The sequence below is a fragment of the Staurois parvus genome, unplaced genomic scaffold (assembly GCF_062004578.1).
Source record: "Staurois parvus isolate SC_StPar_1 unplaced genomic scaffold, SC_StPar_1.0 ptg000208l, whole genome shotgun sequence".
Lineage (NCBI taxonomy): Eukaryota > Metazoa > Chordata > Amphibia > Anura > Ranidae > Staurois > Staurois parvus.
The window spans coordinates 2,714,051-2,786,139 of record NW_028318004.1 but is presented as its reverse complement, the minus strand read 5'-3'; the positions used below and the strand labels follow the sequence as shown (position 1 = coordinate 2,786,139).

Here is a 72,089-nt window from a genome sequence, read left to right as displayed (position 1 = left end):
GGGGGTTGGACTCTCCGAAGTGGTAGGGTGCAGTGAAGCGGAGGAAGGGAAGGCAGTCTTCTATTACAGGTCTGTCTCTCGGTATACAATGTACAGGTGTGCTGTGAAATCTATGTAAGAGGCCCATACACCTCCCTATTCCCCGCCATGTCTCCGGTACACGTGTTCGGCGCTGTACTTCCTCCCCAGCATGGCTCCCGTCACCCAGAATTACCTGTCCGGGAATTGGCGGGAGGAAGAAGACAGCCCCGGGAATCGGCGTCCCGGTTCACTCACACACATCACCTGACCTGTGAACCGGAATTACGTCATCACGCCAACAGCGTCAGGTCTCCACAGATGGGCGGAACCGAAATGTGACCGAGCCGTTGTTGTGGGTGGCGTCGTCATCGCTCTACGCGCACCTTCCTGTCTCAGGTCCTGTTCTTAGTGGAGATTGGGCCGTGTTATCATCCCGGCCAGCCCAACAGCCGCCGGACTCCTCCCCGTCTCAGGTCGTGTTATTAGTGATGAGAGTGGGCGGTGTTATCATCCCGGCCAGCCCTCCAGCCGCCTGACTCCTCCTCGTCTCAGGGCGTGTGCTTAGCGATGAGTGGGCGGTGCTACCATCACGGCCAGACGCCTGACTCCTCCTCGTCTCAGGGGGTGTGCTTAGCGATGAGTGGGCGGTGTTATCACGGCCAGACGCCTGACTCCTCCTCGTCTCAGGGCGTGTGCTTAGCGAGTGGGCGGTGTTATCATCACGGCCAGCCCACCAGCCGCCTGACTCCTCTGCTCTCAGGTCGCAGGGTCTATAGATAACAAGGATCCCTGTTACACCCTCACCATTTAAAGAGCCAATGACAGCCGCCGTGGGAAATGCTGCACAGCTCACGTAGGGCTCATTCACATTTGCATGAGCCATTGTTATCCCTCTGAAAAGTGATTCACTATGGATCGCTTTTCAGAAGCAGCTGGAAGGTGGCATTTTGCCACTTCAATGTTGCGTTCAGGGGCGGACTGACAACTCATGGGGCCCCCGGGCAATAGGGGATCATGGGGCCCCTGTGTCCTCACCCACACTCAAAAAAGCCTATGAAAAAGGTACCAGGGGCATCTCATGGGGCCCCCTTCTGACCCCGGGCCCTCGGGCAGTGCCCCAGTTTCCAAATGGTCAGTCCGCCCCTGGTTGCGTTAACCCTGCAAAGCCCACACTGCATATTACGGCTGCCACCTCATCCCTTTAAAAGGGAACACGTTATTTCTGTGGCTGATTACGATGGTAATGCCGCTCATTGGTGCCTTGTCTGCAGGCCCAGCCCCCTGCGTACAGAATATGTGTTTCGGATTAAAGGGATGACATGGCAGCCCCATCGCAGCTACATGCATTGCATGCAGTCGCAGTACGGCCCTATTCCCTAGCATGGGTAGCGTTTGGCGGCGGTTCTGCCTGCTGAATATGACTGGAAGTAGAATTGTAATGTCATGAAACAAAGTGTGGTGGCGGCATGTTCTGCTTTGGGTGGGCGGTAAAAACATCCCCCCCCCAGATGCCTGTGTGTATGAGGCCATAACCCGAACCAATCCAGAAAGTCTAAAGGGTAACTCTACTTTTGGGGGGAAAAAAATTAGCAAATAAAAAATAATAATATAGCATATAGAATGGTGACACAAGTCGTACTGTAATGGAGGTTATTAATCATTCCCTTCCTTTCCAATCTGCAGAGCTGTCATTCTCTGTAAAATGCAATACAACTGCCTGGAGGTGTTCTGTATACAGATGGTGTATAAACCCCCCCTCCCCCACCAAGAAATGTCATTTCCTGCTTGTGTGATTGGCTCACTGATTTTCCCAGAAGTCTGCACCAAGATAGAAAGATTTCAGGCATCCCCTGCAACAAGAATGTCATTTCTGGTGAGATACTCCCAAAGGGAAGTCACATCTAAAGGGATGCAGACCCTGCCACTTTCCTCATCAGAGCCCTGCAGGTACTGCAGCTGAGTGATGATTGTGAAACCACTCCTATACAGATTCCCTCTATACATGGACACGGACTAACAGCTATTCCTCCAGAACAACAAAAGGCAGGAATCTGTAGGGAAGTTTGTTAAAATCCCTGCAATGTAAATACAGCGCCCTGAAAAAGTATTCATACCCCTTGACACTTCTCACATGTTGTCACATTATAACCAGAAACGTCAATGTATTTTATTGGGATTTGATGTGATAGACCAACACAAAGTGGCACATAATTGTGAAGTGGAAGGAAAATGAGAAATGGTTTTCAACATTTGTTACAAATAAATATCTGAAAAGTGTGGAGGCATTTGTATTCAGCCCCCTTTACTCTGATACCCCTGACTAAAATCTAGTGGAACCAATTGCCTTCAGAAGTCCCCTAATTAGTAAATAGAGTCCACCTGTGTGTAATGTAATCTCAGTATAAATACAGCTGTTCTGTGAAGCCCTCAGAGGTTTGTTAGAGAACATTAGTGAACAAACAGCATCATGAAGGCCAAGGAGCACATCAGACAGGTCAGGGATAAAGTTGTGGAGAAAATTAAAGCAGGCTTAGGTTATAAAGAAATATCTCAAGCTTTGAACATCTCACGGAGCACTGTTCAATCCATCATCCGAAAATGGAAAGAGTATGGCACAACTACAAACCTACCAAGACAGGGTCGTCCACCTAAACTGACAGGCCAGGTAAGGAGAACATTAATCAGAGAAGCAGCCAAGAGGCCCATGGGAACTCTGGAGGAGCTGCAGAGATCCACAACTCAGGTGGGAGAATCTGTCCACAGGACAACTATTAGTCGTGCACTCCACAAATCTGACCATTAAGGAAGAGTGGCAAGAAGAAAGTCATTGTTGAAAGAAAGCCATAAGAAGTCCCGTTTGCAGTTTGCGAGAAGCCATGTGGGGGACACAGCAAGCATGTGGAAGAAGGGGCTCTGGTCAGATGAGACCAAAATTGAACTTTTTGGCCTAAAAGCAAAACGCTATGTGTGGTGGAAAACTAACACTCCACATCACCCTGAACACACCATCCCCACTGTGAAACATGGTGGTGGCAGCATCATGTGGTGGGGATGCTTTTCTTCAGCAGGGACAGGGAAGCTGGTCAGAGTTGATGGGAAGATGGATGGAGCCAAATACAGGGACATCTTAGAAGAAAACCTGTTAGAGTCTGCAAAAGATTTGAGACTGGGGCGGAGGTTCACCTTCCAGCAGGACAACGACCAGAAACATCCAGCCAGAGCTACAATGGAATGGTTTAGATCAAAGCATATTCATGTGTTAGAATGGCCCAGTCACAGTCCAGACCTAAATCCAATGGAGAATCTGTGGCAAGACTTGAAAATTGCTGTTCACAGACGCTCTCCATCCAATCTGACAGCTTGAGCGATTCTGCAAAGAAGAATGGGCAGAAATGTCCCTCTCTAGATGTGCAAAGCTGGTAGAGACATCCCCAAAAAGACTTGCAGCTGGAATTTCAGGGAAAGGGGGTCCTACAAAGTATTGACTCCGGGGGCTGAATACAAATGTAGCCACACTTTTCACAGATTTATTTGTAACAAATGTTGAAAACCATTTCTCATTTTCCTTCCACTTCACAATTATGTGCCACTTTGTGTCGGTCTATCACATAAAATCCCAATAAAATACATTGACGTTTCTGGTTGTAACATGACAGCATGGGGACATTACAAGGGGTAGGGGAGGGTTATTATTCCAGAAAAGTGGAGTTACTCTTTAAATGCAGCTCAGTTCCCAAGGGTCACCTTCTGACTCACCTCGCATCATCCGGTCCAGCAGGATCCCGATGCAGTCAGGTTTCACAGTGTATCACTTTTCAGAGTGCAGCTAAGAAGCCACGGTTAGGCATTGATGAGGTGCTCCTGGACCCCAAATGATCTGGATGTCGTATGATCTTACAAGCCAATTTGAACGATCGTGAACCTGTAATAATGTCGTCATCAGTCTGTGCTCACACCAATTCCACTGGATCTCATGCTCACATGCATGCTTGAAGGGGAGAAGAAACTCTAATGTTCACTTTGAACTTCAGAATTCCACTACATTACATAAAAATCTGCGATATCTTGATAATCAGATGGCGGTAGTTATATTTTGGGGTAAATACCTGGAGCTGCGCAATTTACACGAAAAAGTTGCGTTTGGAACATTTACCGGAAAACATTAATTTTCCAAGTTTTACTATGCCTTACAAAAAATTGGAAATAAAAATCGGTGAATCCAGCGTTGTACTGAAAAATGTGTTATGCCGGCCATAGACGGGTCAAAAATCAGCCGATTTTTCAGCTAAAAAAAAAATTGGCCGATTTTCACATGTTAGTGGGTTAATTGGCTGGCCGTTTTTCGGGTTTTTGCACTTTTTTTTATCAGTCATGTTGGAAAATTCCTGGCCGATTTTGACGATCGGCCGATTTTCCCGGCAATGATGGGAAATCGGCCGATCGTTTTACCGATAGAAAAATCTGCGCATGAGCCGTGACCTGCAAGAAGAAGAAAAAGAAGAAAAAGAAAAAAAAAAGAATAAGAAAAAGAAGAAGAAAAAGAAAAAAAAGAAGAAGAAGTAAAGGAATAAGAAGAACAAGAAAAAGAAGAAAAGAAAAAAAAAGAAGAAGAAATTTTATTCTGCTAAAGTGAATCGATCATAGGAATGGGAGACACCTGAATCCTTCCTACGAACTGGAAGTCCAGTCCGCTATTATATTTTATATGAAAAAGTCTTGCGGTTGCAACAAATGTATCCATTTGTATCCAAATAAAAACATTGTAATCCAAATAATGTATTTGTATTGCTGTCACATTGTATGGTGTGCTCCCCTGTCTCTGTCTAATGCCGGCCATAGACGGGTCAAAAATTGGCCGATTTTTTTTTAATGTTGGTGGCAACGTCGGCCGATCGAACGACTGATTTTTCGGGTTTTTTTTTTTTTTAAATCGGCTGATGTTTGATCCGTCTATGGCCTGCATTAGGGTAGACTACAAACACTAAAATGAACAAAGGCTAGATGAGGGTTATAGGGAGAAACAGGTGCAGGTTCTCTCTGCTGCCAGCAGGTGTCAGTATACAACTCTAAACTTCACCATTGCTCTTTCTTTCCCATAGGTTCACAGTGTGAGTTTTCAGCAGTGTTTAGCAGTCCATTTAACATGATTTCCTATGGGACATGTTCGCATTTCCACGTTTTCACCCAGTGTGTTTTTTGGAAAGGGTCAGGGATTTTTTTGAGTGCTAACCCCCGGTTCACATCTGTGCGGGTCGTGCCACTGTGGATCTGCACGAAAATCCATGCAGCCGCACCACCCGCACAGAGAATTGCGGACCCGCGGGCAGGTGCCACTAATGGCCTCAATGGGAAACGCAACCGTACTGGGAACTGAGGTTTCCGTGTGGGCTGCGTTTTCCAAAGTAGTACAGGGACTTCTTCCCTGGGTGTCATGGGCACAGGAGTCCATTCAAATGAATGGGCTCTCGTGTCCATGCAAAACGTGGCCCTCACGGCCACATAGGTGTGAACCGGGGGTTAACATTGCGTTTTTGGTTCTATAGACATCAATGGAATGGCTGCAGAAAAGCATGTAGTGCATTTTTGCCACGTTCTGCCTAGCAACAAGAAACAAAAAACGCAAAACACGGCAAAAACACAGGTGCAAAAACGCAACACAATGCAGAAACGGGTCAAACGCAAACTGCATAGGTGTGAACCTAGCCTTATACACAGTTCAGTGGCACACCGTCTGGCCTTATCCCTGGTTCACATATCTGCATTCCTGCAGTCCGCGTTTAGCGTGGGCACGAGAGCCCATTCATTTGAATGGACTCCCGTGTCTGCACTTCTTCTGACAATGCAGCCCGCACGGGAACTGAGGTTCCCAGTATGGTTGCGATTTCCAGTGTGGGCGGCGTGCCATTAGAATTAATGGCACCCGCCCATGGGTCCACATTCCTTTATGATGGGTGTGCTGCTGCACGGATTCTTGTGCGGATCCGCAGCGGCCCCACCCGCACAGATGTGAACCTAGCCTTATGAGTTGTCTTGAAGCTGCTCTTAGCCCCGGTCACATCAAGCCCAACTTTCAAATCGTGCGACTTACAGTGAAGTCACACGCAGGGGTGGACTGACCATTTGGAAACTCGGGCACTGCCCGAGGGCCCTGGGTCAGTAGGGGGCCCCATGAGATGCCCCTGGTACCTTTTTCATAGGCTTTTTTGAGTTTGGGCAAGGACACAGGGGCCCCATGATCCTCTATTGCCCGGGGGCCCCATGAGTTGTCATTCCGCCCCTGGTCGCACGATTTCAAAGTCGGGTGAACCACTGATTTCAGGTGCGATTTGCAAGACATCTGATACAGATGTCTATGCAAATCTCACCAAAAGTAGTGCATGTACTACTTTGGAAATCGGTGCGGCTCCGACCAAGTCGGAACCACACCGATATGACCGCTCCAATTGTGGACAATAGGGTGCAACTTGGCATGCGGTTTGCAAGTCACAGGGCATGCAAATCACATGCCAAATCACACCCGATGTGACCGGGGTGTGTGGGCCAGTTCACACTACATGTGTTTCAGTTGTTATTTTTGCATCTAAAACACACAAAAAAAAAGGTTATGTGGCTGTCAATGTCATAGTTCACATCAGTGCTTGCAGATGCAGTGCATTCCGGATGCAAAAAAAAAAGTAGAACAGGTTGCATTTTTTCTGCACAGAACTGTACTGGAACGCAGTAAAACGCATCAAAAATGCACCGGAACGCACTGGAATGTACATGTTCCTATTTAAAATTAAGAAAAAGAGAGGGGAAAAAAACGAACTGGAATGCATAAAAATGAGTAAAAAATGCACACATGGAAATGCATCCGGAATGCATCTGGACTGTGTTTCTTTAGTGTCAACCGACCCTAAGGCTAGATTCATACATATGTAGTTTGTGTTTGATCCATTTCTGCAGTGCTTTTTGCGGTGCGTTTTGCGTTTTTTATGCGTTTTGCATTTTTTTCCCACAGGCCAGATTAAAACGCAAAACGCATCAAAAATGCGCTACATGCTTTTCTGCAGCATCTCCATTGAAGTCTATAGAACCAAAACCGTAATGTTTTGCGTTTAAAAAAGTCCCTGACCCTTTCCAAAAAATGTACCAGGTGAAAACGCACAGATGTGAACCTGTCCCATAGGAAATAATTTTAAATGGAGTGCTGTGCGTTTCTGCAAAACACAAAAGAAAATGCATTGGTGTGAACCTAGACTAAGGGCTAGTTTACACTAGATGCAGTCCAGTGCATTTTTTTCTGCATGCACTGTGTATTCTGTGTATCCCAATGGCCCTAGTTCACACCAGTGTAGTCAGTTTCCAGTGCAGAAAAAAAAATAGAACATGCTGCATTTTTTTCTGCGCAGAACTGTACTGGAACATTGCAAACTGCATCAAAACTGCTCCGGAGCTGCGTGTGGTGTGAACTGTAAGCAAAAATGTATCCTGACCATTTGGAAACTCGGGCACTGCCCAAGGGCCCAGGGTCAGTAGGGGGCCCCATGAGATGCCCCTGGTACCTTTTTCATAGGCTTTTTTGAGTTTGGGCAAGGACACAGGGGCCCCATGATCCCCTATTGCCCCGGGGCCCCATGAGTTGTCAATCCGCCCCTGATCCGGAGTGCGTTTTTTTAGTGTGAACTGGCCTTAAAATATGATCAAATCGCAGCTGAAGAATGAGAATTTGTGATTGGTTACTGTTGGACCCTTCATTTATTTCAGGCTTATTGCCATATGGAAGCCAACTGACCTTTACTGCATTATTGGTGCATTTGGTTCAAGCAGGGGCGGACTGACCATTTGGAAACTCGGGTGCTGCCCGAGGGCCTGGGGTCAGTAGGGGGCCCCATGAGATGCCCCTGGTACCTTTTTCATAGGCTTTTTTGAGTTTGGGCAAGGACACAGGGGCCCCATGATCCCCTATTGCCCGGGGGGCCCCATTAGTTTTCAGTCCGCCCCTGGTACACACTATAGAGGGATAGGATTTGTTCATATTTGTTTACAACCACTTTAAATCTGATTGAAGCTTTAATATGTTAACATTGTTTCAAAAGTAATTTCCAAATCACCTGCGTCTGTAATTGTATATACCCAAAAATTGCATTTTAAAAATTTTGGACAGATCATGTCATGGCTTTGAAAATTCTCTCAATCTATCCAAACAAATGCACTAGATACACTTTAAAATTAATACCTGTTAATCTTGTCATGAAAGTGTTTGTTCAAGCACTTCCTGTTATAGGGTGACAACACTCTGGTAATGCCTCCCAACTGTGCTCCTGAGTTGTCATCCTATCACAGGGGCTCCCAAAGGAGACTATAAATGACTGTCTTACCACACATTGACCAGGCACGGTCCGTTATTGTCACAATAAGGAAACTGCCCCAAAAAATGCCATGCAGCCATCGCTGGAGTGCATGTAGACAGGAAGTGGTTGCAAAGAAGCTGCAGGAGCTCACCAGCACTGCAATGCAATAAAGGCTTTAACAGACTCGGTGAAACTCTGTTGGGGTTTATATCTACTTTAATGGGTCAGAAACTGATATTTCAGAATGTGGCGCACAGTTAATGAAATCAATGGTTTCCTAGATCTTTCTACAGGTGAGATCTCTGCTCTCAGGTTCCCAGGTCTGTAGACCTCAATCAGGTCCTTTAAGATTCTTTCCTTCAAAATTTCCAAAGAACTTGAATCACTGCCAATCGTGAGATCAGAAAGTAAATATATGATGGCGACATTTGAGGGAACAATATAATTACTTCACGTTCCTGACAAAGAATAGAACAACTGTCTCTATCCACTGCACACAATATCGAATAGTATCACTGCCACCCATAGTTAGATATGAATGAAAATAGGATCTTCAGATAAATAATTCCTAAGTTTGGAATATGTGATAAAAAGTGATTTCTAAACAAATGGCGTCCAAAGGGGCTAACGTGTGTTGTTTTGTCACACTTAAAATGTTACTAAACCCCGGACCCTGCATTCACTACATCCGCTCTCCCTGGACCAGGGGCGGACTGACCATTTGGAAACTCTGGCACTGCCCGAGGGCCCGGGGTCAGTAGGGGGCCCCATGAGATGCCCCTGGTACCTTTTTCATAGGCTTTTTTGAGTTTGGGCAAGGACACAGGGGCCCCATGATCCCCTATTGCCCGGGGCCCCATGAGTTGTCAGTCCGCCCCTGGGTTCAAGCAGTTATTAAAATGGAGCTTACCCTTTTTTTTTTCTTTGCATTTTTGTCAGTTAGGCTGGCCATACATTATACAATTTTCTTGAGATTTTTGGTTTAGATTTACTAAAAACTATATAATATGAGGTCAAACCTAAACAACACTTTCAATTGCATCCAATTAGGCGGGCTCTTGTACTACATAGTTGACGGTAAAGGAAATTGGACAGAAATTGGACAGAAAATTGTATAGTGTATGGCCAGCCTTAGAATAGCTGGGGAGAAATGTATTGGAATGCGATCTGTATTGCAATACATTCAGTGTAGCCCAGAGGAGACACGAGGGGTGTTTTAGGGCTCATGTACACGAGACGTTTGGAAAACTCTTCTGACCGCTGGAAACCGACTGCTAGAAAACGTAGGTTAAAAAACATCTGTTTAGCTGCGTTTGCATATCGCATTTATGCGTGTTTGAGATTAGAAGCGTTTTTTAAAGAGAACATCAGGAGACCTTCCCAAATGCCCAGAATGCACTGAAATATAGTAAATAATTAACTATTTCAGACATTTTGAGAGGAATAGAGAGAGTAGAAGCAGAGAGAGCAGTATGTGTTGAGATGACCTGTCTTTTATGGTTGTATTCACTATGGATCCCATCATGAGCATAATGCGGCACGTTCTACCATTTTTTCCTTCACACAAAACCTGGAACTGACTGCGCTGGTGTACCGGGTCCATTTGAATACATGAAAAACGCTTTGAATGCATTTCTGATGATGAAAAAAGGCTCTGGACAGCATCTGGATACGGACCTGTCAAAAAACGCTTTTAAACGCGGTTAACCGTGTTTACAAGCGTTTGAAACGCAGGTAAATCTACTCCTGTACGCAATTTTGGTGCGTTCAGAAAAACGACTGTAAACTCAACTGCCTGTAAACGACTGTAAAAGGCTCTGTGTACACGGCGAAAGGGTTAAACACGCACCGCAATGTATGGGAACTAACAATCCCTGTTTTTATGCAATTTGCTATAAAAGATGTACGCAGTGTGCAGAGGGTTCATCCAGTATATTGTAGTGGAATAATCACAGGGTATGTAGATATGACAGGTGAACGTTGTGACCATGGGTGGACTGACAACTCATGGGGCCCCTGGGCAATAGGGGATCATGGGGCCCGTGTCCTTGCCCAAACTCAAAAAACCCTATGAAAAAGGTACCAGGGGCATCTCATGGGGCCCCCTACTGACCTCGGGCCTTCGGGCAGTGCCCCAGTTTCCAAATGGTCAGTCCGCCCCTAGTTGTGACGTACTGTAGATCACACACACCACCCCTCGGGGCATCTCTTCCAGGAAGGAAAGCAACAGAAGCTGTTTACTGGATGATTTCTATGTTGCAGGATCTGTACCTGGCTCATAGAGGAGTCATTAAACACGCAAGGCTGTAGCTTTGGAACCACACCTTTATTCTGGAAATACACGGCTCAACTAATGAAAGGAACACTTTTTAATCAGAGTCTAGCACAGCAATGGGCAAACTACAGCCCGCGGGCCGTATACGGCCCGGCGGACCTTTTAATCCGGCCCGTGGAGCTAGGCTCCCGCTAGGCTCCTCTCACAGTCCGCCCTGAAGACCGGTGTAGCATGAAAATCTGTCTCCTATGAGGATCTGTCCCCCTCGACGTATCTGCGCATGTGCCGGAGATCGCCAATCGGCTGCTAATGCCTGAAACTGGCACATGCGCAGATACGTCGAGGGGGACAGATCCTCATAGGAGACAGATTTTCATGCTACACCGGAACGGCGCGGGAACACAGCGAGAGGAACGCGCGGAGCAAAGGTAAGTGAATTGACACAGGGGGGACTTGGGGACTTAATATGGGGGATGAATTAATATGGGGAATGAATTACTATAGGGGGGATGAATTACTATGGGGGATGAATTACTATATGGGGGATGAATTACTATGGGGGATGAATTACTATATGGGGGATGAATTACTATAGGGGGGATGAATTACTATATGGGGGATGAATTACTATATGGGGGATGAATTACTATGGGGGATTAATTACTATATGGGGGATGAATTACTATATGGGGGATGAATTACTATATGGGGGATTAATTACTATGCTTACTATGGGGGAATATTACTATACTTACTATGGATGACACATACACATCATTCATCTACTCTTGGTCCGGCCCCCGGGTCCAATATATGAACCCATTGCGGCCCTCAAGTCAAAAAGTTTGCCCACCCCTGGTCTAGCATCAAGTCAATGAAATTCCTGAGATATTGACCTGGTCAGTTAGGAAGCAGAGGGGGTTGTTAATCAGTTTCAGCTGCTTTGGTGGTAATGAAATTAATAACAGGTGCATTAGATGGGCAACAATGAGACGACCCCCAAAACTTGAATGGTTTTACAGGTGGAGGCCACTGACATTGTTTTCCCTACTCATCTTTTCTGACTGTCTTTCACTAGTTTTGCATTTGGCTAGGGTCAGTGTCACTAATGGTAGCATGAGGCCATAGCTGGGCCCTACAGAGGTTGCACGGGCAGTCCAACTCCTCCAGGATGGCACATCAATACGTGCCATTGCCAGAAGGTTTGCTGTGTCTCCCAGCACAGTCTCAAGAGCATGGAGGAGATTCCAGGAGACAGGCAGTTATTCTAGGAGAGCTGGACAGGGCCGTAGAAGGTCCTTACCCCACCAGCAGGACCAGTATCTGCTCGGCACAGGATGAGCACTGCCAGAGCCCTACAAAATGACCTCCAGCAGGCCACTGGTGTGAATGTCTCTGACCAAACAATCAGAAACAGACTTCATGAGGGTGGCCTGAGGGCCAGATGTCCTCTAGTGGGCCCTGTGCTCACTGCCTGGCACCATAGAGCTCAACTGGCATTTTCCATTGAACACCAGAATTGGCAGGTCTGCCACTGGTGCCCTGTCAGTGTCACTACTGGTAGCATGAGGCCATACCTGGACCCTACAGAGGTTGCACAGGCAGTCCAACTTCTCCAGGATCAACACGTATTGGGATTTTTTTTATAGCAAAGACATGTAGCAGAATACATTTTGGCCTAAATTTATGACGTAATTTGATTTTTTTTAAATTTTTTACTGGATATGTTTTATAGCAAAAAGTAAAAAATATTGTTTTTTTCTCAAAATTGTTTTGTTTGTTTATAGCGCAAAAAATAAAAACCGCACAGGTGACTAAATACCACCGAAAGAAAGCTCTATTTGTGGGGAAAAAAGGATGTAAATTTCATTTGGGTGCGGAGTTGCATGATGGCGCACTTGCCAATTAAAATAACGTAGTGCTGTATCGCAAAAAAATGACCTGGTCAGGAAGGGGGGTAAATCCTCTGGAAGGCGAGCGGTTAATCTACACTCGGTACCAGGGGCGGACTGACAACTCATGGGGCCCCCGGGCAATAGGGGGTCATGGGGCCCCTGTGTCCTTGCCATAACTCTAAAAAGCCTATGAAAAAGGTACCAGGGGCATCTCATGGGGCCCCCTACTGACCCCGGGCCCTCGGGCAGTGCCCGAGTTTCCAAATGGTCAGTCCGCCCCTGCTCGGTACCCCATAATGACAAAGTGAAAACAGAATTTTAGACATGTCTGTGATTTTAATAAAGAAGATCCTGAAATATCACATGTACCTAAAGGGTAACTCCACTTTTGTGGGAAAAAAAATAGCAAATAAAAAAAATTGATATAACGTTTACAAACTTGGCACAAGTCATATTGTAATGGAATGTTATTAAGAATGACTTTTCCTTTTCAATCTGCAGTCGCTGTCATTTTCTGTAAAATGCAATATGGCGACCTGGAGGCAATCTATACACAGTTGGTGTAAAGGACCCCCCTGAATATGTCATTTCCTGCTGAGTGATTGGCTCACTAAGATACGTCAGATTTTGGGCATCTTCTGGAACAAAAATGTAATCACATCTGTGTGGTCATGCGGGCCACGATTTGCACAGACACGAGAGCCCATTCATTTGAACAGACTCCCGTGCCCTGGGACACACAGGGAAGTCCCTGCACTACTTTTAAAATCGCAGCCCGCACGGGAACCGAGGTTCCCAGTACAGTTGTGATTTCCAGTGCAGGCGGAGTGCTATTAGAATGAATAGCTCCCGACCACGGGTCCCGCATTCTTCTGTGTGGGTGGAGCGGCTGCAGGCATTTGTGCGGTTCCTGCAGCGGTACCACCCGCATAGATGTGAACCGAGTGTAAAGGGATGCAGACACTGCCAATCTCCTCATTAGAGCCCTGCAAGTGCAGCAGCTGACTTTGTATGGCTCAAATCGCATTGCATCCGCATTAAAAAGGTTCAAAACCCTTTTTACAATTTGCACCTAAATTGCATTGCATTTCTGTCAATCGCATAATGTTTTGCGATCTGTTTCGGGGTGTCTTTAACCAGTTGCCGACCGCAGATAGCTGAATGCGGCCGGTCAGTTCTGGGAAGGCGTCATATGATGTCCTCCAAGAACGCGCTCTCCTGCGCGCCCCCAGGGATCTCTGTGACCGTTGTGTCCTACAGACACAGCTGATCACGTGATGTGGTAAAAGGCCAATCACAGAGGCCTTTTACCATGTGATCAGCCGTGTCCAATGACACGCTGATCACCGGGAAATGCAATTGCCGGTTCTCGGATGCACTTTCCTCACGCTGTCAGATCGTGAGGAAAGTACTGCCCGAGAACCGGCAGTTGTTAGAGCGGGGATCGGCACTGATGATCAGTGCCCTGATGATCGGTGCCCAGCAGTGCCGCCCACTTGTGCCCATCAGTGCACCCATCTGTGCCCAGCAGTGCCATCCAGAAGTGCCACCTACCTGTGCCCAGCAGTGCCACCCACCTGTGCCCACCAGTGCCACCCACCTGTGCCCTTCAGTGCAGCCCAGCAGTGCTGCCAGTCAGTGCCACCAGTCAGTGCCCAGCGGTTGTGCCAGTCAGTGACCAGCAGTTGCGCCAGTCAATGCCTAACAGTGCCACCAGTCAGTGCCCAGCAGTGATGCCAGTCAGTGCCACCTATCAGTGCTGTCTATCAGTACCCATCATCAGTGCCGCTTATCAGTGCCACCTATCAGTGCCGCCTATCCGTGCCACCTCATTAGTGCTGCCTATCAGTACCGCCTATCAGTGCCCTTCATTGCTGCCTATCAGTGCACATCAGTGCTTGATGGTGATTGATGGGCAGAAAGGTAATAAAATCCCAAATTTTGGGTTGTCCTCCAGAAAAGTAATAGAGGGGAAATCTTCCAATGGGGGACACTAGTTCTGGTGACCTGGGGGTTTCCCAAGGAATTCCCTTCATTTGCAGGGATTTTCTCACTTCCTGTTTGGCTATGGGACAGGAAGTAAAGGGAAATCTCCCCAATGGGACACAGATGGAAAAATATGGTTAAAACCCTCCATTGCTCTATCCAAAATGAAACCAAAAAGTTTTGCTTATAGTTCTACTTTAACCCCCAGTTCACATATATGTGGCCGTGCGGGCCGCGTTTTGGGTGGGCATGAGAGCCCATTCATTTGAATGGACTCCCGTGCCCGTGACACACAGGGAAGAAGTCCCTGCACTTCTTCTGAAAACGCAGCCCGCATGGGAGCCTCGGTTCCCAGTACGGTTGCGTTTTCCAGTGCGGGCGGCGTGCCTTTTGAACTAATGGCACCCGAGTATACATTCCTCTGTGCAGGTGGTGCGGGTGCATGGATTTTCGTGGGGATCCGCAGCGGCACCACCCGCATAAATGTGAACGTAGCCTACGGCTTTAGAACCGCTTTAAAACTTCTAATGTTCCCTATAACAAAACATATCCTCCTTCAGAGTTGAGTTCCACTTTAAGGCAACAGTGTAGCACGGCTACCCCTATACATTGCTTTAAAGAATTTCAGGAACAAATATTCCTGGCAAAATGTTCTGCATACCTGAACTCTACTGCACACAGATTTTGAGGCCTCTTCTCTATATAGCCAACATATGGCAGACAGATGCTTGTACATGCAAACCTAACATGTTTCTTAGAGCGCACCTTTCAGTAATTTTACAGTTCTGCATAAATACATTTCTGGCTTTTTTTTAGAACAGCTTTACCTTATACATTTAAAGAGCAGTCCTTTAGCTCCACTTAAAATGTTTCTAAACCCACGACAGTAAAATCAGTCTGTATATGCAGTAAAGCGTGCTTATTATACTCCCTGTGGAACCTAAGGGGTTAACCCTCTGCACTGTGTAAAAACGCTGTTTGATCCTGTCTTCACTAATCCTCCCCTTCTTCCAGTGTCCCCCTCTTATCTCCTGATAAGACATGTTGGGTGGAGTCACTCTGCACATGCTCAGTTTGCCTGTATTGCTAGAGAGGTTTTTTTTTTCTTTTCTTGGGTGCATGTGATCAGCACAGGGCCTATCAGCACTGTCCAGACAGAGGTCAAGGGTTCTGCATCCTCCTAGAGCAGAATGAAAACTGCTCCTACAAGCTTTGACCAGTGCTCGGCTGGACATTGATAGAAGTCACAAGACTGCTCTAAGTGCTGATGAGAAAAGGTATTTAGCAGTTTATATTTACTGAAATAATTGTATTTCCATGTTGTGTGTACTGTGGGAGACCAGATATAGCGAATGCAGGGTCCAGGGAGACAAGATATAGTGAATGCAGGGTCCAGGGAGACAAGATATAGTGAATGCAGGGTCCAGGGAGACCAGATATAGTGAATGCAGGGTGCGGGGAGACCACATATAGTGAATGCAGGGTCCGGGGAGAGCAGATATAGTGGATGCAGGGTCCTGGGAGACCAGATATAGTGAATGCAGGGTCTGGGGAGACCAGATATAGTGAATGCAGGGTGCGGGGAGACCAGATATAGTGAATGCAGGGTCTGGGGAGACCAGATATAGTGAATGCAGGGTCCTGGGAGACCAGATATAGTGAATGCAGGGTCAGGGAGACCGGATATAGTGAATGCAGGGTCCTGGGAGACCGGATATAGTGAATGCAGGGTCAGGGAGACCGGATATAGTGAATGCAGGGTCCGGGGAGACCGGATATAGTGAATGCAGGGTCCGGGGAGACCAGATATAGTGAATGCAGGGTCCGGGGAGACCGAATATAGTGAATGCAGGGTCCAGGGAGACCGGATATAGTGAATGCAGGGTCCGGGGAGACCGGATATAGTGAATGCAGGGTCAGGGAGACCGGATATAGTGAATGCAGGGTCCGGGGAGACCGGATATAGTGAATGCAGGGTCCGGGGAGACCGGATATAGTGAATGCAGGGTCCGAGGAGACCAGATATAGGGAATGCAGGGTCCGGGGAGACCAGATATAGTGAATGCAGGGTCCGGGGAGACCAGATATAGTGAATGCAAGGTCCGTGGAGACCAGATATAGTGAATGCAGGGTCCAGGGAGACCGGATATAGTGAATGCAGGGTCCGGGGAGACCAGATATAGTGAATGCAGGGTCCGGGGAGACCAGATATAGTGAATGCAGGGTCTGAGGAGACCAGATATAGTGAATGCAAGGTCCGTGGAGACCAGATATAGTGAATGCAGGGTCCGGGGAGACCGGATATAATGAATGCAGGGTCCGGGGAGACCGGATATAGTGGGTTATAGAAACACTTTAAGTAACTTTGTCTAGGTTGAGATGATGTCATCAGTCATGGGGTGCACAATGAGCCTATGGAAAGAGTAGGGACATTAAGTGGGGAGTTCCTTCAGCATAAGATGAACAGTTCAATATCCAATGGACAGAGTCCAAGAGAAGGTTTTGGAACTAGAAGTAAAATTTATAAGTAATAAAACATGTTGTGGGCTCCTGTGTACTTGCTAAGCTTCTGGAGGTTTGAATTTTATGCTAGTCCACAGTCTGCATGCACAGAACAAAGAGTAAGGCTCCATTCACACTTGTGTGACTCCAAAGTCGCATGATTTCATCCTGTGACTTTGATGCTAATTTTGCACTCTCTGGACCCAAGTTGCATCAACGTAGTGCAGGCATCTTTTCAAAATTGCTTCGACTTTAAGTCACACTGATCTGACCGGGTGCCATTCAGAAGAATGGGCTGCCACTTGTCAAGTCCAAAGTCTCACGACAAGTTGCACGAGTGTGAATGGAACCTCATGCAGAGGGCAGACAATCTCTTCTCTTGACAGCTCACTCTGCAGATTATGGGATAACTCAAAGGGATGTTGACCAGGCTAGCATGCACCAGGCTATCCCACTGCTGAAATGTCCTTATTGCCAATAATTTGCTGTTCTGGGGATGTCATCTCCGATCCCTAAACCACAGAGGGTGTACAATGCGGCTGGAGCCCTGAAATCCTGTGCAAAATTTATAAGCAGATGTTGGCAGCTTGGTAATTGTGGGCATGTGATGGGTACCTCACCACCGATCTCATGATGCTGCCAGCTCCCCTACCACACCTCTCAGATCAGAGCAGCATTGCAGAGAAAAAGAGAGCCAACCTGTTCTGCTGGGCTGGTCCCCGGGATCCTCCTCACGTCCATCCCAGGCACTTGTATGACATGACATACAACCATCTGGGATAGATGAGAGAAGCGGATCGGCAGGGACAGTAACTATGTCTTTGCTGCTTTCCTGCACTGGGGGTGGGAGAAAAGCACGTCTACCAGGGGACACTGGGGGAACATGGCAGAGCTGGGGTTTGAGAGAGGCACTGCAGGGGTATAATGGCGGCACTGGCAGTTCTTACTAATACTGTGACCAAAACCAAAATGGGAGCAGTATAATGAAGGTGCTATAATGGGGACTCATTGACCATCAATGTAAGAGGGAATGTTACTGGGGCTCCCAATGGACCACCAATGTAAAGAAAGCATTGCTTTGGGGTGGTGGTGGTGGGGGGTCAATAATAATTGATGCTACTCATGCACCCACTACTGCATTGTGGGAGGATGGGCACACATCACATGCTCCCTCCAAAAGTACTAGGTATTGCACATCTTTTTGGAGAGCAAATGGAGCTGCCAGAGTAGGAAAGAAAGGTAAGTATGACCAGTTGGGGGTGGGGGATTAGGTAAAGCTGATGCAGTACTTTAAACAGGTTCACTTGAAGGACCCACTATCACTTTGCCCAGTCGGTCTCTGTAAAAAGGCCCCCCTACCCAAACCCCCAGATACCTCTCCAGGGATCCCCTGCAACTCCTTCCACTATCTCAGCGGAGGAACTACAAACACAGAGGATTTGTAGATAATTAGTACTGTGGGTGGCCCCGTCACCCGCCTCCCAACTGACATCCCTCGACTGAAAAATTGGAGGAATCGGGCACAAAACTGTTGGCCAAACAGTGCCCTCATCCAATCAGATGCAGCCACTGCTCGAGTATTTGACAGCCAGCACTAAATCCCTAGTAAATACAGTGCAGAGCTTACAAATATAACCAACCTACCAATCTCAAAACATTATATACTGAGAGTTACCCAAACACATATAGAATCAATACCTCATGTATAAAAAAAAAAAAAAAAAAAAGAAAAACTGTGATCCAATCAATGCCAAGTGTAAATCCGTGTACATCCCATACACAAAGAATAAAACACCAAAGAGAGCGTCCATAAAGTGTCCAAGTAAATATACAAATATTGATTGTTGTTGTGTTCAACTTCTTAGATGTCACTGGTGTCAAAAAAACCACCAAGCAAGTCCTCCCACAAATGTGTACACACCATCCCCTGATGATGTCTGTGACGAAACACGTTGGGAGGGACCAAAGAACATGATGTCATCACGCACACTTTCCAAGATTTGGATGGGACAAATGCTGTTTGCCAACTGGGAGTTGATGTAGCGGTATTGCCATGCAATGTTTTTCATGTGTTTGGTGAATGTGCACTTTACTTTTTAATAAATGTATGCTTTTAAAACATTATTACCCTAAGGATGCCACTTTATCTCTTCCTCTATGCCATTAATGTAATGATGTTTGAGATCAATCCCATTGTGCGAGTCTGGTGGTGAGGTGCCGACCATGAGAATTTAACCCCTTGAGCGCAGTTTGACCATTTAATCATAGTGGTCATATACATCCGGTAAGCGGCCTGTGTACACATTTGTTGCAGCACAAAATTCCTGTTGCTTCTGCGTACAGGGGAACATGTGGTCGTGCTTGGGCCCAGCGGCCTATTTCTTGTCTGGAGCGCTGTGGATGAAGCACTGGGGGGGGGGTTATGTGGACCTCGCAACACTGGAAGAAGGCACATCAGAGGACAAGAATGTACTGGAACATGACATGAAAAGCTCTGAAGACCCGCAATGGATTAGGTTTCATAGTTACGTAGTTAGTCTGGCTGAAAAAAGACAAAAGTCAATCCAGTTCAACCAAAAAAAAAAAAGTTATAATTCTATACCCACAGTTGATCCAGAGGAAGGCAAAAAAAACCCACATGGTCCAATTTTCTCCTGCAGGGAAAAAAATTCCTTCCTGATCCCCCGAGAGGCAATCGGATATTCCCTGGATCAACTTTACCTATAAATGTTATATCCAGTTATATTCTGTGTATCCGAGAAAGAATCCAGGACTTTTTTAAAGCAATCCACTGAGCTGGCCAGAACCAACTCTTGAGGGAGTCTATTCCACATTTTCACAGCTCTTACTGTGAAGAAACCTTTCCGTGTTTGGAGATTAAATTTCTTTTCCTCCAGACGTAAAGAGTGCCCCCCTGTCCTTTGTGATGACCTCAGGGGGAATAGCTATACACCGAGTTCATTATATGAACCACTGATGTATTATACATGGAGATCATATCCCCCCTTATGTATTATACATGGAGATCATATCCCCCCTTATGTATTATACATGGTGATCATATCCCTCCTTATGTATTATACATGGAGATCATATCCCCCCCCCTTATGTATTATACATGGAGATCATATCCCCCCTTATGTATTATACATGGAGATCATATCCCCCCTTAATCTCCTCTTCTCAAGAGAGAATAAATTCAGTTCCTCTAATCTTTCCTCATAGCTGATCTCCTCCATGCCTCTTATCAGTTTGGTTGCCCTTCTCTGTACTTCCTCCAGTTCCCCAATGTTCTTTTTGTGAATTGGTGCTCATAACTGAACTGCATATTCCACGTTCTAATTACATGCAGGAACTTTTGGTGAGCACAGGAGCCATGAAAGTGTACATATTGCACAGCTCAGCATCCCAACACCTTCCAGCATTTGGTTACACATTCTTAGTAATATCATGCAGACACAAAAAGGAAAACAAAACCCAACAGGATGAACGTAAAAGCTTTACTCTAGAAGTAATTAAATAAGGCAATTCAGAGATCACACCTCTGGGTACGAGAGATCACATGGAGCCAATCTGAGGCCACGTGGGCTGAGCTCTTCTAAAGCTTTATACATATACTTTGTTCACATCATACGCCATTAGCCGAGTTGTAAAATTGCAAGCTGCCTTAAAGTGAACATGTGCTCTTTTAGAGGAAGGCAACAGGTTTGCTTTAATCACCCCCTTCACTGCAGCATACATCTTTCCTTCCCTCCCCCGCAGCTCCATTAACGCCCGGAGCCTAAAGAAATACCTGGCACCTGCAAGTACAGAGGAGCATGTGACAGCGCCGGGGCATTCACTGCAGTCACACAGTCCATGGCCATGTGTAAACTGTGGCTCTGGAGACTCGTACCTTACACAGGCCTTTCCTTTCACTCCTGGCAGCTATACAAAAGGAAGATTAAGCTGGACAAACATGGGGGAACCAGACAAAACCGTGCACCGTGGGTGGCTCCATTACCTCCCTCATACCCCTTGATTGAAAAATTGAAGGTCGTGCAAAAAACTGCTGGCCAAACAGTTCCTGCATCCAATCAAATGCAGACACCATTCGCTTATTTGACAGCCAGCGGCGCCATCTGTCAGAATCAGGGGCAGACTGACAACTCATGGGGCCCCTGGGCAATAGGGGATTATGGGGCCCCTGTGTCCTTGCCCAAACTCAAAAAAGCCTATGAAAAAGGTACCAGGGGCATCTCATGGGGCCCCCTACTGACCTGGGGCCCTCGGGCAGTGCCTGAGTTTCCAAATGGTCAGTCCGCCCCTGGTCAGAATACAACCACAGCAGCAGGTTTGTCCATCCGTGCTGTGTAGCCTACAGGCATATGGTCAGCACAAGTCAGGGGTGCTCAACATTTCAAAGAGTCAGGGCTGCTTAAGTGATTTGTAGCCGGTCGCGGGCCACTATTTAATGAAATGGGTCAGAATTTCACATTTTTTTTATTTTGAATAGCATAATGAACATTTTCCTCCTGCAGCGGCTGAATGCCGGCGAGAGGGAGAGGAGGAGAAGCTGGTTTTCAGCAGTTGCAGGAAGAAAACGTAGATTAGTTCCTCTATAGGCTGCTCCTTCTGTCAAAGTCCAAAACAGAATTTGACAGAGAGGCCACAAGGGCCCCTTGGAGCTAGGGGCGGGGTCGCCATTGGGACCCCTGATGCTACACCAGTGGTTGGGGGTGTGTGGTAAAAATATGTCTCAACTATAGGGTTTTACTGCCCCCAAACCACAAATGTAAACAGGCCCTTACCGTCTAGAGCCCCCTATAAGGCTACTTTCACACTGATGCGCTGTGGTTTACCTACACCATGTCTGCAGTGCATTTGCCGCTTTCCTGCAGTTTATCTGCACTTTGCCATAGACTTCTATTATATCTTGCAGGTGTGGCGCACTTTCTGAAAGCGCACAAAAACTCCTGCATTCAGTTTGAAGTGGAGGGCCACATCAGAGAGCTCTGAGGGCCATGGGTTGAGCACCCCTGGCTTAAGTATCGGAGTCTGCAGAGGTGAACCTGTGGTTTGTTCTTTCTAAGCAAAATAACAGCTTCAAGCACCGTATTTTTCGCTCCAGAAGACGCACTTTTTTCCCCCCAAAAAAATGGGGGGAAATGTCTGTGCGTCTTATGGAGCGGCTGGTTCTGTATTCCCCCCGTCACCGTGTTAGAATACCGGGCCAGCTGCTCAGCTCTTCTGTGCAGCAGAACCTGCTCCTCGGTCCTACCTTTTGCTCGGTCCAGCGGTGTCCTGGTTTCACCAGCCGTCTTCTCTCCCTGGTGCCGGCATCCTTAGTGTGGGCACCTGGCTGTGACAGCTTGAGGCTTCACAGCTGAGTGTCCACTGCACATGTGCAAGAAGCGCTGCGCTTTGTGAATGGCCATGTAGTCTTCTGGGACCTGTCACATCTCCCAGAAGACTACGGGGAGGGAGAGAGGGAGGGAGGACAACTCCGCAGAAGTGAGTACCTGTCAAATTCGGGTACCCGCTCCCCCCCCCCCCCCCCAAGGTCTGAAGTCTCTGGTCCTCTCCTGTACCGTGTCCGCAGTCTCTAGTCCTCTCCTGTACTATGTCCGCGGTCTGTGGTCCTCTCCTGTACTGTCCGCGGTCTCTGGTCATCTCCTGTAGTATGTCTGCGGTCTCCAGTCCTCTCCTGTACTATGTCTGCAGTCTCCGGTCATCTCCTGTACTATGTCTGCAGTCTCCGGTCATCTCCTGTACTGTGTCCGCAGTCTCCAGTCCTCTCCTGTACTATGTCTGCAGTCTCCGGTCATCTCCTGTACTGTGTCCGCAGTCTCCGGTCATCTCCTGTGCTATGTCCGCAGTCTCCGGTCATCTCCTGTGCTATGTCCGCAGTCTCCGGTCATCTCCTGTACTATGTCCGCAGTCTCCGGTCATCTCCTGTACTATGTCCGCAGTCTCTGGTCATCTCCTGTGCTATGTCCGCAGTCTCTGGTCATCTCCTGTGCTATGTCCGCAGTCTCTGGTCATCTCCTGTGCTATGTCCGCAGTCTCTGGTCATCTCCTGTGCTATGTCCACAGTCCATTGGTTCAGAATATTTTTTTTCTTGTTTTCCTCCTCTAAAACCTAGGTACGTCTTATGGTCAGGTGCAGCTTATGGAGCGAAAAATATGGTAAGTGCTTCCCCATCTTGACAGGACATACTCTTTGCTTTCTTGCTTCATCTACCGAGGGAGAAGAAAAGCTTCCAATGCTTGCTTCCAAGTATGGGGAGCATATGACTTACCCAACAATTCTGAAGCTTGGTGACTGGCTGCTCAGGCACCCAACACTGGGACACGGGGCCAAGTCCCAAACCCTGTATAAGCTCCAGGTCACAATTATATAGGGTTTCTTCTCTTCACTCTAGGCACGCACGACTGTCAAAAAAAAATTGCTTTACTCTGCATGGCCAAACTACAGATTGTCTTTAAATGCAACCTGTACAGAAGTAGTATGGAGGCTGCCTTTGCTGATATCTCTTGAATAAAATAGCTCCCCAAATGTCATTCAGTGGCTTCACACATTCTAGTTCACTGCTCTGGAGCATGCATGTAGCTCAGGAGTTCAGAGTTTCCTGATCTGCATTGCTTGTCCTGGGTCAGAATGTGGAAGCCACAGGCAGCCAGTCATATTATTAGGAGCAGTTCAGCATCCATCTTCATTGTTCTCCTTTCAAGAGGTATTCATATCAGTGGGATCCATTCTCACTTGCAGGCACAGTAAATACATAACAGCAGCTGATTGTTGGAGCTCCTCAGTGCAGGAAACTGTTTCCTAGTGCCGTATATATGGCACATTACAGACTGTTTTAAAATTACCCAGACAAAAAAAAAAAACAGCCCCCCCCTACCTTGTCCTAGGCAGCCTCTGGTGTCTGTTTTACCTTTACTGCCTCTCTCCTGCCTCCAAGATCACTGCTGCCTCCCCTTCAAACCTTCAGTAACACCCAGCGTTGCCACTGAATGCCGCGCCTCCCCCTTCCATGTGTCAGTGCTGGGACCTTGCGATTGGCTGCTGAGGTCCTAAGCATTGCATTTTGGGAAGCCAGGTGACATGTCACATGCTTTCCCATACCCAGAAGCATCGGGATTGCTGAGTGGAAGCAAAAGGTAAGTACAGGTAACAGAGGGTGCCTTGGACAAGGATGGGGTTAAAGCGGAACTATAGGCAAAATAAGGAATGACAAATATAACGCAGTCTATCAATAGCATGAAGACAGCAAAATACGAGACATCAGTGAAGCAATATAAAAATTCGATACTGTTTCTTTTAATAAATGCGGCCAAAGATCTTATCCCTAAATTTTGGCAAGCAACAGAACCCCCTAAAATAAAAGCTTGGATATCTAGAGTATATATTATATATATATATAAAAAATATATAAAAATATATATATAAAATATATGGAAATATATATATATATATATATATATATATCTAAAAAAAAAATATATATATATATATATATATATAAAAATAATGGAGGAATTATTCCATATAGATGAGGATAAAGTCAAAAATGTTAAAAATCTTGTGGAAGTTGGGAAGACTTCAGTAAAATCCAAAAGATATTTAGAAGCTGTTGGAGTGTAAAGAAAGGAAGAAAAGTAGGGAGAAGGATAGAAGAGAAGGAAATGGATAAAGGAGTAGAAAGGAGGAGTAGATAAGCGGACAAGGAAGACCAAGAAATAATGGAAAATAGTGGGAAGATAGGGGGGTGGTCGGTGGGGGGAGGGGGAGTGAATGGATGTGGGATGAATTTGTGTTTTATATTTGTTATAAAGTGGATTCTGTATTTAATAATAAAAAATCAAGAAAGATATAATAAAAAAAAGAAAAAAAAAAAAAAGAATTACTGCTCTCACTCTAGCGTGTGCCAGGATGCATATGCAGTGCAATAGCTGTTTTCATACGTAGGCGCACATTACGTGGGCTTTAGAAAAGATATATTTTTAATGATTTTACCTGTAATTTTTTTTTCTTATTTGAAGAATGCCTTTTTTGCACTTTCACATTTCTGGCCCAGGCCAGAATGACACATTCCCTGCCAGAAGCCTCTTGGGATACCTATGTCACAGATTCCAGAAGGCTTCAGGGCTGCGGAGAACCCACTGAGCATGCACAGCGAGCGTCATCCGGAGGCATGAAACCCACAGAGCAGTGGCTATTGGCAGGTCATAGTGGGTCTTCGCTGTATTGGCCAGGCAGGGGCGTGTGCTAATCCATCTCAACCCACCACATCAGTTAAGAAGGGGTTAGAATTACAATTACCCTTGGGGGGGGGGGTTGCTAAATTCCTCCCTAACTTCAAAAAAATACAATTTTCCTTGTAAAAAACTGTCCCCAGAACAGGAAGTGAGAGGAAATGCCTCTAAATTTCACAGGGGTTCCAAGCACTTTAACCATATAATCCACTCCCCTGGCAGATGACACTCCCCCATGCTCTGGGGACAGTCCCTTGATGTCATCACTCTCCAATGCAGAGCTATGGACCTTGCACTGGTCTTGGCCAGAAACAGACTGCTGGAGCATGGGGAGAAGATGCTGCAGGGACCAGTCTAGAAGCACGGATGATTGAGTACATAAATCTGCTTTAAAGTGGTTCTAATGTCTGAAGGTTTTGGCACTGGCTCCCGCTGCTGTCAATCACAGACAGTGATAAGGAGTGGAGCCAAGCTGCACACTGTGTGTCTTATGGAGACACAGAGGTGGCTCAGGTGTGAGCACACGACTGCCCCCAGAGCAAGCAGCTTGCTCTGGGGGCACTCAGCAGAGGGGAGGAGCCATCAGTGCTGGCGGGGCACCTGAGAAGAGGAGAATTGGGGCTGCTTTGTGCAAAACTATTACACAGACCAGGTATGACATGTTTGTTATTTAAAAAAAGGAAAAAAAAAGAACCTTTAGTATCACTTTAATAAGTCCCCTAGACCTAAATGGACAACTCACCCTTGCAGTGCACTGCAAGGGATAAGTTTTATGTTTCTTGGAGCTGGGCTGTAATGTTAGTAACAGACTGCTTCATATACGGTATGTCATTTTTTTATTTCACCCATAGTTCTGCTTTTATTTAGTAATCTGTATTACAACTTCACCAAAAATACAGACACAACAGGCAATTTCATATATTACCTGTTTATGTCAGATACCTCTCTGAAGCACAATATGTCTTCATTACAGTTCATTCGAAAACAAATTAATGTTTGAATATTTTGTACAAGATATGTACAAGTAAATGATTGTCAACCTAAAAAGTTTCTTGTGTTTAACCACTTCACACGATCGCCAAAATGGATCTTAGAAAAGTCACCAATGAGATAAAAAGGATCCGGATCATTGCACAAACTGGAAGGAACGTTTCATATGCAGTCAGTCCAATTAGAAAACGACCTGTGGTAGCCGAGTACACGGGACAGAAAGTCACTGGCCTGCTTTTGTGTGGATCCGGGACCGGGGCAGGTGCTGGTCTTCCAGGTTAAACCTCAGTGCACATTATCTTCTCTGGAAAGAAGTCCACTCCTTCATTATGTCTTCACGTCCTTCGCTGCCTCTTTTACAACCGGCACAGGGGGACTCTGAGCCTCAGGATCATATCTGTGTTTGTAGCCGTAAGGACGGAGATGATGCACCAGATACTCCAGCTGGTACATTGTTGTAGCATCCACGTAGTGAAAGGAGACTGCCAAGTCGGAGCAACAGCCGGGACCCTGGAATGGGAAAAAAATGATAGAAACAAATTATTATTGACTTTGACTTGCTGAACAAAAATAAACCACTAATGCAACATCTGTTCAGCAAAGGTTCAGGCTGTGTCATCTGTAGAGAGTCCCAAACGGCTACTATGCAAATATAACGAAAGGTGGTAAGAACAATTCTCGCACTTACAATTACTGTCAGTAAAATGTAGAAACTTCCCCTCTATACATACACATATACATATACACTGCTCCAAAAAAATGAAAAGGAACACTTTTTCATCAGAGTCTAGCATCAAGTCAATGAAACTCCTGAGGTATTGATCTGGTCAGTTAAGTAGCAGAGGGGGTTGTTAATCAGTTTCAGCTGCTTTGGTGGTAATACAATTAACAACATGTGCAATAGATGGGCAACAATGAGACGACCCCCAAAACAGGAATGGTTTTACAGGTGGAGGCCACTGACATTTTTTTCTCTACTCATCTTCTCTGACTGTTTTTCACTTGTTTTGCATTTGGCTAGGGTCAGTGTCACTACTGGTAGCATGAGGCCATACCTGGACCCTACAGAGGCTACACAGGCAGTCCAACTCCTCCAGGATGGTACATCAATACCTGCCATTGCCAGAAGGTTTGCTGTGTCTCCCAGCACAGTCTCAAGAGCATGGAGGAGATTCCAGGAGACAGGCAGTTACTCTAGGAGAGCTGGACAGAGATGTAGAAGGTCCTTAACCCATCAGCAGGACCTGTATCTGCTCCTTTGTGCAAGGAGGAAAGGGTGAGCACTGCCAGAGCCCTACAAAATGACCTCCAGCAGGCCACTGGTGTGAATGTCTCTGACCAAACAATCAGAAACAGACTTCATGAGGATGTCCTGAGGGCCCGACGTCCTCTAGTGGGCCCTGTGCTCACTGCCCGGCACCATAGAGCTCGATTGGGGTTTGCCATTGGTGCCCTGTGCTTTTCACAGATGAGAGCAGGTTCACCCTGAGCACATGTGACAGACGTGAAAGGGTCTGGAGAAGCCGTTGAGAACGTTCTGCTGCCTGTAACATGGTTCAGCATGACCGTTTTGGTGGTGGGTCAGTGATGATCTGGGGAGGCATATCCATGGAGTGACACACAGACCTCTACAGGCTAGACAATGGCACCCTGACTGGCGATAGGTATCGGTATGAAATCCTTGGACCCATTGTCAGACCCTACGCTGGTGCAGTGGGTCCTGGGTTCCTCCTGGTGCATGACAATGCCCGGCCTCATGTGGGGAGAGTATGCAGGCAGTTCCTGGAGGATGAAGGAATTGATACCATTGAATGGCCCCCACGCTCGCCTGACCTAAATCCAATAGAAACCTCTGATATCATGTTTAGGTCCATCCAACACCGCCAGGTTGCACCTCAGACTGTCCAGGAGCTCAGTGATGTCCTGGTCCAGATTTGGGAGGAAATACCCCAGGACACCATCCATCGTCTCTGAGTACCATTGTGAGTTGCTGCAATGAAATTTCAGCAAAATGGACTCGCCTGCTGCATCATTTTTTTCACTTTGGTTTTTGGGGTGTCTTTGAATTCAGTCCTCTGTAGGTTGATAATTTTCATTTCCATCAAACGATGGGTCATCCTTACCTTCCTAACACATTACCCCGTCCATATCAGTATAGATATCCAGCAGGAGATTTTTCCCCATTGAGATCTGATGTGTTTTCAAAGGGTTCCTTTAGTTTTTTTTGGGTACACCTGTTCAATTGTTTGGTAACACAAATTGCTAATTAGCTGGCAGCAAATGCATTTAAGCATGTAGACATGGCGAAGATGATTTGTTGAAGTTTAAACTGAGCATCAGAATGAGGAAGAAAGGGGATTTAAGTGACGTTGAACATGACATGGTTACTGGTGCCAGATGGAGTGGTCTGAGTATTTCAAAAACTGCTGATCTACGTCTAAATGTTACATGGACGGTGCTGACCAATCAGATGCAGTCTAGCCTGAACTGTCAACATTGCAAAGAGAAGAAAAAGTAGTGGCAACTTGAAATTCTTGCCGCTTTCTCTCCTCTCTTATCACAGAGACTCAGCATGGGAGGTTTCCCACACCACTCCTGTGTGATCTCGGGCTATGACAATCCTGGGTTCACACAGGAGCAGAGGGGAAAAACGCATGCGATTTGGACAGGAATCACATTTCTGTTCAAACTGCATTAGTCTTTGCGATGCAATTTGCGCCCATTAAAACAAATCACACCGCAAAGTATCAGTTAGGGTATCGGGAGTATTTTCACGAGTACTCATAAAAATACTCGGATTGCTGCATCCCTACCAAAATGATATTTTAATTGCAGGGGATACCACAAATCTGACCGGTATCTTAGTGCGGACCTCCGGGAAAATGAGTAAGCCAATCACACAAGCAGGCGATGACATTTTCATCTTTACCACCTGAGTACAGAACGGCTCCCGGCAGCCATACTTCATTACATTTTACAGAAAATTACACACTGCAGACTGAGAAGGAAAGCTAATTCTTAACATTCAATTACAATATAATTTGATTCACAATTGTATAAATTATTCTTTTTTTTTTTTTGCTAATTTTTGTAAATGAAGTAAATATTGATTTTCAGAAAGATCAATATATGCACTGAATGTACAGAGAGCTGGACGGTAGTCGGCCACAATCCAGGCGCTATGTGGCAGCAGACGGAGGCAACATCCACCCTGGGGGGTCACTCTGCCAAGTGCAGCACAACAGGCAAGCTTTATTTATTAGGCCTCATTGTTTCTATTTTGACAGCCGTAGGTCAGCAGGAGGAGTACGCAACGAGCGGAGATTTATTATTTATTTCAGGTACTTGTATAGGGCCATCAATTTACACAGTGCTTTACACACATATACATATATATATATACACACACATATACATATATATACACACACACATATACATATATATATACACACACACACATATACATATATATATACACACACACACACACATATACATATATATATATACACACACACACACATATACATATATATATATACACACACACACATATACATATATATATATATATATATATATATATATATATATATATAGTACATTCACATCAGTCCCTAACCCTCAAGGGGTGTACAATCTAAGGTCCCTAACTTACATACACATACTAGGGACAATTTAGACAGGAGCCAATTAACCTACCAGCATGTCTTTGGAGTGTGGGAGGAAACCGGAGTACCCGGAGGAAACCCACGCAGGCACAGGGGGAACATGCAAACTCCAGGCAGGTGGTGCCGTAGCTGGGTTTCAACGACCCTAGTACTGCCAGGCGGAAGTGCTAACCACTTAGCCACTGGAGATGGTCAGATCTCCAACATTCATACATCTTCTCCACAGCGAAGTATTTCCAGCTCACTGACTATAATAGTTCTACTCTGGCAGACTAATTGCAATGTGATGATGGCTTCCAGAACGAGGTGTGTCAGGGATATTGCCGGGTGTATCTCTGCTCCTTCCTAGAAATAGCACGAAATATGTGCAAAATAGCAAGAGGAAAAAAACTGGACAGACAGGTTTGCTTCATGTGCCACCTGGGATGAACACCCAGCTGAAGTTTAATCTGATTACAGTTTGCCTTCCTTGGTTTTTCCTCTCCCCCTCATCAATATACTAATACAAAAAGTAAAAAAAAAACTAAAAAAAGCTGTTTTCATTACATACCTTATATCAGACCCACTGACAGCATCAATGAGCCTCTGTGCTTCTCTATGCAATGCAGGCAGATCATGGCTGGTGGAGGGGGCCAGAAGAGTGCTGTACATAGCTCCCTCCCTCAGTCCTGATGCAAGCCGTGGGTTGGCTCTCAGAAGGAGTTATGCAAATATAATGCCCTGGTTAAGGATGCACCGATATATTAGCGACCAAAATGTACCAGCTGTAAAAAGTGTTATCAGCATTTTACTGATAATGGCCGCTAAAAACGCACAATTTTGCTGATTTTGCTGCGATTTTACCACATTAAGAGTGCATTTTTCATAGGTCATGTGACAAAAAAACAATACAACACGTGCGTTTTTGATGGGTTTTCAACGAATTTCAGGCCTGGTTCACACCAGTGCAGTTTGCATTTCATCCATTTTGCAGTGCGATTCTGACGCTTTTTTTTTTTTGGCCAACTTGTTGCTGGGCAGATTAGAAATGCAACACATGGATTTTTTATGCATTTTCAATGCATTGCAGGCCTGGTTCACACTAACACAGTTTGCTTTTTTTTGTATGTTTTGCATTTTTTCAAGCACGTTTTGATGCGTTTTGTGTTTTTTGAATTTTTTTTGGCCAACTTGTTGGCTGGGCAGATAAAAAATTCAAAACGCATAAAGAAACGCAATACGTGTATGGTTTTTATGCATCCTTGATGCATTTAAGGCCTGGTTCACACCAATGCAGTTTGTGTTTTGTAGTGCATTTTGCTTTTTTGATGCGTTTTGCATTTTTTAAATTTTTTTTTTGGCCAACTTGTTGCTGGACAGATTAAAATATTTATTTATTCATTCATTTCAGGTACTTATATTGCACCGTACATTTACGCAGCGCTTTACATATATATATTGTACATTCACATCAAGGGGCGTACAATCTAAGGTCCCTAACTCACATTCATACATACTCATACTAGGGACAATTTAGACAGGAGACAATTCACCTACCAGCATGTCTTTGGAGTGTGGGAGGAAACCGGAGTACCTGGAGGAAACCCACACAGGCACAGGGAGAACATGCAAACTCCAGGCAGGAGGTGCCATGGTTGGGATTCGAACCAACCACCCTAGTACTGCCAGGCGGAAGTGCTAACCATTTATGCAAAATACATTAAAAAATGCACTGCATTCGTTTTCTGCAGCGTCTCCATTGAAGTCTATTGAACCAAAAACAGAGTTTTGCATTTAAAAAAGTCCCTGACCCTTTCCAAAGACGCAGCTCAAAACAGCATAGATGTGAACATGTCCCGTAGGAAACAATGTTAAATGGATTGTAGAGCGCTTCTGCACAAAGCCCTAAAAAAACCCATTGGTGTGAACAAAGCCTCAATGGGGAGGTGTTTTGTTTTTTTTTTAACGTGACAAATATGCACCAAAAATGCAACAAGCAGGATTTTTAACACTGCAAGGGAAGTGCAAGGGACCAGTGTGAAGACATACCTTGAATTTAAAGGGATACGTTTTGCTTGTGCTTTTTTTAATGCAAAAGTGCTGAAAAAACTGCTCAGTGTGAAAGCAGCCTATTGGCCGAAAGGTGCTGAAAATAAATTCATATTCATTTAAATTCATGATAATAATTAAAAAGTTGAATATAATGCAATTATATATAAAAAAAAATATTATTTAAAAACTGTCCATTTCGGTTTTCGGTCAAATGCATCCTGAATTTTCGGTTTTGGCCGAAGAACTTTCATCTTGGTGAACCACGAGCCCTAATAGGTGGATGTTGGTCCGGAGTTGTGAGCGTTACAGCACAGGCAGCACAGGGGCTAAATGGTTAGCACTTCCGCCTGGCAGTACTCGGGTCGTCAGTTCCAATTCCAACCACGGCACCTCCTGCCTGGAGTTTGCATGTTCTCCCTGTGCGGATTTCCTCCAGGTACTCCGGTTTCCTTTCACACTCCAAAGACATGCTGGTAGGTTAATTGGATCCTGTCTAAATTGGCCCTAGCATGTGTATAAAGTTAGGGACTTTAGAGTGTGTGAGATGTGTGTGTGTGAGATGTGTGTGATGTGTGTGTGAGATGTGTGTGTGAGATGTGTGTGTGAGAGAGATGTGTGTGTGAGATGTGTGTGTGAGAGAGATGTGTGTGTGTGATGTGTGTGTGATGTGTGTGAGAGAGATGTGTGTGTGTGATGTGTGTGTGTGATGTGTGTGTGAGAGAGATGTGTGTGTGTGATGTGTGTGTGAGATGTGTGTGTGAGATGTGTGTGTGAGATGTGTGTGTGAGATGTGTGTGTGAGATGTGTGTGTGAGATGTGTGTGTGAGATGTGTGTGTGAGATGTGTGTGTGTGATGTGTGTGTGTGATGTGTGTGTGTGATGTGTGTGTGTGATGTGTGTGTGTGATGTGTGTGTGTGATGTGTGTGAGAGAGGTGTGTGTGATGTGTGTGTGAGATGTGTGTGTGAGATGTGTGTGTGAGAGAGATGTGTGTGAGAGAGAGATGTGTGTGTGTGATGTGTGTGAGAGAGATGTGTGTGTGTGATGTGTGTGAGAGAGATGTGTGTGTGTGATGTGTGTGAGAGAGATGTGTGTGTGTGATGTGTGTGAGAGAGATGTGTGTGTGTGATGTGTGTGAGAGAGATGTGTGTGTGTGATGTGTGTGAGAGAGATGTGTGTGTGTGATGTGTGTGAGAGAGATGTGTGTGTGTGATGTGTGTGAGAGAGATGTGTGTGTGTGATGTGTGTGTGAGAGAGATGTGTGTGTGTGATGTGTGTGTGAGAGAGATGTGTGTGTGTGATGTGTGTGTGAGAGAGATGTGTGTGTGTGATGTGTGTGTGAGAGAGATGTGTGTGTGTGATGTGTGTGTGAGAGAGATGTGTGTGTGTGATGTGTGTGTGAGATGTGTGTGTGATGTGTGTGTGAGATGTGTGTGTGAGATGTGTGTGTGAGATGTGTGTGTGAGATGTGTGTGTGAGATGTGTGTGTGAGATGTGTGTGTGTGATGTGTGTGTGTGATGTGTGTGTGTGATGTGTGTGAGAGAGGTGTGTGTGAGAGAGATGTGTGTGTGAGAGAGATGTGTGTGTGTGATGTGTGTGTGATGTGTGTGATGTGTGTGATGTGTGTGAGAGAGATGTGTGTGTGTGATGTGTGTGTGATGTGTGTGTGTGATGTGTGTGTGTGATGTGTGATGTGTGTGAGATGTGTGTGTGTTGTCTGTGAGAGAGAGAGATGTGTGCGTGTTGTGTGTGAGAGAGATGTGTGTGTGTTGTGTGTGAGAGAGATGTGTGCGTGTTGTGTGTGAGAGAGATGTGTGTTGTGTGTGTGATGTGTGTGTAGCACTGCGTAAATTGATGGCGCTATATAAGTACCTGTAATAAATAATAATCAATAAGATACATTGCTACCACCCTAGGTAATGCACACATGCCATGATGAACCTCCATGATGAGAGAACGGAATTCCAATGGCTGAAAGAAGAGGTTCAGGGACAGTCAGGCTGGGGAGGAAGGGACAGATGATGCTGGATGTCCTCCAGCCAGGAAATGAGGCGGCCTCTATCTGAATTGCAGCAGCTTCTAATGCACAGAGTAATTCCAGTCCAGGAGAGGAGCTGGTACAACTGTGAAAGAATGAAGGGAAAGCTGGAGTTCACCTGTAACCTTTCAATACAGAGCACATTGCATGTAATGAGGATTAATTAGGAAGGGACAGTTTAGGAGTAAATGAGATGTAATCTGAGGCTCAGGCGGAACGGTTGAAGCCAAATCCTTTAATGTGAACCCGCCCCGCCCCGCTTCCAAACCTTAATTACACAGCTAAGGCTGACAAATGTCCTCCGTCCACAAAGTCTGACTTCTCAGAAATCAAACCCTGCCTGGTCCTGCAGAAGCAAAGCAACTTGCCACATGGGAAGAAAAATTCCTTCTGACCTCCTGAGGTTGAGCGTGTCAATTCCCTACTGCTGTATGAGACTGCAGGAATGAGCATTTGGGATATCAGTGCCAAGAAAACCAACCAACACTTCCATTATAAGCTCACAGAACCTAAAGAGACAATGCCCCTTCCTATGCAGGGCAAAGTGACCTCTTGATCTTCTTGTATCCATCTTGCCTGTGCTGCCTCTTTGCCAGGGCTTGACAAAATCCCAGGCACCGGGTCGTCATGGCGACTAGAAATTGCATCCTGGCGCCTGGGTTCACACGCTCCCTTCCATTAACTTCAATGCAAAAACGCCTCTATTTAAAGTGTTACTAAACCCAGATGCCTGCATTCCCTATATCCGTTCTCCCCAGACCCCGCATTCACTATATCCGCTCTCCCCGGACCCCGCACTCACTATATCCGCTCTCCCCGGACCCCGCATTCACTATATCCGCTCTCCCCGGACCCCGCATTCACTATATCCGCTCTCCCCGGACCCCGCATTCACTATATCCGCTCTCCCCGGACCCCGCATTCACTATATCCGCTCTCCCCGGACCCCGCATTCACTATATCCGCTCTCCCCGGACCCCGCATTCACTATATCCGCTCTCGCCGGACCCCGCATTCACTATATCCGCTCTCCCCGGACCCCGCATTCACTATATCCGGTCTCCCTGGACCCTGCATTCACTATATCTGGTCTCCCTGGACCCCGCATTCACTATATCTGGTCTCCCCAGACCCCGCATTTACTATATCCGGTCTCCCCGGACCCTGCATTCACTATATCCGGTCTCCCCGGACCCTGCATTCACTATATCCGGTCTCCCCGGACCCTGTATTCACTATATCTGGTCTCCCAGGACCCTGCATTCACTATATCTGGTCTCCCCGGACCCCGCATTCACTATATCCGGTCTCCCCGGACCCTGCATTCACTATATCTGGTCTCCCTGGACCCCGCATTCACTATATCTGGTCTCCCCAGACCCCGCATTCACTATATCCGGTCTCCCAGGACCCTGCATTCACTATATCTGGTCTCCCTGGACCCCGCATTCACTATATCTGGTCTCCCACAGTACACAGAACATGGAAATGCAATTATTTTAGTAAATATAAAACTGCTGAATACAATTTCTCATCAGTAGTTAGAGCAGTCTTTTGACTTCTATCAATGTCCAGCCAAGCACTGGTTAAAGCTTGTAGGGGGAATTTTCATTCTGCTCTAAGAGGATGCAAGACCATTGACCTCTGTCTGGACAGTGCTGATTGGCTCTGTGCTAATCACATGCGCTCTCCCAAGAAGAAAAGAAAAAAAAAACCTCTCTACCAACACACACTAAACTGAGCATGTCATATGTCTTATCAGGAGATAAAAGGGGGCCACTGGAAGGGGGGATCAGAGAAGTCAGGATCAAACAGCATTTATACACAATGCAGAGGATTAACCCCTTAGGTCCCACAGTGAGTATAACAAGCATGCTTTACTGCATATACAGACTGATTGTACTGTTGTGGGTTTAGTAACACTAAGTTTATTAAATTTCATATATATAATTTTTCTTTTCTGTGTTACTTTCAATAAATGTTATTTCATGTTACTGGATTGTATTTTTTAAATTCAGATTCATTTAAATTCATGATATTAAATAAAAGTTGAATATAATAGGTTTTCGGCCAAGTGCATCCTGAATTTTCGGTCCATAATTTTCATTTTGGTGCACCACTAGTATTTTCTGTCCATACTGAGCGCCAACACTGGGAAATGTGTAACTCGAGGGCCTGTTCATCCCAATGTGTGAACACCTGCATTAAGGTTAAAAAATATTTTTCCACTTGCTATGCCCTTCCCCCCCCTCCTCCAAATACCTGAATCCTGTATTGATCCAGCCCTGTGCCCATCTGCTGGTCTTCTCTCTCCTCCCTCACAAGCTTGGCTGAGAGTTAGTTAAATCCTGTGAGCAGAGAACAATGGTAGGGGCTGAGCTGCGCTGTGTGTGTCAACTGACGCACACTGCCCGTCTCGGGTTTGAGCTCCCATGTTTACCCCAATAGCAAGTGCTTGCTAAGGGGGCAGACACAAAAGAGGAGGAGCCAAGATTGCTGATGGGAAAGGAGGTAAAACCATTGCACAAAGCAGGTGAGTATAATATATTTATTATTTAAAGTGGTTGTAAACCCTTACATATACCCAGTGAGGTGACTGGTCTCAGGTGATACACAGAGATTAAACAAACCCTCCTACATAAGTTGTACCTGTTTGTCTGGAGTATTCTCTCCTCTACATACAGTGAAAGTGCTGGATTTATAAAGCTTGTAGAGCTGTCAAAAAAAATGGGCGGAGAGCCGAAGATACAGAAGTCAGTGAGGGACCTTTTCCGATCATGTGACCGCAGTGACAGCGAATCACGGCGGTCAAATGACCCTAAAACCCCACCCGCCTCCCGGCTTCTGAAACTCTTAAAGGGCAAGGAGGTGCCGGCGCAAAGGGGTTACATTTCAGCAGGACACTTCTGCACTGTGAGAGTGCCTAGGCACCCTCTACACCTCCTGCATGTTGAAGGGACCATGCCAAAGCTGAAAGTCTCAATTTACATATCCAGCTTCCTACACTCAGCTTAGGACACATCAGGAGAAAGAAAACATTTTTGTGTAGGGTGCCCAGAGGTGTTGAATACTTGATTTTCTGTAGTAGCTGTAGTTCCTCCTGGCGGCTCCTGCCTCCCATCTGGCAGGCTGAATACTTGAAGTGGCCGGGAGGTGGAGAAGCTGAGGATTTTGAATACATGGGCCACGGAAAAGGCAAGAATGTTCACAGTTCTTTTACAGGTGAACTATTGGGTATACTTACAGCCTAAGAAGCTCAAAGCTGTATTAAACCCAAACCAAAACTGTAATATATTGCTGCTTACCAATTATTATATGTGGTGCTGCATTAGTTTTCTTTTTTTTAGGCTTTTTTCCACTCTGTTTTCACCTGGATATCTGTCCAGCAACACTCCTCCTGTATCTGAGTGCTCCGGAAGAAGGAGCACAGGGTGTACAGCAGTAGAAATGCACCAAAATTCCGGTTGCCGAAACGTTTTGGCCAAAAACACCCCTTTGGGCTGTTGGCCGAAATGAAAAAAAAAGCACCGATACAGGTGCCAAAAAAAACCCCGTCCCTCAGAGCCGCCCGCCCCTCAGAGCCGCCCGCCCCTCAGAGCCGCCCGCCCCTCAGAGCCGCCCGCCCCTCAGAGCCGCCCGCCCCTCAGAGCCACCCGCCCCTCAGAGCCACCCGCCCCTCAGAGCCACCCGCCCCTCAGAGCCACCCGCCCCTCAGAGCCACCCGTCTGCTGCTCAGTAGTTCAGCCTTACCTGAGAAACCATCGATCCCGGCGTTGGGCATAGAGATGAGAGAAGGAAAGATGGCTGCCACACATCTTGGAGGACCGGAGTGATGTCACTTCTAGCCATTTTTTTTTTTAAAGCACTAGATCAATGCTTTTTTTTTTATCTAATGCTTTACATTGCAGAGGAGAGATGTGTGGTCTTATTGACCCCATATCTCTCCATAAAGAGGACCTGTCACTATCTATTTCTACCACTATACAGCAGCATTGTCAGTCTGTGGGTATGGGAGTGTTAGATGTACTAGCATATTTAGATACACTAACACACTGAAGCCAAACTCCAGCTCACAGTTTATAAGCAGTTACAGTAACAGAGTTTTTCCTTTTGGAATAAAGGTTATACATAAATAAAAGCTGATCATTGTAAGCACCCCTGATAATGTTAAAGGGTTTGTCTAATCTCTGTAAACTGATACATCTGCACGAGACCTTGTTCTTTTGAAAAACAGACTTACGAGCTATAAAATAGAAGAAAAAAAAAGCCTAAGAAAGGAAACAAATGCAGCAGGGATTAGTTCTGGTACTTAAAGGTGAAATTTAGCTCGGAATATCCCGTGTGTAGCAGGCAGGCCGTAAAGAAGAGTTGTAGATGTTATGTCAATATGTCCACCATTATACTACAAGCTGCGGCATGTCACTCATAAAAACACTAGTTGGAGAAGTTGAGGACCTCCTATTCCTAGAAGTGTTCCTGAATGCTCACACGTTTGCCTATCTACAGCAGCAATAACTTGAGCTGAGCTAAGTTAAATGGATTGTAATCCTCTGAAATGAAAAATGAACAGTGCATATCCCTCTATAGTGTGTACTTGTCTCAATCCAAAGCACCTAGTGTGCTTTCGTTTTGCTCTCATTCCTCTGCAGGAGTCACTTCTGACTGGTTATCCACAACACAGAATCCTGCCCCTCAGAACACAGAAGGCAACTGACAGCTTCAGCTCTGCATATTTCCCTATGAGACTGTGTAGAGCAGTGGTTCTCAACCTTCCTAATGCCGTGACCCTTTAATACAGTTCCTCATGTTGTGGTGACCCCCAACCATAAAATTATTTACCCAGTAATTATAATTCATGAGTGTCGTTTTACCTCCAATACTGCTGCTTTCAACACAGTAGCTGCTTTCAACACAGTAGCTGCTTTCAACACAGTAGCTGCTTTCTACACAGTAGCTGCTTTCTACACAGTAGCTGCTTTCAGCACAGCAGCTGCTTTCTACACAGTAGCTGCTCTTTACACATCGGAAATATGTGTTTTCTGATGGTCTTAGGGGACCCCTGTGAAAGGGTCGTTCGATTACACTCAGCACCTTGCTCCATGCTATGTGTGACATCAGATCCCTGCCCTATGCTTGCTGGAGCTGAGACAAAGCCTTTGCTCTTTGTGTTTTAGAAGGCTGTGGAGGAGAGAGGGCGGCAGATAAACAGGTATAACTTATGTAGGACTATTTGTATCATCTCTTGTTGCATCACCTGAGGCTAGTCACTTCAGTGGGTATATAAAGGTCTACAACAACCTGTATAATAATGAAAAAAAATAGTGAGTGAATTGCCCTGCAAATGTGTGTATAACATTAGATTGTAAGCTCCTTTGGAGACAGAGAGCGTAAATGTTTCTACACACTAGTAAAGTGCCCACAGAATTATATGGTACTATACAGACAGAACAGTAAATAACTGCAGAGACTGACCTCTATGGCAGGGTAATAATTGTAATTCCAATACCAGAAAGTCCTTGGCAGATACCCCTGGATAAGATGGTGTTCTGGAACAAACGGGTGAAAGGTCTCCTTCCCGCTGGTGTCTCTGGAATCTCCTGCTTTGACATGAATGTTCTCCATACATTTCCCAAGAGCCAAATCCTCCACCGAGGAGCTGTGGGTGCATTTTTCTTCCTTGAAGGCATTTACGAACCTCTTCAAGGCTTCCTTACTAAGCACATACCCAGCCCCACCGCTCATGTACCCCTGCTTCACATAGGGCTTAAACCTCCTTCCAAAGTAAATGGAGTCATCTGGATTATGCTTTGACAAAAGCCAACGCAAGTTATCCACCACAACATAAGTGTCATCGTCGGCTTTCATGAACCAATCAGCCTCGTCCAGGTGGTGGTCGTAAACGTACTGGAAGGCCTTGATTGTCTTCCAATAAAGTTGGTCTCTGCCCTCCTTTGTATCCAGCCCAACTGTGGGGAAGTCTTTATTTTCTTCTGAGCTCATGTACAAGACTTTATTGCACCTTTGGGCCCAGGTAGCCTTAACGTGTTTAGTCTTCTTGTCTAGGTTTTGGGGTCCAGTCATAACCCAGCAAAGGATTCTCACCTTCTTGTACAAGTCTTCAGATACATGGACATCTTCATCTGAAGAGGAATGAGATGGCAATACATTATAAGCAGCAGTTTTAAAATAAAGGGATAAAATGAATGTTTGGAAAAAGTATAAAAGCTGCTCCACCATATCAGCATTAAAGTACTACACTGGGCAAAAAAATTTTTTTTTTCCATGCATTGGGGCTGTGCCTACACTGCAAGGGTTAACTGCTCCAAGGGCAAACAGAAGGCTTATACTCACCCGATCCTTCGTTCCAGCAGCAAATGATGGTCCCCTATGATCCAGAGGTGCACTGCTCCTGACGTCCTCAGATCTATGGGTTAGGGTTGGGGGGTTGGGGGGATGCAGGAGCTGCAGGGACCGGTCTTGTGCAGAGGATCGGAGGATTAGGCGAGTACATCCACCTTCTCCAGCTCCCTAGACAAAAATGAGCAGTTACCCTGGCAGCATGGGCACAGCAAATGTTTACTTTTTAACCCCAAATTGGGCTTTAATAAAACTCTATACTTAAACTGTTGCTGACCCTAACACCCACACATACATGGCTGAGGTTTCTGTGCTGGGAGCACGCTATACCAGTCTCCGCTTGTGATTGGGAGCTGGCAGGATTGAGCTGCCCATTCTCTGACCACTGTGACAGCCAATCACAGTGGTCATGTGATAGGAAAGTCTATCCCACCTCCCAGCATTAATACCCATTTAAAAGGAGTTAAAAGGGTATTATGTAAAAAATTATAATTGGCGAACAGGCAGGATTTTTAATGCAGAAGAGACATGCTTTGTCTCCTCTGCATTAAAGTTACCTACCTGCCTGTGCACCCCTGTACAGTGAGAGCCGCACACACCCAGCTCACCGTAAAAAATGACTGAACTCCTGCACATGCAATGTGATGTCATATCTGCCCAACCAATGAAAGCAGTCTGCGCTTGAAATCCAGAAACCAGCCTCTAAAAGATGTCAGTGCCCAAAGGGAAGCTCCAGGACGTCGCATTGCTGGACTGAGGGTAAATATAGTTCTGTTTAAACTTTGCAAAAATATGTCAGCTGACAACTTCTTGTGCATTCTGTCTGTGCTATCCTCTTATCAGTAAGCATTGTTCCCAGCTTTCTGTGAGTACAGAATCAATTTCAAATCCATCTTTCTTATGCAATGGAGAGAAGAAAAGAGTAGAGAAGATAGGAGAGAAGAGAGAGGAGAAAGAAAAGAGACAGAAAAGAGAGAGATAAGAGAAGACAGAAAAGAGAGAGATAAGGAGAAGAGAGAAAAAAAAAGAGAAAAAGAAAAAAAAAGAAAAGAAAAAAAAGGGGAGAGAGAGACAGGGGGGGAGGGGGGAGAGAGAGAGGGGGAGAGAGAGAGGGTGAGAGGGGGGGGGGGGAGGGAGAGAGAGAGGGGGGAAGAGAGAGGGAGGGAGAGGGAGAAAGACTTTACTACTTTTAACTCTCTACTTTCTCCACCTCCACCCAGTAACTCACTCACTGCTTACGAGATTGCAAATCATTTCAAAAACAAGATTTATGCAATTCATAGGGGCATCTCCGCTACACAGACATCCATCCCACTTAGCATACCTTATACTATATCTCCCTCAACACTTTCCTCTTTTGACCTTGCTACTACTGAAGAGGTCACTAAAGTTCTCAGAAGCCCACCTCACTACCTGCCACCAGGATCCTGTCCCCTCATAACTACTACGGTCACCCTCTTCTGTCCTATGCTCCCTCACTCACATCTTCAATCTTTCCCTCTCTACTGGTGCCTTCCCCTCCCCTCTAAAGCATGCGCACATCACTCCCATACCTAAAAAGCCCTCACTGAACCCCACCAACCTGAACAACGTAAGACCCATCTTCCTGCTCCTGTTTACCTCTAAACTCTTCGAACGCTTAGTCTACAATCGCCTGAGCTCCCACCTCACCGACAACAACCTTCTTGACCCTTTACAGTCTGGGTTTCGCTCACTCCACTCCACTGAAACTGCCCTACTCAATAATGATTTACTAACTGCTGAAACCAATGGCCACTGCTCCATACTCTTAACTACTTTTCCTCTTTGCGGCTTTTGATACTATTGACCATCCCCTCCTCCTCAAAAAACTCCACTCTCTTGGCCTCTGAGATTCTGCTCTCTCCTGGTTCTCCTCCTACCTATCGCAGCGCTCCTTCAGCGTTACCTAAAACTCTGTCTCCTCCTCTTCACTCCCTCTTTCTGTTGGGGTCCCTCAAGGTTCTGTCCTTGGATCCCTTCTCTTCTCCATCTATACCTCCTCCCTTGGTCACTTGATAAACTCCCATGGCTTTAAGTATCAGCTCTGTGCTGATGTCACACAGATATATCTTTCTACTCCTCACCCCTTCAGTCTCCTCTCGCATTACTGACCTACTAAGTGACATATCGGTATGGATGTCACTCCACTTCCTCAAACTCAATCTTTACAAAATGGAGCTCTTAGTATTCCCCCCAGCCAACCCCCTCCCCCCTGACTTCTCCATCAAGATCAATAATACAACCATCAGTCCCTCCCCTCATGCCAGGGTACTAGGTGTAATCCTAGACTCTCATCTGTCCTTTCAGCACCAAATCCAATCACTGTCCATATATAAATACTGTATAATAATAACAACTTGTAGTGAGTCCTCAAGAGGCAGGTGAACAACCCCCCCCCCCCCAACACACACAAATTCTGACAAACTCCAAGCATTGATTATGCAAGAATGGGCTGCCATCAGTCAGGATGTAGTCCAGAAGTTGACTGACAGCATGCCAGGACGAATTGCAGAGGTCTTGAAAAAGAAGGGTCAGCAATGCAAATATTGACTCTTCGCATAAACTTCATATAATCGTCAATAAAAGAAAAACCTTTGACGCTTATGAAATGCTTGTAATTACACTTCAGTATACCATAATAACATCTGACAAAAAGATAAAAAAAAAAAAAAAAACACTGAAGCAGCAGGCTTTGTGAAAATTAATATTTGGGTCATTCGCAAAAAAATTTGGCCAGGGCTGTATGGATAAGCTGCAATATGCTACATTTCTGTTCTTGGGTCTAGATACACTTTTACTACCGTGTTTCATATTTGAAAAGTACCTCTCAAACAGGTTGTGCTTTGTTGAACAAATGTATACGTATGTGTGCATTTGCGTGTTTGTAAGCAGGTTTGCTTTAATCGCACAGCCACTACAGCTTGTTCTAAGCATGTAATGATGATGCACAGTGTGTGGATTAGATTTCTCTATCCAGTTAAACTGGAGTGGTATGACTGGTATGACGCTGACCAACCTTTATCCCCTGAAGGAGGGAAGGTGCGTCTGATCCAGAGCACAGCACCAATACATATACTTTACAGAAAGAAGGTTCAGAAATAACAAGCTTATCAAACCTGCCAATCGAGTTATTGCGCAAGTCGAATAAATCAGTTCCTGAATCTTTCAGCTGTAAAAACATAAAACAAACCAGTAATATCTGAGCCTATGCAAGAATCCAAACGTACATTCTTACATGAGAATTCTGTAGGGATAGATATATACATATATATGATTTATAGTTTATTCCTACATTCTACGTATGCCTTAACCCCTTGACGCCGACGTAACACAAATATGCGGCCTCACAGAACTGGCCTTTTTTCCGTGGGGCCGCATATTTGCATACCTTTCTGTTGGGAGCGCGCCGCATGGTGTGCTCCCAGCACAAAGACCGCAGTGTCACTGAGAACACCGGGTCCTGTTTTAACGATCGGGACCCGGGACTCCTGATTCCGGGTCACGTGATCGCTGTGATAGCCTCTGATTGGCTATCATAGTGATCAGTCACTGTACAGTCCGGCTCCCTTGTATTTTTTCCTCTATGAATGGAGGAGAGAGATACATTGTTTGAAACAAAAAAAAAATGTTTGTAAAAAAAAAAAAAAAGATAAATAAATATAAAAAATAAAGAAAAAAATACCTAGATCAAGCTTTCAAGCTTTGATCTACTTCAGTGCCAGGGTTAGTGTTTGGGTCAAGGTCTGGGTCAAAGTCAGGATTTAAAAAAAAAAAAAATCGGTGTCAATTAGGGGTTTATTTACTAAAGTTGGAGAGTCCAAAATCAGACTCCCTTCTGCATAGAAATCAATCAGCTTCTAACCTCAGCTTGTTCAATGAAGCTTTGGAAATGAAACCTGGAAGCTGATTGGTTTCTATGCAGAAGTGAGTCTGATTTTGGACTCTCCAGCTTTAGTAAATAAACCCCATAGTGTCAATGTCAGTGTGTTTTAGGTAAAAAAAAAAAAAAAAGTAAAAAACAAAGTGCACTATTGTTTCTGGGCTGTACTACAGGTAAAAACAACAAATAACATACACATATATGGTATCGCTGCGATCGTCAAGAGCTGGAGAATTTATTTTGGGTTGTTCTTTGGTGGTAGATTATGGTAGTAACAAGAAACACACAGCTAAATAAAAAAAATGATTTTTTTTTTTTTTTTATTAGTTTGGGCCAGTTTTCCTTTGATAAAAAAAAAACAGGTGATATCCATTACCATTTACCACCAAATGAAAGCCCAATGTGTCCTGAAAAAAACAAGGTATAATCCACCTGGATGTACAAAGTAGTTGTGATGATATGTACGGCTTTACTAACACATGTCAACATTGCAAAATTGTGCTTAGGCATTTAGATTTGTTTTACCCTTAGGCGTGAAGGGGTTAAACAGTGGGGGGAAGTCATCAAGAAGTGTTCCCATGAAGTCTGACTACTGCTGCCTTGCCAGAAATCACAACACCTGAGTGTGCACAACGGGGTTAAACAGTAAAGCTCTGTAGTTAATAATTAAAATTAATTCCCTTGTTCCTCCAGTCTCACTAGTTCTACCGCTACCCAACCCCCCAGTCAGAAATCCATGCTGAAGGAGCTTCTTTACCGTCTGTTGGTCCATTGATCACACATGAGCCAGATCTCACAAATTAAAGAGGAGCACCAGTCTTTCCCCAAAAAATAAATCCAATACAAATACTGTATATTAAATACAAATATTGTAGCTGCTGACTTTTAATATAAGGACACTTACCTGTACAGGGATCCAGCGATGGAACCAATTCTTCGATCGGCTTCGGGGGCCAGCATCTTACATAAGGGAAACCGACAGTCGTGCTGTGGTTGGTCTCGCAGCCTTCTGGAACCTGTGATGTGGCCCAGATGACGAGGGAAGGAGGGGGGCCGAACTTCCTTACATATCAGCAATCAGACCCGGACGTGGGAGTGTTACCTGTCAAAACCAGGTACCCACTCCCGCTCCCCCTTCCCCTACAAAAAATGCCAAATGTGGCAGTGGAGGGTGCAAACAAAACGGACCTTCAGCTTTTGGGTGAAGTTCCGCTTTAACTGTCAGAGATCAGATGCAGTTTGTTATTGTTTATTTCTCCCTATGGTGTTAGCAATGTAAGCATCAAAACAGCAGCCAACACCCATGTTGCTGAAGCCATAGGGGGTTATTTACTAAAAGGAGTGAGAAAACTGGTGCAGCTCTGCAGGGAAGCCAATCAGCTTCCAGGCTTTTTTGCCGAACCTTAATTGAAAAAACTGAATTTGAAAGCTGATTGGCAAGCAGGCACAGCAGCACCAGATTCTCTTGTTTTAGTAAATCTCCCCTATAGTAATGTATAAACAACAAAAAAAAGGCTTTTTTCCCTTTTTACCACACGGAATCTCCCTGGAAGGCACTGGTGATGTAGCCTTCCCAGGAAGCAGCTATGAGGCCAGAGCCACATCACTACTGCCTTAACCTCCCTGGAGGTATTCCCGAGTGTAGCTCAGGGTAAAATGTCAGTACCAAAAGCGGTAACCCCGAGCTACACTCAGGCTTACCATGCGGCATTGCTCAGGGATTCCCTGCAGCACTTACCTTGTCCTTCGCTCCCACAATGTGTCCCCTGCAGCGTCCCCGGCCATCTCCTCCGGCCGATGCCGGCATCCGGCTTCCGTGTTCCGGTCCCTGTGACGTTGGGACGTACGGACGCTGGAACTGGCGGCAAATTTGAAATTTTTAAAAAATGTAATTTTTTAAAAAATGATTATTATATAGTAAAACATTGCTGTTTCAATGCATTTCACATATATTTTGTCCCTACTGCTTTGTCCTGTGCCCTGCCTACATTTTGACTGTTCTTTCTGCCTGGAAACTTAGAAACGTCCATGGCGTCCGAAAAGCGTCCCTTTATGTCAAAATCGGTTTTAGACCGGCTAGAGAACAGCGATAGTAAATCAGAACCACTTGCAGAATTGAGTGATAATGATTTGTGGGGAAATTCGTCATCAGACACTGAAAACGATTCGGCGACTTTGCTCAGTGATCTGCGAACTTGGCGCTATATTTCACATTTCAGTGTTTTCGGTTTGATTATATTATTGAATTAAATATATTATTTTTATGATTATTTATTAAATTATAATTTATGGTTTCGTGTTTCAAGTTTTATCATATCCGGAATGTTTACTAGACTTTTGTTCGGACAGATTTCAGTGAGTTATTCCTAAAAATTACAGCCTACAATAAAAAACTATATATTTCCATGCAAAAAAATGGTACCGCTTTCAGCACAAAAAAAATCGGAAATAATCATACCACCAAGGAGGTTAATATACCAGAAAGTGGGATTAAACAAAATTGTCCATAACCAAATAAATCTTTTAATAAACAAATGACGTGAAGATGTTTTGAGCTCACCGTGTGCCATGATTTGTTATTGTTGGGGGAGGGTTAAAGTCTGCTTTAAAGCCCATCTGTTGGCAAAGGTGTCAACCACCCCAACCTATAATTAGCCTTTGCAGTAAAGTGCACATGGGAGGGCAATACACATCACAAACAGAAGAATTCCCAGCACACTTACCAGCTAACCTGCAACACAACCAAATTGACCCCAACAATTCACATTAAAAACAGAGGTATTCATTTGCAAATATATGTGTAAGCCACGGTGCCCACGTCAAGGCTCCTCTGTATACAACGGTCCTAACGCTATCGTTTTCAGAGTCTCCAAGTTGGAGCACATACAGCAGTGGATACATTAAAGTGGTAGTAAAGTCCTCTGTTGGTTCTACTTTTTGGGGGCCCTAGGTGAGTTATGCCATAATGTGTATGCATAGCATAGCATATAATCACATTATGACAGACTTACCTGTTAACTTGAGACATCCAGTGCTGCGATCGATCCGGAGGGTCCCGGGTGCTTCCATCTTTGCCCAATCTTCATTCCAGGTTCCGTGACTTTGGTCACTTGAATGGCCAGGCTGCTATGATGTTACTCCCTCGCATGCACACGAGTCATATCGCAGCGGCACAGAACAGGGCCGTAAATGTACATGACAGCTGACAGGCAGGAGGAAGCATTTATGACAGCATAGTGGCAGCACAGTGGCTAAGTGGTTAGCACTTCCGCCTGGTAGTACTAGGGTCGTTGGTTCGAATCCCAGCCACGGCACCAGACAGGCAGACATGCTGGTAGGTGAATTGGATCCTGTCTAAATTGTCCCTAGTATGTGTATGTATGAATGTGAGTTAGGGACCTTAGTTTGTACACCCCTTGAGGGTTAGGGACTGATGTGAATGTACAATATATATATGTAAAGTGCTGGGTAAATTGATGGCGCTATATAAGTACCTGAAATAAATAAATGACAGAAGAGACCGATAGGGTCCTGTCTGTCAGCATTTTATTTTTTTTTACAAAGACAGTTTACTAGCACTTTAAAGGCAGGTGTGCCTGGAGGGAGCCCACTCCTCCATAAAGGCACAGGGATGTATGTGACACCCAGCAAGAGCACAATGGTAGCTGAAGGCATCCAGTGTGTCCCCACACCCAAAATTAGCCTGACCTTGACCCTAATGGACACCTTTGGGATGAGCTGTAATGCTTACGTTGCCAGGTCAGGTCTTCAACATTAGTATCAGACCTTGTGTTGAAATACAATGCATCCCATTTAAAAATGCTATGGGTGCTATGAGCTCAGGAGTTTCAGCACCAAAAAATTAAAGTGTAACGAAAGGCAAAAATATTTACCTTAGATCCAGTCTGACGTGGGTATCGGCATTTTCTCCCTGGCTGCTTCTAGGTGTCATTCTTTGACGGTGTTGATTGTCCAGCATGGGATGATATCAGTTCCATGCATGCATTGGAGTGCAGTCACCTGGACACCCACCCTGTGTGCTGCGATGACTGCAATCCTGTGCATGCGCAGCTCAGTGTACATTCTACAGAGGATTGCAGACAGGCAGGTAGGCGTATTTTACTGAAGAAGAGACACTGCATGTCACTTCTGGGAAAAAGATTTTTTTTTTTAGCACCCAGATATTTACCCTCCAGGCACAGATACGCTGCGTGTTACTTCAGCACTTTTATCCCACTCACAGAAATGAACACTAAGGTTCTTATCTAAACCTTCACCTCAACTTAACGGTTAACCTCCTAACACACAAGCTCAGCCGTAATCCCCGCAGTGATACTATGAGAGTGATAATTCAATTACACAGTGACTCATTCTATCATGGCAGGACTGCCGCTCAGAATACATTACCTCTGTAATACACCATTGACTGAGGCCAACAATCAACGTCAAAAAATGATCCAGACATCATGACAAACGCCACCAACTAATCACCCGGCCAATGTCCCCTAATGAAGAGCCATAAAATAGGCAAGGTTGTCCCAAAGTGAAACCAAATCAGAGAGGGGCACAAGAAGGCTTTTTCTAGCTACCACATGCAGCAACAGAAATCTTGTGGAGTCTGTTCTTAGGCAGGCCTTTCCCTTTCAAACAGTTCCAGTCCTGGCCAATCCTGACATTCCTCTCCTACATGTTAAAAAACAGAGTTCCACCCAAAAGGGGACATTCCGCTTTAAAGACTGGTCCCCCACTCCCCATTAAGGATTGGCACCTTTGGAGAGCGGGTACCCGAAATTGACAGGTACCCGCTCCCACTTGTGATTGCCTAGGCCAGGGGTAGGCCAGCTGTGGCTCTCTAGCTGTTGTGGAACTTCATTTCCCATGAGGCATTGCAAAGATTATAAAACTGACTATAGCGTTTGGCAAGCGTTGGTCTGGCGTTTGCGGAGCGGTTTTTAACGCTCCGAAAACGCTGCATACGCGGTTCAGCGGTGGTTGCCGAACGTTAAAAACACCCCACAAACGCCTATAATGAAGTTTGAATGGTGTTACCACTCCGCAAACGCATTGCAACCGCACCGCAAATGCCAGCCGGGCGTTTGTGGAGCAGCACCATAGAATAGAATAGGAGGCTTCAACCAGAGGCGTCCGTTTTGCTGCGGCGTGATTTGGGATCTATTAGACCCCATATTTCTCCTCTGGTCTCCAAAGCATCTGATCAAACCAAAATGGGTTTGATCTGATGCTTTCACAATCCAGTAATGGCTTGCTTACATAAGAACAAAACCGGAAGTGACGAAATCCTCGTCAACTCCATTTTCTGATATCACAGTGAGAGGAACAACAACCATTCCTCACACTGCATCCCAGGAACCGGATGCCGCTGGTCGCATCCTTAGCGGGCTTCCTGAACGCATGGGAAAACCTGGTAAAAGGGGAATTGGAGGTGGGGACCCTCATCTGCTGCCTGTAAAAGTAATCCAGCAGCTTTTTAGCCACTCAGATTACTTTTACAAGCTGTAGGGTCGCTTCCTCTAAAGAATGATATCTCGGTCATCGCTGCGGCTTCAGCAATGACCGGCATATCACCATTCCCATCCAAGGACGTATGGATACATCCTGCGGACAGGAAGCGGTTAAATGCATAGTTCACGTTTGCCAAAAATCTGTAAACACTACATACAAAAAAATAGCTATAGATACAGTTTAAATAGATAAAAGTAGGAGAGGTTTGCTGTAAGATCTGGTTATGCCACCACGGAGGGGAAAAAAAAAAAATACAGAGTGTTATTTGCTGACTGTAACCTGATCACCCACTCTTATCTATAGGTGACACATGAGCAGAATGCAAATCACGTGTCACCATGTGCAACTTCCATCATGGTGGTATGAGGCACCACGAGGCTCCTCTCCTGGCAGTGAACGACTCCTTTTCTTATTACAAGCCAGGGCGGATATGATTTAAATAACTAGTGAAAAGGCTCGATTTAAATCATTTTTAAAGAGCAGCTGTCATCTCTGTCCCACAGCAGCTCCTCCTCTGACCCGCTGTTGACTCACCGACAGTCCCATTCACTTTAATGGAATGGCTGGTGATGCGGCAGTGACACAACAAGGTGAGGGACGTGGCGGCAGCAGGTGAGTAGATGCCCGCTAACAGGCGCTGCCATGATAGATCTAAAATTACAGGTGCTCTGTAGCCTCCCTGGCGGTATTCCCGAGTGTAGCTCGGGGTAAAGTTTCAGTACCAAAAGCGGTAACCCCGAGCTACACTCGGGCTTACCATGCGGCGCTGCTCCGGGATCTGTTCTTCACTTACCTTGTCCTGCGTTCCCGCGATGTCCCTCCTGCAGTGTCCCCGGCAATGTAATCCGGCGGATGCCGACATCTGTCATCTGGGTTCCGTCCCCTGCAAGCATCGGGACGTACGGGGGATGGAACGGCGGGAAATTTGAAAATAACAAAAAGTGACATTCACTCAATACACTAAAATCACATAGTATAACATTCCTGTATCAAACCATTTCACATACATTTTGTCCCGAGTGCTTTGTCCGGCGCCCTGCCTGCATTTTTACTGTTCTTTCTGCCTGGAAACTGAGAAACGTCCATGGCGTCCAAAAAGCGTCCCTTTAGGTCAAAATCGGTTTTAGACCGGCTAGAGAACAGCGATAGTAAATCAGAACCACTTGCAGAATTGAGTGATAATGATTCGTGGGGGAAATTCCTCATCAGACACTGAAAACGATTCTGCGACTTTGCTCAGCGATGTGCAAACTTGGCGCTATATTTCAAATTTCAGTGTTTTTGGTTTGAATATATTATTGAATTAAATGTATTATTATTATTATATTATTTTTTATGATTATTTATTAAATTATAATTTATGATTTTGTGTTTCAAGTTTTATCATACCCGGGATGTTTACTAGACTCTTGTTCGGACAGATTTCAGGGAGTTTTTCTAAAAATTACAGGCCTAGAATAAAAAAAATACATATTTCCATGCAAAAAAATGTACCGCTTTGAGCACAGAAATATGGACATAATCAGACCGCTAGGGAGGTTAAATGTAAGGAATCCGATTCTTGCTGCAAGTTAGAATCTTTAATATTTGTAAACCAAATGAATGTTTCCTTTTTAGAATAATAAGCTGTCATGTTAGTAAAACAGCGATATAAAACAACTGATTTTAGGTTAATAGGTTCATCACACAGAGCTGGAGAACGACTCAGATTCTTTTATTTCATGTTTTTTCTCATAGTTACTGTGAAATTGTGTGAATGCGTCAATGCAGGGCATGTTATCTCAGCTTGGATTAACTGAATGAGTTTACCAGAAATGTAAATATTACAAAATATACAGCCTCATGCTACATAACTATTCAGTTAATAAATTGAGTTTATTCAGCATGAAACTATTATTTCATGCTGAATAAACTCAATTATTAATGTGTCCTAAATAAAAAAAGATCTTTAGACAGATTTTTACTCCGAAAGCATTTTATTAAAATACATTTGAGAAAATAAAATAAAAATCTGTTTTAAATAAAAAAAATCCGATTTAAATAAAAAAAAAAATTTTTTTTATATTTTTAAAAGAAAATAAATCCGATTTTTTAAATGTAAGAAAAAAAAATTTTTTTGATTTTTATCTACCCTGTTATAAGCCAAATCGGCCCTTAATGAGGCACAACTAGCACTGCTTTGGTCTAAGGATGTGGATGAGGTTATAAACTCCAGAACTATGGATGCCAGCTGGATACACCATCATTTACTATGTCGGATACATTTATGCAGTGGACCTACTGTTTAACTCATTAAGGGTTTCTGGGTTCAATAGCCCCCACAATACTGTGGATAATGCATTGCCTCTCCATCTCTGACTGCTTGCCCCACACCTAACTTTTCTGACTGCCTGGCCGTGGATATGAGTCCTCAATTATTGTGCTACTTGTTCCACACACTTTTATATACATTACAAGCCCCTGAGGAAGCGCCCCTTGTCGTGAAACGTTGGGCCATTAACAGCTTATCTGAAGGAAGTGGACCGCATAAATTCCACCCAGGGTCCATATTAGGAAATGTAAAACTTTTTGTTTTGGGGGGGGGGGGGGGGGACGGACACTGGAATACATGTACAATGCAATTTATATTTTTAATCACTGATATTCTTTTAAAGAAGTTATATAAATAAAGGAACGTATTGTTTTATATTTCTGTTGTACGGAGTATATCTATATAACAACTTATCCATGCCTTAGTTACGGTATATCCTGCCTCAATTACTGCAACTCCCTCCTCACTGGTCTACCGTTACACAGGCTATCCCCCTTTAGTCTATTATGAATGCTGCTGCTAGACGCATACACCTTACCAACCGATCAGCGACTGCTGCCCCTCTCTGCCAATCCCTCCACTGGCTTCCACTAACCCAACGTATAAAATTCAAAATACTAACCACAGCTTACAAAGCCATCCACAACACGGCCCCTAGCTACATCACCGACCTCATCCACAGATACTGCCCAAATTGCCCACTCCGCTCCTCCCATGATATCCTCCTCTCTAGCTCCCTCATCACCTCCTCCCATACTCGCCTCCAGGACTTCTACATCCTCTGGAACTCCCTACCACAGCATGTCCAGTCAGCCCCCACCCTGTCTGCCTTTAGACGATCTTTGAAAACTCACTTCTTGAGGGAAGCCTACCCCACCTCCACCTAAGAACTCTACTTGAACCACCTCCGCCAGATCATCCCCCGCAGCTATCACCTTTTGTATCACCTCCCCCATCCTTTAGATTGTAAGCTCCACGAGCCGGGCCCTCCTATTCCTTCTGTACTGAAATGTATTGTAATTGTACTGTCTCCCTTATATTGTAAAGCGCTGCGCAAACTGTTGGCGCTATATAAATCCTGTATAATAATAATATGTGTCTGTAAAGTCCATAATTGCTTAGAATCTATTCTATAAATCTGGGACGTGGCACGGTTATATCCAATTGGTGTGACCACCAGCCACTCGATGGTCGCCCAGCTTCTCTTTTTACCTACTTGTTTGATTAGTGACTAGCTGTCCGTCTTGTGTGATATTATAATTATGTGTTATCGGGGGACATCGCTGGGTTCACATCAACCACCTGGCTGTAAAGGAAGGTACACTACAACTTTCTGCTGGTGAGGGGACACTAGGGGACTGTCACAGGGGACACGGGTCAGCCGCTCCACTGCAGTGTGACGTATATTGGTTGGGAGTCTATAAGAAGAAATACCAATAAAGCAACTTGCTGTCAGAGAAGAGAATTGCTGACGTCGTCATTGACAGTTACTCGCTACGTTCAAAGTGGTAAGTCATTTAGTAAACATGATGTTATATGGGGTCTCGTGGCAGAATCAGCCCCCCCCCGCCCCCTTCTTCTTCAGATACTGAATACAAACACTTGTCTGACTTGCCATCGCTCTGAATGAGGTGTGCAGTGTTCAGCAACAGGAGTGCGGCCCCAACAATGCAGACGGAAGATGCTCCCTCCCATCCATCGTCTGTCCACACAGCTGACAACAGTCAGTTAATAAATGTCAGAGGTGATCTCTGTCATACTGTAACCAATACCAGCCAATCAGTAACCTCTCCTTCATACCTGTCCATGAAAAACAAGGCACATTCTTATGTCTAGGCTTGTATGTGAGGGAGATCAGTGGTCAGCAGGGTGCCCAGCAGGGAGATCAGTGGTCAGCAGGGTGCCCAGCAGGGAGATCAGTGGTCAGTAAGGAGATCAGCAGGGAGATCGGTGCCCAGCAGGGAGATCGGTGCCCAGCAGGGAGATCGGTGCCCAGCAGGGTGCCCAGGTGGGGATCAGTGGTTAGCAGTGTGTCGATCAGGGATCAGCAAGGTGCCCAGGTGGGCAATCAGCAGGGTGCCCAGGAGGGGGATCGGTGATCGGCAGGGTGCCCAGGAGGGGGATCGGTGATCGGCAGGGTGCCCAGGAGGGGGATCGGGGATCAACAGGGTGCCCAGGAGGGGGATCGGGGATCAACAGGGTGCCCAGGAGGGGGGATCAACAGGGTGCCCAGGGTGGGGGATTGAGGATCAGCAGGGTGCCCAGGAAGGGGATCAGCAGGGTGCCCAGGAGGGGGATCGGGGATCAACAGGGTGCCCAGGAGGGGGATCGGGGATCGGCAGGGTGCCCAGGAGGGGGATCGGCAGGGTGCCCAGGAGGGGGATCGGGGATCGGCAGGGTGCCCAGGAGGGGGATCGGGGATTGGCAGGGTGCCCAGGAGGGGGATCGGGGATCAACAGGGTGCCCAGGAGGGGGGATCGGGGATCAACAGGGTGCGCAGGGTGGGGGATCGGGGATCAGCAGGGTGCCCAGGGTGGGGGATCGGGGATCAGCAGGGTGCCCAGGGTGGGGGATCAAGGATCAGCAGGGTGCCCAGGGTGGGGGAATCGAGGATCAGCAGGGTGCCCAGGAAGGGGATCAGCAGGGTGCCCAGGAAGGGGATCAGCAGGGTGCCCAGGAGGGGGATCAGCAGGGTGCCCAGGAGGGGGATCAGCAGGGTGCCCAGGAGGGGGATCAGCAGGGTGCCCAGGAGGGGGATCAGCAGGGTGCCCAGGAGGGGGATCAGCAGTATCAATGAGAAGATCAGTGGTTAGTAGTGTATCAGCAAGGGGGAGGTCAGCAGGGACATCAGTAGTCAGAAAAGTATCTGTCAGATCAGTGGTCAGCAGGATGTCAAGGGGCAGATGTCAAGTCAGCAGAGTGTCGCGAGGGAGGGAGGTCGGTGGTCAGTAATGTAGCAGGGAGATGAGTGGTCAGCAGAACCCCCTCAGGACAGATGTGAGTAGTCAGGGGGAGGGGTGACAGGGGCCCCGGGGTCAAGAGACAGGGGCCTGAGGTCATGGAACAGGGGTGAAAGCAGCCCCGGTGTCAGGGGACAGGGGCCCCAAGGTCATGTAACGGGGGTGTCAGGGGCCCCGGGGTCAGGACGGGGGTGTCAGGGGCCCCGGGGTCAGGACGGGGGTGCCAGGGGACCCAGGGTCAGGACGGGGGTGTCAGGGGCCCCCGGGATCAGGACGGGGGTGTCAGGGGCCCCCGGGTCAGGACGGGGGTGTCAGGGGCCCCGGGGTCAGGATGGGGGTGTCAGGGGCCCCGGGGTCAGGATGGGGGTGTCAGGGGCCCCTCGGTCAGGACGGTGGTGTCAGGGGCCCCGGGGTCAGGACGGGGGTGTCAGGGGCCCCGGGGTCAGGATGGGGGTGTCAGGGGCCCCGGGGTCAGGTCGGGGGTGTCAGGGGCCCCGGGGTCAGGACGGGGGTGCCAGGGGACCCAGGGTCAGGACGGGGGTGTCAGGGGCCCCCGGGATCAGGTCAGGGGGGGTCAGGTCGGGGGTGTCAGGGGCCCCGGGGTCAGGACGGGGGTGTCAGCGGCCCCGGGGTCAAGACGGGGATGTCAGGGGCCCCGGGGTCAGGACGGGGGTTTACCATGGTGTTGCTGGCTGTCCCGGTTGAAGTCCATGACTTGCCCGGGCAGGGAGTCGCCGTGCTGGTGGTCGGAGTGCCCTCCGTGCGGGTCGTTGTGCAGGATAACCGGGACCGCCTCCTCCCGCTCCTGGAAGACAATGCTGAAGAGGACATAGCAGAAGATGAAGCCGATGGCCAGGCCGAAAGAGAAGGTGGCCAGACTGAGCACAGACTTGCTAGTCGCCATGACAGCGCTTCGCTCTCCTCCGTCACATCGCCGACTAACTGACCGGACGGCTCCGCCGCCCAGGCCCCGCCCCCTCCCACACCATGGGGTTAACCCAACGCTCAGGTATCAGGCGAGCCGCTTCCCGGCGACATGACGTCATGACGTCCACATCTGCCGCTCTGAGAGGTCACATGACGGGCTGTCACGGTACACCCTCTGAGGAGAATTGATGGAAACTAGAACAGCTGTACAAGGCAACCAATAAGCGTCTATCTTATATTTCCAAACCTTGACTCAACAAACCGAATGGAGACGCTGATTGGTTACTGTACACAGCGGCTCCAGTTTGAACAAATGCCCGATCGTACATAAACATCATAGACAGTTATTACCTCATATTACATATAGACAGTTGATGCAAACTCAGCCACTAACATCTCACACATACATGTATTGAACGCACTTCCAAAGTTTTCAATCTTTTAAAATTTTCAGCTTTATACCCAATAATCCTGTCACAGACATCCTTGTTCAGGCACTTCTGTTATGGGGTGACAACCGCCTGTCAATTGTCCTCCTGCGTTGTCACCTTGTCATATGCACTTTTGATGAAGTCACTGACAGTTGTCAGGCCCCAATCACACCCGAGCGATTTATATCTCACACACTTGAGGAGAAAAAAAAAATATTAAAATTATTATTAAATCATTATTATTATTATTATTCTCAATGGAGATGACTCACATTTCCACTCCAAGGCAGATTTATGCATTTTTGACTATTTTTAAATGCATGGAAATGTGCAATTTGCATGTTTTTGGAGCGTTTTTCTGCTCAAATGAAAAAAATTAACATAAATAAATAAAAATGATAATATTAATAATAATAATAATAATAAATTAATAAATATAAGTTAAATAAATAAAACACACATAAATACAAATAATCATAAATAAATAATACATATATAAATGAAATAAATAATATTTAATATAAAATCGTGATTCTTGTGAGCTACTATGGTGTATTATGTGCATAAGAAATTATATATTAAATATGATTACAATCTATGTAATCAAAATCACCTCTTAAAATGTAGTGCTATATACTAAATTATATAAAGTATATAAACGTGAAAATTGAATGAGTGGATCGCCTACACCATACACATACTAATTATTAATACATATTAATGTGTTACAATAATCAAAAACTTAACGGTTTGGTCATATAAATCAGCACACAGCACATGAGAAGAAGTTTTTTGTGTGGACTTTTTCATATAAAAATATATTTTTTATATTTCTTATTTATATATATATTTTTTATATAACCCTCGCTAGTGGAAGTTATCGCAATTAATCAAGGAGTGATTGTGGGAAGTTGGGAACGTATTTGCAGCAAAGTAGCACCTCAATAGTGTGGACTTATAAACACTATTTAAAATTTAATATTAAGTTGCAAAATATATTGTATAAGTATACACATTTTTTTCACAATTTTATTTTAGTGGAGCATGGCACATTTATTTTGTTTTAAATAATATTTAATAATACATAAATAATAATTAACCCCTAACCCTTAAAAAAAAAAAAAAAAATTTATAATAAAAAAATAAAAACATGAACACCCTAACAAAAAAGACAAAAAGGGGAAAGGTCCTCTACTGGGTGGGACTTTAAAGGCACAGGTTTATAAACAGACTAATGAATCAGCAGTTAAAACGTAAAGCTCAATTTTATTTGATACAATCTTAACCTCCCTGGCGGTATTCCCGAGTGTAGCTCGGGGTAAAATGTCGGTGCCAAAAGTGGTAACCCTGAGCTACACTCGGGCTTAACATGCGGCGCTGCATAGGGAGTCCCTGCAGAGCTTACCTTGTCCTTTCGCTCCCGCGATGTGTCCCCTGCAGCGTCCCCGGCCATCTCCTCCGGGCGATGCCGGCATCCAGCTTCCGTGTTCCGGTCCCTGTGACGTCGGGACATACGGGCGCCGCCGCCGCCGCCGGCGGGAAATTTTAAAATTTTAAAAAATGTAATTTTTTTCCAAACAAATTTTACATAGCAAAACATTGCTGTTTCAACTCATTTCACATACATTTTGTCCCGAGTGCTTTGTCTGGTGCCCTGCCTGCATTTTGTCTGTTCTTTCTGCCTGGAAACAGATGACACCAAGCTGTGCCGTGGAATAACGTCCTTACAGGATGTCTTCAACTTACAAGCCGACCTCAATGCTCTGTGTAATTGGGGGACTATGTGGCAAATGAGGTTTAATGCTGATAAATGTAAGGTTCTGCACTTGGGGGCTAAGAATATGCATGCATCATACATACTAGGGGGGGACAACTGGGGGGATCAATGGTGGAGAAGGATCTGGAGGTTCTGGTAGATCCCAAGCTTAATAATGGCATGCAATGCCAAGCTGCGGGTTCTAAAGTGAGCAAAATCCTCTCTTGTATTAAAAGAGGTATAGACTCCAGAGAGAGAGATATCATTTCCCCGGTACAAATCATTAGTAACACCTCATCTGGAATATGCAGTTCAGTTTTGGGCACCAATTCACAAAAAGAACATTGGGGAACTGGAGAAAGTGCAGAGAAGGGCAATGCAGCTGATAAGAGGCATGGAGGAGCTCAGCTATGAGGAAAGATTAGAGGAACTGAATTTATTCTTTCTTGAGAAGAGGAGATTAAGGGGGGATATGATCTCCATGTATAATACATAAGGGGGGATATGATCTCCATGTATAATACATAAGGGGGGGGATGATCTCCATGTATAATACATAAGGGGGGATATGATCACTATGTATAATACATAAGGGGGGATATGATCTCCATGTATAATACATAAGGGGGGGGGATATGATCACCATGTATAATACATAGGGGGGGATATGATCTCCATGTATAATACATAAGGGGGGATATGACCTCCATGTATAATACATAAGGGGGGATATGACCTCCATGTATAATACATAAGGGGGGATATGATCTCCATGTATAATACATAAGGGGGGATATGATCATCATGTATAATACATAAGGGAGGATATGATCATCATGTATAATACATAAGGGGGGGATATGATCTCCATGTATAATACATAAGGGGGGATATGACCTCCATGTATAATACATAAGGGGGGATATGATCTCCATGTATAATAAGGGGGAATATGACCTCCATGTATAATACATAAGGGGGGATATGATCACCATGTATAAAACATAAGGGGGGATATGATCACCATGTATAATACATAAGGGAGGATATGATCTCCATGTATAATACATAAGGGGGGATATGATCATCATGTATAATACATAAGGGGGGATATGATCTCCATGTATAATACATAAGGGGGAATATGACCTCCATGTATAATACATAAGGGGGGATATGATCTCCATGTATAATACATAAGGGGGGATATGATCTCCATGTATAATACATAAGGGGGGATATGACCTCCATGTATAATACATAAGGGGGGATATGACCTCCATGTATAATACATAAGGGGGGATATGATCTCCATGTATAATACATAAGGGGGGATATGACCTCCATGTATAATACATAAGGGGGGATATGATCTCCATGTATAATACATAAGGGGGGATATGATCTCTACGTATAGTACATAAGGGGGGATATGATCTCCATGTATAATACATAAGGGGGGATATGACCTCCATGTATAATACATAAGGGGGGATATGATCTCCATGTATAATACATAAGGGGGGATATGACCTCCATGTATAATACATAAGGGGGGGATATGATCTCCATGTATAATACATAAGGGGGATATGATCTCCATGTATAATACATAAGGGGGGATATGATCTCCATGTATAATACATAAGGGGGGATATGATCTCCATGTATAATACATAAGGGGGGATATGATCTCCATGTATAAATACATCAGTGGTTCATATAGTGAACTCGTTGTACAGTTATTCACCCTGAGGTCATCACAGAGGACAAGGGGGCACTCTTTACATCTGGAGGAAAAGAGATTTAATCTCCAAACACGGAAAGGTTTCTTCACAGTGAGAGCTGTGAAAATGTGGAATAGACTCCCTCAAGAGTTGGTTCTGGCCAGCTCAGTGGATTGCTTCAAAAAAGTCCTGGATTCTTTCCTAGATACGCAGAATATAACTGGATACTAACATTTATAGGTAAAGTTGATCCAGGGAATATCCGATTTCCTCTCGGGGGATCAGGAAGGATTTTTTCCTCCTGCAGGAGCAAATTGGATCATGCTTTGCTGGGTTTTTTACCTTCCTCTGGATCAACTGTGGATGTAGGATTATAACTTGTGTTTTTTTTTATGGTTGAACTTGATGGACTTTTGTATTTTATCTGCCAGACTAACTATGTAAATATGTAAGGAGTCACCATGATGGGAACACCTGATATAAGGGGGCACTCTGATGGGGACATCTGATGTAAGGGGGCACTCTGATGGGGACACCTGATATAAGGGGCATTCTGATGGGGACATCTGATGTAAGAGGGCACTCTGATGAGGATAACTGATCATAGAGATACTCTTATGAGGACAATTGATACAAAGAAGGGCTCTATTAGGCACACTGCTGTAAAGAAGTGCTCTGATGTTGACACTAGATAGAAGGGGTAACTCTGAAGGGAACCTGGTGTAAAGGGGGTCTCTGATTAGTAGTTATGATGTAAAGAAGGTCTATGATGAGGACTCCTGATGTAAAGGGCGTCTCTAATAGGACATCTGATATAAGGAGGCACATCTTTTGTTTAATCTGACAATCTAGTACATAACTGTGTTTCCCAGGTCGTGACACTGTGTGACAGACTGTCAGTGATTCACACCCAGTGGTGACATTATGCTCCCTGACTTTTTTTACGGCATCTCCATATCAGATAGGCTAGATCTGGCCCTGCCGCCTTAAGGTTGGATTTCCCTGAAGGTGGTCCCTGCCTTGTCCTGGGGAATTGATGAGTGCCCATATGCAGGGAGAGTGACCCCTGCCCACAATGTCTGGGGTAGCCCAGAAGAACCCACCCTGGGGTAGACCTCTTTGTTCCATCCTACAACTTGACACCCAATGAAAGGAGACAGAGAGGTCTTACCAATTCTAAATTTAATGCCAAAACCTACTGATCCATAGCACTTTATTAGAGAATACTGAAAAGTTCTAGATTACTAGCGTCTAAGCATATCAATGGCGTCACCAATGCTTCTATGCAGCATATCACAGAGGATTTTACTTGCTCTTTCGTAGAATGAGCTGCTCGGGCCAATTTCATGGCTTGGAGCACATACCAGGGTAAAGCAATATGGACCTGGGGGCTAAGTTTGATATTAGTTACCAGATTCTTGAGAATCCAACAAAGCACCTGCTTGTAGACTACTCTTCAAACAAAATCGCAATATCTGAGACAGTGCTATGTTTCTTAGCTTTGTATTATGTATCCCCTATGACAGGGTTTCATTATGGTTGATTTCAAAAGGGCAGCTGTATCTGTAAGACTAGTTCTCCAGCGCACCCTACCCCCCTACATTGTCTGTCAAGAGCCCACCCAGTCTTAGAAGTCAAGAGTCCCCCACCCTCCCTCCCTTACATCACAGTGCACCCCCCCCCCTTACTTTTTGCTGCCTAGGAAGAAGCTGGGGGTGGAGCTGGGAAGCAGAAAGTGCAGAGTCTGGAGGAGGACCAGAAGAGGGCTGGAGTCAGCTGAATGCTGAGACTGGGGAGACAGAGATGAGGGGGTGCTGCCTCTGCACAGATAGGCACAGGAACTGTCAGAGGAGTTCTTTCCTCATCTCAGCTGCCGACTGCCGAGACAAGGTGGAGGCAGAGACGAGGGGTGCCGCAACTGCAGGAGAGGTGTGAGTGCCACATGAAATGACCTGGCGGGCCACATTCGGCCCATGGGCCTTATGTTTTCAAATGTGCCTTATGACATTAGATGTTCCTCATTACTACATAAAGCATGTGAAAGCACTGACAAAATTCTGTATAAATATTACCAGTATTGCATTATCGTACACCTCACACCAATGACTTGAGAATTTCTCGCATCTCAAAATGTGTGGGCCTCCCCAGGCAATTGACACAATGTCCATTTACTGGACTATGTACGGTAAGTATACAGCCTCTTCTTTTTCATGCTGCCTTCCATTCACACTTTAATCTAGCAACAGAATCAGAATGTACACAATGAAAACTACTCTGAAGAGCTTACAATACAATATGTGACTCAGTGCCCTAAAGGGCTCACAATGGGATATACTGTAAATCCTGCTCCTGAGAGCTTACAATCTAATGAGAAGATTTTTATCAGTCCCTGAACAATTAAAGTATAAGTTCACCTTTTGGAACATGTTACACCCATATTAAAGCTTATGCGGGTGCAAATCCCACTGTCATGGCTCTGTGAATAGGGTAACTGCTGGATGTGCACATCTGCCCATGCACAGGTTTCCTGGAATATCTGCGCATGCGTGGTATTCCCCCCGGCATACACAAAGATGGCGATTATGGGAGTCTGAAATCTTTGCTTTATTTTCTGCAGGAGCCTGTAAAGCAGTGGTCTCCAAACTGCGGCCGGGGGGCCGGATGTGGCCCTTTGCTTGCTGTTTTCCGGCCTTTGGGGCACTATTTCATCCACTGACACCAATGGAGGGGCACAATTCCTTCCAAGACATCAGCATTGCGGCACAATTTCTCCCACTGATATCAGAGATGGGGAGCTATTCCTCCTACTAACACCAAAGATGGATTATTGTCTAGGCCAGGGGCGGACTGACAACTCATGGGGCCCCCAGGCAATAGGGGATCATGGGGCCCCTGTGTCCTTGCCCAAACTCAAAAAAGCCTATGAAAAAGGTACCAGGGGCATCTCATGGGGCCTCCTACTGACCCCAGGCCCTCGGGCAGTGCCCGAGTTTCCAAATGGTCAGTCCGCCCCTGGTCTAGGCCCACTGATGTCAGGACCTTTTCTACTGCCAATAGCCACAGTCTGGCCCCCTTAAAGTCTGAAGGACAGTAAACTGGCCCGTTGTTTAGAAAGTTTGGAGACCGCTACTGTAAAGCATTGCACCTGCGATCAGCAGATTGTCAGTATATCTGCTCACCTGCACCAGATGTACAAGCAAGCTGATATACTGATAGGAAGACTCAATGAACTACCACAGTGCTCCACGGCCCCGTGACCGTTCATTGAGGACTATGAGCCGACAGTCGCTAAGGCTGTCGGGACTTTTAGTTTCCCAACCGCAGAGGAGCGACAGACACATTTTAAAAAAATTTTACATCTTCATGTTGAACATTGTTGCACTTTGGGAAAGAACAGGCAGATCATTGAGGTGTGAATGGGGGCTAAAGTGTTACTTTGGGGTAGTTAACTCTAGCATTAGTCCTCTTGATAGGCAGTGAGGAGGCATTATGTCACCTCCTTGCTGCCTATTGTAACACTTAAACCCCCCCCTCTAAAACACTTCAACCATGTGCACTGCATACAAGTTTGGGGCAGTTGCAGCATGACAAAAAAGGTTGTGTTACAGCACTGCCCACTAAGGGAGGAAAATTTTTCCTGAGCCACAATTCAAAGCATGACGACCATGGCATGTGGACAACCCCATCTATTGCCTTTTGCAGCGTAAGGGGGAGCGGTTGGTGGAGGTAAAAACAAAGCTCAACTGTGTGTTTTTACCACCTCTCCACCGCAAGTCTTTTACATTAAGCCACATCCATGTTTTCAGAAAAGACATAAAATGTTTAAAGTCATACTGTAGCTAAACGAAAAAATCTTGTTCTTCTATCTATCTATCTATCTATCTATCTATCTATCTATCTATCCATATCTATCTATCTATCTATCTATCTATCTATCTATCTATCTATCTATCTATCTATCTATCTATCATCTATCTATCTATCTATTATCTATCTATCTATCTATCTATCTATCTATCTATCTCTGTCCCACTCTCTGGTTCTGTCTCTCTCTCTATTGATCATTCTTTCTCTCGCTATTTTTCTCTATTGTTCATTCTCTCTCCCTTGTTCATTCTTGTTCATTTTTTCTCTCATTCATTCTCTTTCATTCAATAATTCTTTCTCCTTCTTTCTCTCTCTCTATCATTCATTCTCTTTTTTTCTCTCCCTCAATCTCGTTGATTTTGTCACTGTTTCCCTCTCTCATTCATTCTCTCTCATTCATTTTCTCTCTCTCTCTGTTGATCATTTTTCTCTCTCTATCCTTCTCTCTTGTTCATTCTCTCTCCCTTGTTCATTCTCGTTCATTCTTTCTCTCTCGTTCATTTTCTCTCTCGTTCATTCTCTCTCCCTCTCATTCATTCTCTCTTATGCATTCATTCTCTCTCTCCCTTCATTCATTCTCTCTCATTTTCTTTCCCTCTCTTTTGTTCATTCTCTCCCTCCCTCTCTCGCATCCATTCTCTCTCTCTTTCGTTAATTTTCTCTCTCCCCCTCTGTTTCATTCATTCTCTCTAGCCCTCTATCTTGTTCATTCTCTATAATTCATTTTTATTCTCCCTCTCCTTCATCCATTCTCTCTCTCCCTCTAGTTCTTGTGCCCTTCTCTCTCTCTCATTCCCTTTCTCATTCATTCATTCACTCTCTCACTCTCTTCCTCTAGGGCCTTTTCTCTCTCTCCCTCTCTTTCATTCATTTTCTTTCTCCCTCTAGTTTTGTGCCCTTTTCTCTCTCTCTCCCTCTAGTTCTTGTGCCCCCCCTCTCCCTCTCTCTCCCTCCCTCTCCCTCTCTCCCATTCTCTTTCATTCCCTCTCTCCCTCTCTTTCATTCATTCTCTGTATCTCTCCCTCTAGTTCTGTTGCCCTTTCCTCTCTCTATCTTGTTCTTTTGCTCTATTTTCTCATTCTGTTGTTCATTTACACTTTTTTTCCTCCATTTTGACATCTTTTTGCTCTATTTCTCTTTTTCAAAAGAAGGGTTTTCTTCATCTACAGCCATTGAATGGAAATGCTGTTCAAATATAGGCGGTGTGCCCGGTGTATGCAGATACTTGTTAGCAGGGCCATGTTACGTGCTGAATGAGCCTTTATTGACCCCTGGAGACATCAGACGTTGACATGTACAGGCTCACACAGACAAGCTAAGCCGTACAATGTTGGCCTTGGTTCTTGTGTTAGTCCTTGTGTTGACATAGATTTTTCTTTCATCAGTCCTAGTACAACACGATGAGTGAACAGACGGGGGGGGGGGGCTGTGGCAAGTATCTGTCTTTAAAGAGAAATTATTATAGCTTGAGGTTACGTTTATTTAAATTGTTTTCTGCTGACAAGTCTTCATGTTAGGGCCCCGTTCACACTTTGCTGTTCTTGTGCGTAGCGCTGACACATGCGCTTTACTATGCGTTCTGCATTGAATTAGGGCAACCCATTCATTCTGAATTGCCAGTGCACAAGAGCGGAGGTAAAAAACATACATGCAGCATTTTATCTGATGCAATGCAAACGTGTGATCCAACATTAAAATATATAAAGCCAAATTTCATATGATCTCTAAGAAGCTCACGCCATTTCAAAAGTCGCTTTCAATATTTTTAAATCTGCAGCTGTCATGAGCCACTTCCCCTCTGGAGCACTTTTTTAATTTTTGGCATACATGTTAAAATCTGCCCATATGGCTATGAAATTACTTAAAGCGGAGCTCCACCCAAAAGGGGAAGTTCCACTTTAAGCCTTCGTCCCCCGCTCCCCATTAAGGATTGGCACCTTTGGGGGGTGGGAAAGGGGGGGGTATTTGTAAGGTACCCGCTCCCACCTAGGTGATTGGAAGCTGAAGTTGTCCTCCCTTCAACCATTAAAAAAAAAAAGTTATAATCCTATACCCACAGCTGATCCAGAGGAAGGAAAAAAAAACTGCAAAGCATGATCCAATTTGCTCCTGCAGGGAAAAAAATTCCTTCCAGATCCCCCGAGATATTCCCTGGATCAACTTTACCTATAAATGTTATATCCAGTTATATTCTGTGTATCTAAGAAAGAACCCAGGACTTTTGTAAAGCAATCCACTGAGCTGGCCAGAACCAACTCTTGATTGAGTCTATTCCACATTTTCACAGCTCTTACTGTGAAGAAACCTTTCCGTGTTTGGAAATTAAATTTCTTTTCCTCCAGATGTAAAGAGTGCCCCCTTGTCCTCTGTGATGACCTCAGGGTGAATAGCTCTACACCGAGTTCGCTATATGAACCACTGATGTATTTATACATGGAGATCATATCCCCCCCTTATGTATTATACATGGAGATCATATCCCCCCCTTATGTCTTATACATGGAGATCATATCCCCCTTATGTATTATACATGGAGATCATATCCCCCTTATGTATTATACATGGAGATCATATCCCCCCTTATGTATTATACATGGAGATCATATCCCCCCCTTATGTATTATACATGGTGATCATATCCCCCCTTATGTATTATTCATGGTGATCATATCCCCCCTTATGTATTATACATGGAGATCATATCCCCCCTTATGTATTATACATGGTGATCATATCCCCCCCTTATGTATTATACATGGAGATCATATCCCTTCTTATGTATTATACATGGAGATCATATCCCCCTTATGTATTATACATGGAGATCATATCCCCCTTATGTATTATACATGGAGATCATATCCCCCCCTTATGTATTATACATGGAGATCATATCCCCCTTATGTATTATACATGGAGATCATATCCCCCCTTATGTATTATACATGGAGATCATATCCCCCCTTATGTATTATACATGGAGATCATATCCCCCCTTATGTATTATTCATGGTGATCATATCCCCCCTTATGTATTATACATGGAGATCATATCCCCCCCTTATGTATTATACATGGAGATCATATCCCTTCTTATGTATTATACATGGAGATCATATCCCCCTTATGTATTATACATGGAGATCATATCCCCCTATGTATTATACATGGAGATCATATCCCCCTTATGTATTATACATGGAGAGCATATCCCCCCTTATGTATTATACATGGAGATCATATCCCCCCTTATGTATTATACATGGAGATCATATCCCCCCTTATGTATTATACATGGAGATCATATCCCCCCTTATGTATTATACATGGAGATCATATCCCCCCCTTATGTATTATACATGGAGATCGTATCCCCCTTATGTATTATACATGGAGATCGTATCCCCCTTATGTATTATACATGGAGATCGTATCCCCCTTATGTATTATACATGGAGATCGTATCCCCCCTTATGTATTATACATGGAGATCGTATCCCCCCCATATGTATTATACATGGAGATCATATCCCCCCTTATGTATTATACATGGAGATCATATCCCCCCTTATGTATTATACATGGTGATCATATCCCCCCTTATGTATTATTCATGGTGATCATATCCCCCCTTATGTATTATTCATGGTGATCATATCCCCCCTTATGTATTATACATGGAGATCATATCCCCCCTTATGTATTATACATGGTGATCATATCCCCCCTTATGTATTATACATGGAGATCATATCCCTTCTTATGTATTATACATGGAGATCATATCCCCCTTATGTATTATACATGGAGATCATATCCCCCTTATGTATTATACATGGAGATCATATCCCCCCTTATGTATTATACATGGAGATCATATCCCCCTATGTATTATACATGGAGATCATATCCCCCCTTATGTATTATACATGGAGAGCATATCCCCCCTTATGTATTATACATGGAGATCATATCCCCCCTTATGTATTATACATGGAGATCATATCCCCCCTTATGTATTATACATGGAGATCATATCCCCCTTATGTATTATACATAGAGATCATATCCCCCCTTATATATTATACATGGAGATCATATCCCCCCTTATGTATTATACATGGGGATCATATCCCCCCTTATGTATTATACATGGAGATCATATCCCCCCTTATGTATTATACATGGAGATCATATCCCCCTTATGTATTATACATGGTGATCATATCCCCCCCTTATGTATTATACATGGAGATCATATCCCTTCTTATGTATTATACATGGAGATCATATCCCCCTTATGTATTATACATGGAGATCATATCCCCCTTATGTATTATACATGGAGATCATATCCCCCCTTATGTATTATACATGGAGATCATATCCCCCCTTATGTATTATTCATGGTGATCATATCCCCCCTTATGTATTATACATGGAGATCATATCCCCCCCTTATGTATTATACATGGAGATCATATCCCTTCTTATGTATTATACATGGAGATCATATCCCCCTTATGTATTATACATGGAGATCATATCCCCCTATGTATTATACATGGAGATCATATCCCCCTTATGTATTATACATGGAGAGCATATCCCCCTTATGTATTATACATGGAGATCATATCCCCCCTTATGTATTATACATGGAGATCATATCCCCCCTTATGTATTATACATGGAGATCATATCCCCCCCTTATGTATTATACATGGAGATCATATCCCCCTTATGTATTATACATGGAGATCGTATCCCCCTTATGTATTATACATGGAGATCGTATCCCCCTTATGTATTATACATGGAGATCGTATCCCCCCTTATGTATTATACATGGAGATCGTATCCCCCCCTTATGTATTATACATGGAGATCATATCCCCCCTTATGTATTATACATGGAGATCATATCCCCCCTTATGTATTATACATGGTGATCATATCCCCCCTTATGTATTATTCATGGTGATCATATCCCCCCTTATGTATTATACATGGAGATCATATCCCCCCTTATGTATTATACATGGTGATCATATCCCCCCTTATGTATTATACATGGAGATCATATCCCTTCTTATGTATTATACATGGAGATCATATCCCCCTTATGTATTATACATGGAGATCATATCCCCCTTATGTATTATACATGGAGATCATATCCCCCCTTATGTATTATACATGGAGATCATATCCCCCTATGTATTATACATGGAGATCATATCCCCCCTTATGTATTATACATGGAGATCATATCCCCCCTAATGTATTATACATGGAGATCATATCCCCCCTTATGTATTATACATGGAGATCATATCCCCCTTATGTATTATACATAGAGATCATATCCCCCCTTATATATTATACATGGAGATCATATCCCCCCTTATGTATTATACATGGGGATCATATCCCCCCTTATGTATTATACATGGAGATCATATCCCCCCTTATGTATTATACATGGAGATCATATCCCCCCCCCCCCATGTATTATACATGGAGATCATATCCCCCCCTTATGTATTATACATGGAGATCATATCCCCCTATGTATTATACATGGAGTTCATATCCCCCTTATGTATTATACATGGAGAGCATATCCCCCCTTATGCATTATACATGGAGAGCATATCCCCCCTTATGTATTATACATGGAGATCATATCCCCCCTTATGTATTATACATGGAGATCATATCCCCCCTTATGTATTATACATGGAGATCATATCCCCCCTTATGTATTATACATGGAGATCATATCCCCCCTTATGTATTATACATGGAGATCATATCCCCCTTATGTATTATACATGGTGATCATATCCCCCCTTATGTATTCCACATGGAGATCATATCCCCCCTTATGTATTATACATGGAGATCATATCCCCCCTTAATCTCCTCTTCTCAAGAGAGAATAAATTCAGTTCCTCTAATCTTTCCTCATAGCTGATCTCCTCCATGCCTCTTATCAGTTTAGTTGCCCTTCTCTGTACTTTCTCCAGTTCCCCAATGTTCTTTTGTGAATTGGTGCCCAAAACTGAACTGCATATTCCAGATGAGATCTTACTAATGATATCTCTCTCTCTGGAGTCTATACCTCTCCTAAAGCAAAAGAGGATATTTTTAGCTATCTGTAAGGGGGAATTCTTCTCAATGACCACAAGTGTAAGGAGCATTCTTCCCACTGACCATCACACGAATGTTTCATGAGCTGTAGATACAGTAATTTTTAGCAGGAGTTCCCCAAGACCAAAAAGTAATTTCAAGCATTCCTCTGTGTTGAAAAGGTTGAGAAAGGCTGCTCTATACTGTTGTAACCTTTGTACCTTTCCTGTATGTCTTCGAAAAAAAAAAAAAAGAAATTTACAGTACCCCCAATTAATAGGGGACTTTGGTCCCTTGCACACGAGGACCTTCTAGGTGTTTTGCAACCCTCCTGACAATTTAGTGTACCCAGGAGAGAGAGGTGCAGCACTCAGCTCAACTGCCTTCAGCCTGTCATGTTGTGGCTGGAAGGGGCTGAATGCTCTTTGGTTTTACCAGGCTGCAGGCAGTGGGAATGGATGCTGCGATTGTTCCTCCTGGGGGTAATAAAACGTTGGGAGGAACACACTTCACCTAGACTACACTGAGCAATTAGAGCCTATGTGTCACACACATACACACGCCGTCCCTTGCTGTGACCAAACCCACAAACAGTGGAGAATCAGCAGGGGATGAGAGTGGAAAATGTAACATGTACCTAAAGTCATAATTTTTTTTTTTAATTTTTGGATAGAAAAAGGAAGGGGTAGAAACTCTGCAGTTTTTATTGCGGTCTGTGACTAGGGAGGTTCCCCTTCTCTGTGACCACTGACACATTGACAGAGAGTGCAGGAAAATCCAAAATTTGTAGTTTTCACCAGAACGGGAAAGTAGGGTAAATGTTAAATGTAAAGGTTAGCCTTATACAGTGACCACAACAGTCAGAGTTTGTCGCTCTAGAAAATATTTCCTTTGGCTTCTTGTTTTCCTGACTTCAGATATCCTTTCATTTATGGCTTTAGGACCCATTTGAAAGTAAACCACAATGATTTTGATACAGTTTAATTAAAAGGTGCATACCATGTTGGTACAAGAAAATTATGAACTCTCCATTTAATTGAACTGGATAGGAAAAACTGGACCCAAACTTGCTACCCCCAAAGGAGCTGCTTGGGTCCTTTTCTGAACCTTGACTCCAAGAACACTCCCAGCATTTCTGTTGCACCTGGCTGAATTAAAGTTATTGCAAGCACTTATAAGAACTCGAGTATAGATACCTGTAACTCGGCTGTGAATTAGCACCAGGAAATAGACACAAGATCATTTATTAGTGGTAAATTAACTCAATGTGTTAGTATGGGTTCGAATAATTGGTGGTTAGAGTATCAATGAACACACAGAAGATAGGTTCAAATACAGTATTGCTAGACAGTACATTCACTACGCCAAGGTAACTTTGAATAGAGTCCACTAGACTGGAATTAATTTATGAATCAGCAATAATCAGTGCATATACAGTAAGTGTCAGGAATCTGGGTATGACCAAAAATGTGTGGACTGACACAGGGAAACGCAGGCTTCCGGTATAGTATAAACAATACAGTTTATTAAGGACTAACAATACATAAACGCAGTGCAAAACATAACACAGTGCAACAAACCAAACCTCCAACAAACAACCATAAACGTAGTCGGGCAGGCCGGGTCGGTAGCAAACGGGCAAACAAGGTACCAGGAGCAGGCGGGAGAGTGGTCAGGACTAGCCGAGGTCAGTACAGGCAGAGTTCGTGCAGAATCAGGATAGAAGCAAGCAGGATCAGGATACCGGCGCCAAGCGAAACAGTACAACAAGGTACTGACTGCAGGTCTGGCCATTCCTTAAATACACCTCTTGCAATCAGCCACAGGTGATGGCTGATTGCAGGAGTGAGCTTCTGGTTGCTGAGAGCACCCGCTGGCTAGCCCAGGTACTGCAGCCCACAAGGCAGGTGAGTCCCACCACCATTGGCAAGTCCATTCCTGACAGTAAGTATTACCTGCAATGTGAATAATAATACTATAACTAGTCTAGAGTGCACTCTGGGAAACTGGCTAGGATATGGTGCAATGTCTCCTGATATGTACCTCTTAGCATAAGCAAGGTGAAGGCCTCTGTGCAGCAGTTGTAAAGGGACAGTCTTTAGTCTTAACGCTGCAGCTGGTTAACGTTGGGGCCCAGTTATACCACTGGTGCAACAATAATGCCACTAGATGTCTGTATGGTCAGTTCCGAAGAGGTTCAGTCTCTCT

General features: G+C 44.9%; 2 protein-coding genes across 2 annotated transcripts in view; both read right to left on the bottom strand.

Moving 5' to 3' along the window:
* Positions 1-528, bottom strand: part of LOC149461206 (GATOR2 complex protein MIOS-A-like) — a 34,515-nt gene extending 33,987 nt beyond the window's left edge. The window contains 1 exon segment of the mRNA XM_089678669.1: positions 215-528. The gene's annotated coding sequence lies outside the window, so the exon portion shown is untranslated.
* Positions 529-26,072: 25,544 nt separating this feature from the next.
* LOC149461205 (glycoprotein-N-acetylgalactosamine 3-beta-galactosyltransferase 1-like) lies at positions 26,073-56,089 on the bottom strand. The gene is made up of 3 exons (XM_089678668.1): positions 55,717-56,089; positions 39,459-40,126; positions 26,073-26,753 (listed from the first exon to the last, which is right to left on the bottom strand). Exons 1-3 carry the CDS (start codon positions 55,940-55,942, stop codon positions 26,571-26,573), a joined length of 1,077 nt encoding a protein of 358 aa, XP_089534794.1. The 5' UTR covers positions 55,943-56,089; the 3' UTR covers positions 26,073-26,570.
* Between the last annotated feature and the right edge of the window lie 16,000 nt (positions 56,090-72,089).

What these genes read in the sequence shown, in the direction of transcription:
- LOC149461205 (XM_089678668.1), bottom strand. Translation starts at nt 55,942, where the DNA reads ATGGCGACTAGCAAGTCTGTGCTCAGTCTGGCCACCTTCTCTTTCGGC. An exon ending in GGACAGCCAGCAACACCATG is followed by an intron (nt 40,127 to 55,716) that starts GTAAACCCCCGT and finishes ATTCCTCTTCAG; the next exon opens with ATGAAGATGTCCATGTATCT. An exon ending in ATTATTACCCTGCCATAGAG is followed by an intron (nt 26,754 to 39,458) that starts GTCAGTCTCTGC and finishes TTCCCATTCCAG; the next exon opens with GGTCCCGGCTGTTGCTCCGA.